Source organism: Anabas testudineus, chromosome 3 (assembly GCF_900324465.2).
Source record: "Anabas testudineus chromosome 3, fAnaTes1.2, whole genome shotgun sequence".
NCBI classification, from domain to species: Eukaryota; Metazoa; Chordata; class Actinopteri; order Anabantiformes; family Anabantidae; genus Anabas; species Anabas testudineus.
The window spans coordinates 25,801,667-25,873,755 of NC_046612.1; the positions used below are offsets into that span (position 1 = coordinate 25,801,667).

The following is a 72,089-nucleotide window of genomic DNA, read 5'->3' on the forward strand; positions in this document are numbered from 1 at the left end:
ATCTACTGTTGTTTTATGGGTGTGTTCTCGGGAAAAGTGAACAAAATTAGTTTTTCTTCACAGCCAAAAATGTAACATTAGAACATGAATTGATGAACTAATATTACTTGGTTAATAGGGAAACACAGTTTTTGTGGCTGTTAATAGAGCCTATATGCAAACAGTGGTCTTAGTGGTTGCCTGTTAAATATCTGGACACTTTTAGACACTCTGTTAAAAAAGCAATAAACAAAAACATCCAGACCTCCCCAAAAGAATTGCCAATATGCAGACATAACATTACAGTGCTGTACTTCTTTTGCCCTGACTTCTTCATAGAAGAGCTTATGTGGCGGCCAAAACAAAGTGTAGTAGTAAAATGATAACCTATTCAGTTTCTATAGTGCTTTTGAACAGCTGTATTTGCAGTCTGGGTTGGCTTCATCTGATTAATTTGTGTCTTTGTGTCTAAACGTTGTAAAAAAAAATGTCTAAAGAAAATTGAGATAAGTGCTTCCCCTGCTGTCACTCAAAGGCCAGAACCCGTGGTTCTGAAGAGGTACCACACACCTATACATGTGAGCTTTGCCAGTCAACGAGCTTGAGTAATGGAGGCAGCAGCAGATTAAGACAACAAAATCATGCAGAAGAAAGGCAGTCATGCTGCCTCAGTGATATTGACATGGGTCTGTTATGCAAGGTCTCACATGGAACAAAGCATCATGCTGTGTAAAGTTTGTAAAAACTTTATCTGAACAAACAGTGACAGCATGACAGACCTGTGCCAACACTGGAAACAAATGCACCAGCGCAATGGCTGCCTTTTCTGATTCTGATGCTAACTCCACAGGAACAACACAATGATGCAGTAATTATTACAACAATGTTTTATTTATTTAAGTTTCCCAGGGACCTGAGGATACCTGAGTTCACCTCCACACTGCTGCTGCAGGAAGCCATGTGCCTCAGAACAGTCACTGCAGTCTGATCATAGAAATTAACCGATCTCTCCAGCTTTCTTGTGTAGGGTATTATGTCAGAGGGAGATGTGAACCTTTTCACTCACTGACTCCCTTTTTCCTTTACTCGCGTTATCCCACAGTGTGTGTGTGTGTGTGAGAGAGAGAGAGAGAGAGAGAGAGAGAGCGCAACAGGGGACAAAAGAGGAAAAATCTTGCATCCAGTTACAGGTGGTGGCATCTCAATAGGCCCAAAGAGGAAAGAGCTGCCTTTGAATGCTACATGAAAGGACAGGGAGGGATGGGATATCTGGGGATACCTTCATTTCTCTGACGGCAGCCGTGCATACAAATGGGAAGCTATGTAAGGAATCTCCTCTTCCTCGTTCTCTCTCTCTCTCTCTCCCATGCCTTTGTGTAGTCTCTCTGTCTCAGTGAAGCGAGGAGGGCTGTTCTTTTGTGGTTTGATGCGCTCACTCTCCCATGCCACTGGGGTGTTAGGAGCCTTGTAGGACAAGAGTGATGACACCAATAGGGGTGCCACTCTGTGTGTGTGTGTGCGTGCGTGCGTGTGTTTAGAGTGCAAGGGGTGTACCATGTCCAACCTATTCATCATTTGTCAATGCCATCGGCTGATCAATTAGGGGAGAACAAGAGAGCCACTGACTCAATGCTCCAGGGTGACCGGGCCACACACACACACACACACACACACACACACACACACACACACACACACCACACACGTGTGAGTTCATATTTTTCAAAGCCAACTGCATCAATGCATACTAAACTCAGACCCATCAATTAACAGATCACTGACTTTTATTGAAACAATAACAATATATCTCTACAGTCAGTGTTCAAATCATCTGCTGCCACAACTTTACCAAAACTCAATCCATCAGGAAAGCAAAGATTGGTCTGAGCTGCCAGTACGACTTTCCATATGTCTCATTAAGTTGTAATGGGAATGTTTGGAAGTGGAACTGTTTTGAGATCCCTTCAAATCTTTTTACACTGGGTTGAAATATTTATGTGCTTCTTTATTTATACAGGTAATTTCCACTGTTGCCTAATGCTGCTCAAGTGGGATTTTGGGGTTTTCTATATAATTCTACATGCAGTTCTATCCTGTGAGGTTTATGACATTACGGATTGCCTTGATATGTCCCATCTTTTTAGTGCAGTTAGCTGGTTAATTTAGCGAATTCATCAGTTCTGATGAAGCACATCAGAAGCATCTCCCAAACATCTTTGGGATAATAATGACCTGGATGGTTTGATTCTTCAAAAAACACTTTTGGCTCCCAGGTTCTTGGCAAAAGATACAAAATGTGATGAAGGTACACAGGGAGCACACAGCATTTCTAGTAAAATGTTGTGTGCTATGATTTGGAATCATGTAACATATACTGTATGGAAACATCAGTGGGAGTCTGAGTTCCTCTCTCTGTGCTGTTACTGCTGCTTTATCTGCTTTTATAATGACTTACTTATTCTGTCTTATCGACATATTGCCCAAAAGTTGTTCAATTACAGCTTCAGGAACTGAACAATTGGGGTGGACCAGCTGGGAGTAGTTGGACAGCTAGGAGCAGACATACAATAGGGGGACAACTGCTCCCCACCCCCCATTTGCCTCCTTGTAGATCTGCCCCTGCTTCCATCTTTGAACAGGTAAGCAGTCCCTGCTTTTATCTCTAATTTCATTCACTCTCCTCTTGATCTCCCAACAGCGTGCTCTTGTTATTGTTGAGAGGCTGGTTGGGAATGACCTGCAGCTCAATCTGCCCTGATCTTCTACTGTTCACACCACATCAGTTCAAGATGGCCCATCCTGAATATCTCACAGTAATCTCTGTTACACCTTCTTCTTATCTTTGGAGTGTGCGTTACTTCACCAAGGAAACAGTGATGGACCGTGCTGACTGTGTGTGTGTGTGTGTGTGTGTGTGTGTGTGTGAAGTATACTATAGGAGCTTCATCATCAAAGCCCCTCAAGCCCCAAACACACAGATCCAGCTGCTGCAGCTCTCCACACCCGCCTGTGGTTTGGCATCAGGCCGGGCCTTCCAATTTCCTTACAGTGGGATCAACAGCAGGTGGAGGAGCTTTGAACTTTGCAGCAGGTGGAACAGTGGAGCATCTTTGAACCTTAGCATGGTGTCACCTACTGAAAGAGCGTGTGTCTGATACCAGTAAAGACTCCCCCACATACACACATTCATTCAATATGTTTCCTTCCTTACAGTTACAGTTTTAATCTTAAAGCTGCTTCACATCTTTGCTAAAAATTAGTCTTCATGTAAAAGTACCAAAATCTTTCTTAGATTAGAAAACAATGCAGACTGAATAGTTACTAAGAAAGCACTGTGTCACACAATTCTTTATTTGTACATTTTATGCACATACTTTTTCTACTAGCAGTATGAGGTTTGAATGGTTGTTCTCAATACAGACATGAAATATCAGATTTCTTTAGGCATGTTATATTTTTATGACAATTTAATGCAAATGTTCACATACATTTTCTTGCCCCTGTATATGGAAAAAAAGAACTACTTGCCTTTAAATCATAGTTGTCCTGCTTTATTTTAGGAAGCATCACTGTAAGTGTGCCACTTAGCTAAAAGAGTTAGGATTAGGGGTTTTTATTTTTTTTATTGGTGAATTTCTACTACATCTAACTATAATGTACAAATTTCTCTTGAAATGTCGGACTCATATTTACAGTGAGATTATTCAATTCAATTGAATTTCTTTATATAGCACCAAATCACAACAAGTCATATCACTTTGTCAGGACTTAAACCTCACAGGATAGAACTATATGTAGATTTATATAGAAAACCCAAAACTTTCACTTGAGTAGCACAAGGCAACAGTGGAAATTACCTGTATAAAAAAGAAGCACATAAATATTTCAACTCAGTGTGAACAGATTTGAAAAGATCTCAAACACTTCATTTCCAAACATTCCCATTAAAACTTAATTTTACATTTCTCTAAGATTCAAATATATAAATCATTTAAAAATATTTCTAAAGAATTAACAGAAAGAAAATAACATAACATACATAACATTACAAAAACAATTTCTTCAAAATACCCTTGACCATAAATATAAATCACCATCAATTATAATTCATGATAATAATATGACACCATACGTGAACAGTTAGGTACACAGGTATACGTTTAGGTTCTTAATATGATACAGATACATTTACAAGAGAGCAATGACATAGGAAGTTTAGGTACCACTAAACTTGAGATAACTACACTGCCTGGCCCAAAAAAGTCACACACACTTCTTCATCTACCTTTTGCTTTGATTACAGCACTTATTCACCATGGCACCGTTAACATAAGCTAATGCAGCGTCACCACATTTATTTTATATACAGTTTACGTATTGATAATCGGATCAGAGTGCTCCAGCACATCCCAAAGACTGTCAGTGGGGTTAAGGTCTGGACTCTGTGGTGTCCAATCCATGTGTGAAAATGATGAGTCATGCTCCCTGAATCACTTTTTCACAATTTGAGCCTGATGAATCCTGACATTGTCATTTTGAAACATGTCCATGACATCAAGGAAGAAAAACTCCACTGATGGAATAACCTGGTCAGTCAGTATATTCAGGTAGTCTTAGCAGTGACTTGATAGACCAGGTAGTGTATCTTCATACATTATTTACCCTCTGTCCGTAGCTTCAGTTAGTGTGGCACTCACCTGGACTCACAACCGTTGGTTGAGGTCAGCTTTCTTCATATTTCACCACCCCGATTGTATGAGAGTGACGCAGAATTAAAACAATGAATGTCATTATAAGTATGTTCAACATGAGATAAAGAAGTATGTTAAACATGTTTCTGTGATTTGTCTAAAAGACAAACAAACAAAAACATACTGCTTTGGTTTCTTGCCAGATTTTTACCCTCTTGGATGGAATAGAAACTTATAGCTTGTGCATTACAGGACAGCAGAGGCCTTGTACAGCACCTCTTAATATTAAACTATGTCCATTTGAAAACAGTTATGTGCTGTAGCTTTAACATGTCCATTGAAGAGCTGCATGTCCTGCAGTTCTAGAAACTATTGGAAGTTTACGTGCTCCGTTTGACACTTATCTGTAGTGTACGTACATTTAACTTTCTTTAGAACGAAAAATCTCTGGCTCTTCAGCCGCTTAAAACTCTGGGACAATCTCAAAGACTAGCTGAAAACCACAAAGACTACTCACACCCACACGCTACGCCAACTGTCGTGTGTTCCAAAACAAACATGGCTGCCGACCAGCAGCTGCGCTGGAGTGGGGAGGTGTGTAGGCCTGCAGAGTCTGCAGAGGCAAGACTTGAGATTAGAGTCTTTACATATTACACACTGTATGATTTTATCTGCCCACTGCCAGCTCCAACGGACCCAGATTGGAACTGACCTAGTCCTACTTGGGCCCATCAGTCTGCACTTCTCAGCTCAACAGTCATCACGTGGGCTTTCGTTTGTTGGGGGCCCTTTAGACGCAGAATACAGAACATTGCTGGTGAAATCTGACTTCTGCTCCCTCACATGTTCTACGTCAAGCTTTTTGCATTTATTATTCTATTATAAGCACAGTTGACATGAATTCAAAGTTCTGCTCCAGTTGCGAAGCCTGTAGAAGATAATCCCATAAAAAACTGTCAAGACTTGTTCATACCTTAAACATTTGATGGTTCACTAAACAGACTATTTGTCTTTTACAGAAGAGACGAAGACCTGTTCATTACAGGTAAAAGATGCCCGTCTTTCTGCATGTTATACTGCTGAATCACTCATGTCAGACATTTCTCTCAGTGCACTTTTACAAACGAATTTCTCCAAGATAGAAAAAAACCCAATATATTATAAATCTAAAAACAATACAACATATTTCTATTATTAACCCTTAATGCAATCATAACTTCAACACTCTATACTATAACAACAATATGCTTTATGATTAAGATGGATAATATAGAAGTTATTTTAAGACTCCCCCACAAATATTAATATAATAATAATTCCTGAATTTCCTTTCAGGGACTAATGAAGTCTAATAATCATATCGTATCTTATTTAATTAACATCTTTCTTACACAATTTTGAGTAATTATAAGAAAATATTGTACTGAAAAATCTGCAGAGTAAGTAGGAGTGTTTATTTTGGCTGCAGCTCTAACAACCTCCACCAAGAAGGTGGCAACCTGTACGTGAGGCAAAAACGCAGGACAAAAAAGTCTGAGTTGCCCCCATCTTGAGCGTAAATGATTCCCTTCCTGCCTGTCATCATATTACAGGCTGACCTTTGGTTATTTCAGGTCAGTCTGTCTGCTGGTCTGGAGGAAGACATGGAGCCGTTCAGAGGTGCTCAGCAGGCACAAGCAGCGCAAGTCCTTCTCATCAGTGGTGGAAGCACTGATGCGATTGTGAAGTGTGTGTGGCCTGAAAGACAGCAGCACCATCTGAAGCTAGGTGGCACAGTAGCTTTGCATACTAGATTCCACTGTGCGCCAGACAGTTCTTCCAGTGTCAGTGAGCAGACAATGAGCCAGAGGGCAAACTTTATCCTCAACTCCACCAACGTTTGCAAATGAAACGTCACTATGATGTATATGTCATCTCAAGAACTGTGTCAGTTGTCTTTTATGTGAAATGAGTCAGCATCCTGGAACATATTCATTCTGTCCACATTTGTATACACTAATTTGAACTTCATGGATTATTGCTGAAGCAGTTTCCTCTGCAAAATCAGTATGAGTCTCTTAGTTAGAGGAGGTTTCCATTCATTCTACTCATCTGGTGCTGGCTGAAACCTGAAGTAGACAAAAGGCTCCATCAGTCAAGAACGTGACCTCTTCCACAGACTGATGGCAGGTACTAACACTAGCATACAAGCTGAGTGAAGAGCAGACTGGACATCTGGAGCACCCAGAGCTTTCTTGTAGGCTGCTGTACAATTTGGACCTCATGTCAGCTCCCTCAGCCCACTCCAGTGAGCTGACCGGCCCAGTGTGGGTTGGTGAAGCTTGTCATTTGCCTCATCTCTCTGTCTCCCTTCCACCCTATCACACTCTGTTATCCAACCAGATCTCACCACTGCCTTTTCCCCCTTTACTCTTTTGGATCAGTTCAGATCCAAACTTTAATGCCCCACAGGAGGAAATTATATTTGCAACAAGGCAGCAACAAAAACTGAAATACTCATACTGTATATCTGAATAAAATAAACGATAAATACCACAGCAAGGTAAACAACCATGTAAAGAATAAAGATGAGACAACCTATAGGTCTGAGCGGAGAGGAGGAGGTCAGGATCCTGACAGTCTGATCACTTTCAGTGGGACTTGTCTGCTATAAAAGTCTGACAGATGATTTTAATAGTTCAACAGTGCAGTGAACTGTTTATGACAAGTTTAAGCTGACGGATGTTAGTCTTGTCTTTAGGGACAGGATTTGCAGTGGTCTACTGTTCAACTAGTTGTCCAGTGTGCTGCCCACACTTGACTATATTGACCCAGCAAGGAGCTGGATATTGCTGATTCACTTTGCGTCACTAACAAAATAAGTCATAAGAGAGTGAATTTCTAGTGGCAGAATGAGTGCAAATGACAGTCAGAGAAGGAACAGAGCAGTGGATGGGTAGTTCAACAAAATCAAGGACTTTCCCACTAAAGACCGGAGTTTGAGTCAAGTGTCAAGGAAGAGAGGAGCAGAGCAGCAGAGGATGGAAGACTACAGCAACACGGTCAGGTTTTACAGTAATACAAATACAAATACAAGAGGAAAAGGAGAACCACTACACATTGTACAGAGCTTTTAATTTCATTCAAATGTTTAATTAAAATATCATTTTTTCATTGTAACTGTGTTACTACTTTATTCTTTGAAAGTGTGATGTGGGTTATGTATAAGCAAGTAGTTGAAAGTGACTGAATATAGCACATACAAATATGGTTCTCCACTACATATTGTACCTGTACTTCAGTAAAACATCTGGGTACTTCTTCCTCCACTGTATACACATGGTCTCCCGTGGGCAGGGCTGAGCTCCATCAAGGAGAAGAGGTGTAGGGCTGTGATTAGTCGACACCTGACATTTAGTATCAGGGTAAAGCAATGTACAGCCATGACCTAGCCATAACTAAGTAAAGAAACGAGAGCATGAATGAAGAGAGACAGTAGGGCAGTACATAAAGGCAGAGAGAGAGGGGTTGTCTGTCTCTCCCACAGATGAAAGAGTCAGCGACAAGGAGGAGGAGAAGTCTTTTCTTTTGCTGATGAAAACAAGAATCAGCAGGGCTAAAGGTAAAGAGGGCGTTCGTATGGCAGCGGGTTACGTTCAAAAGACACACCTGTTGTTTGGCCTGTCACCGTCTATCAGTCCATCCCTGTCTGTCTGTGTGTCTGTCAGGCTGTCTCACCACACACAGACGCAACAAGCAGGAACTTCAAACAAGCCACCACACCCACTAAAACACACACACACACACACACACACACACACACACACACACACACACACACATACACAGTATCTGGACACAGAAATCTACTGGTGCAGCATGTGATGTGAGGTAAGAATATAAGAACAAACAATAAGAATCTGAACACACTACACAACAGCACTAAAGGAATATTCCACCAAATGTTACAAAATCTTTCTTTTAATACTCACCACGTGAAACAGGGATTGTTTTTAGCTTTTCTTTGTATTAGTATGGTACTAACATTACCTAATGGTATTAATCTGAACTAGATACAGTAGAATCAAACAGTTTATAGCTCCCGTAAAATGAGCTCAATGAAAACTTGACACTGATGTAACTGACTGTAGTGGTACATTTGTCACTGACAGGCAGTTGATTTATTTGTTTGTGTGTGTTCTCGTCAAGTGGGTAAAATGAGAGCTCTGTATCAGAAATTCCTGATATCTCTGACTTGGAATTATAAGGTTGACCTATGAGGTTTTTCCTACATGGCTGCATATAACTGTGGTTCAAAATGACATGATGTGAATACAACTTACAGCTGAGGCTGATGGGAATGTTATTAGTTCCGCAGGTATTTATCCATAAACACGATAGTCTGATCTAAATGTAATGGCATCCATCCATGCCTTCAAAGAACTGCCCTCAAGTCATTTGACAATTGTTGAGATATTGATATTGAGATGAGGCACCGCCCCCAACCCCAGAACCACACAGTAAGCTTTAATGTTAGGATTCAGTATCTTCAGCTTCATGATGCATCCCAACAAACATAGTGTTTATGGGTGATTACGCCTCCAGGTAAAGCTTACTATCAGCATGTCAAAGGAAATATCTGACATCATGTATCATGGATGTAGCACCTGTCAATATGCTGTCCTCCGCAGGTTAGCAGTAGAGTCAGCTGAGGCAAGAAATGAAGTTCAGAGAAAGACGGTCAAGTAAAAATGTGAGAAATCATTCATAAATAAATAGGTTTAGTTTTAAATGACATAACATGTTAAACAGACAACCAGCTGAAAACATTTCCTCCCTCCCTTGGTTGTATTTAGGTTCCTCTTTCTTCATCACATCTTTTGAGCTCTTGAGGGAACCTTTGATGTCAGCAAAGCTGTGTCATAGGTACAGACACTGTGGACATATTTAAAATGCTACAAACATCAAAGAACAAAGTCATGTGTGAATGTCTGTCTTGTCAATAACTGCATGAAGGAGTTAGGAAGACAGAGGAAAATATAAAGAAAGGAAACAAGGACAAGTGTCAGCAGCACAAGATCACAAATGAAACAGCGTCATGTCAATTTACAGGCCCTCCCTGCTGCTGCGCTAATTGAAACCCTTCAAACCACCCTGACTGCAGTCTGAACCGTCCCACTGTGCACTCGGTGGCGAGAGCAGACCTCCGGGATAAGACCTCAGCCAAACCCATCACTACACTGAGCCTCTCATTTTCCATTAATCTGTTCTCTTTCAAATTCAAAACTCTTTGTATTCTGTGTGGTGTCTTCTTCTACCACTAGTATATATCAACACAAAAATAACACCAAGGGTTAACAGCTGTAAAACGACTTCCGTCTGATGGCAGAGTGAGTAATGAGTATAGTACAACATTCAGTGTTTGTAATTATATAGTCAACAATTGCAATCTGGCTGAATAAAGAAAAACTTGAATGTGGTTTCAGATGCAACATGTTGATTTACTTTAAACTAAACTACAATCGTCTTCTAACCTTACCCAATCAAACTCAGGTCTGTAGAGTGACAGTCATAAGCTTTGTTCACCCACGCTCATTGTAACTTAGTCTCCATTAATAAATTGAGTCCACAGAAAAAGATATGGTGCAATGGAACATTATCCATCTGTGGGAATTACAAGATGGATAATACAAGAACATGATTGCATTTGCAGTTTATTTGCACAGGAACGGAGGACAGATAAGACAACATTAAGTTCAAAAACATAAAGTTCTTGGGAAACGTAGTAAAGGTTTCTGTAAACCTATAAACAGTGATCAAAGTCTTTGTCTTACGGAAAGTGGAGCAGTCTACACACAGTTGTGAAACAATACAAGCCCCCTTCCTGATTTCTTCTCTTTTCTCTTTGTTTCATATCTTCAAACTAAATCTCACATAAGACAAAAGCAACATGAACAAATACAACACACATGTTTGAAATGATGGCTGTGTTTTTTTAAGCAAAAAGTGATTTTTGTGATTAACCGGGTACATTCAAAAAGCTACTAATTGTCATTGATCTGCATTGAATTGCTCTGTTAACTGTCTGGAAAGTGTTGCAAAGCTGTAAAGGAACTCTAGAGGGGATTTCACAGCACTTTTTTTCACAGCACTCTGTAAAAGTTTTGATCAGTCATTAATTCTAATTAATTAACAATTAAATATTAATTAAATAATAATTTTTTTTAATTAGTATTATTTTTTCATATTATTGCATTAGTACTATTTGTTTTTCAGTATTGAAAGACCAACATGTTCCCTTCAAAAAATTTACATCTATACATAAACATATCCACAATAACAAAACATTAAGTATTACATTTGTGTGTTAATGCATGTACATACATTCCATTGCTCACTGACACATCAAACCAGAACAGGATTCCAAAACATAAATGTTTCACAGATGACACAGTTTAATTCATTAGATAAATAATCAAGCTACTAACACCACAGTGGTTGTCCAGTTTAAATAGATGTGAATCTAAAATAGAGGCAGAATGTTGTGTTGTGTTTTTTGTTATTTTTGTATGTAAGTGGTATTACATAGACTTTACCACAAGTAAGTATTGTCTCAGTCCAGATTTAAATATATTGCAACATGAGCAACATTCTCTTTATAGACTGATCAGATACTGTATTGGCATGCTGGTACATCATCACTTTAGATCAACTGAAAATTAAATGAAGATTCCTAGTAAGTCTCATAATTGTCACTAATAATCTATTCACAAACTTAACTAAACCTTTGTTAAATACTAAATGAAATGCCAGGTATTTGAAGGGAAGATGAGATTTGCAATTCGATAAACATTTTGTGGGAGCAAAGAGCATCTGGTTGGTCATGTTAAACTGGAGGAGTAGTTCAAAAGTCAATTTTAGATAGGTTTTATTAAACCTGGTCATTGTTAGTTAGCTGGGCTTTATAATCTGTACAGTGCATCCAGAAAGTATTGAAAGGACTTAACCTTTTCCACATTTGGATATGTTATAGCCTTATTCCAAAACAGATTAAATTAAACAAGAAAATAGTTTGAAATCTTTGCAAATTTATTTTTAAAAAAAGGAAAATCACATGTACATAAGTATTTACAGTCCTTGTTAGATACTTTATTGAAGCACCTTTAGCCTCGAGTCTAATGCAATTATGATGCTACAAGCTTGGCGCACCTATTTTTGGGCAGTTTCTCCCATTCTTCTCTGCAGTACCTCTCAAGCTCCATCGGGTTGAATGGGGAGCATCATTTTCAGAGATGCTTAATCAGGTTCAAGTCTGGGCTCTGGCTGGGCCACTTAAGGACATTCAGGGAGTTGTCCCATAGCCACTCCTTTGTTATCTTGGCTGTGTGCTAAGGGTTGTTATCCTGTCGCCCCAAGGAACAGGCACAGGGTTATATCAGGTTTCATCTCTTTACATTGATGCATTCATATTTCCCTCAATCCTGAGTAGTCTCCCAGTTCCTGCTGCTGAAAAACATCCCCACAGCATGATGCTGCCACCACCATGCTTCACTGTAGGGATGGTATTGGCCAGGTGCTGCGCAATTCCTGGTTTCCACTAGAGATAATTCTTGGCATTCAGGCCAAAGAGTTCAATCTTTGTTTCATCAGACCAGAGAACCTTGTTTCTCATTGTTTGAGAGTCCTTCAGGTGCATTTGACAAACTCCAGGAGTGGTGTCTTTTGCTTTTTACTGAGAAATGGATTCCATCTACAGAAAAATCCTCTGATTTTATGGCTTGGTTTGTGCTCAGACAGGCACAGTTAACTGTGGGACTTTATATAGACAGGTGTATCCAAATTATATAATATAATAATATAATATATCTGTCTGTATGCATGTATGTATGTATGTATGTATGTTACCTACCACAAATTCAAGTTTATAAAAAAAAACCTTTATTAGAGTGTGTGTGTGTGTGTGTGTGTGTGTGTGTGTGTGTGTGTGTGTGTGTGTGTGTTGCTGGATTGTAGGTAAATTTCTCTAAATTTTACCTGACAGCTTGTTAAATTCAAAACCCAGGGAGATGTTGGAATAATGTGTCTAAAACACAAATGACCTACACCTCTTACTATCCCTGGACACCTCATACACAAGCGCTGTTTTTCTTAGACATGGTGCTACTTTACTAACGTAAAGCCAAGGGGTAAGGTTTTAGTGATGCCTGTTTACCAGGCTATGAGGCTCTAAAGAAATATGCCATTATGCTGTACCAAGTGTGGGAACCAGTGTTTTTGAACTTGACCTATACAGAAATACAGGCCCCCTTTAACAACAAATGTAAGGGGATGCTCTTCTTTGCATTTCTTTGTCTTTGCATTATTAAAAACTGCTACATGCTGCTGGTCTTGTGTAAGCTTTTTGTAACTCTGGCTGGCTCACAGACTTCGCAAGTGTACAACTGCATGACCGGTCACTTTTTAAAGGAAAGATAGAAAGCATCATAAAAGTAAGGTAATAGTCAGATAAGGCAGAGCTTTATTCATCTGAAAGGATATTTGTAATGTGTTGTACCCAAGACTTTCATGTGCCCACTAATAATCTTGGTTACAACAAGAGGATCTGGGCTTTCCATATGGTATTTGCATGTTCTCTATGTGTTTACGTAGGTATCCTTTAGGTGCTCTAGCATCTCCCACCTGAGTTTGGTTAATTCATAGCCTAAATTGCTAATATTTATAATAATATAGGTGTGAGCATCTCATGTCAGCCCCACGAGTGGAGGTTGATGAGGTTGTGCAGTGATAAGACTGAAAGAATGATCAACGTTTAGGGACAACCATACAGTATACCACAAATAGGGCCAATTAGCTCAAATAAAAATAAATAAGAAGTTAAAAAAAGAATAGTTTTGTCAAATACAAATGATGGTGCCATACATGAATAGGAGCGCACATACAGGTCATAACAAAGCATGTAGATTGAATTTAATAAATGTACAAGTTATAGATTTGGGTCTAATTTTCACTGTGTGGCCAAGCAGGAAAGCAGAGGAAGCGTTTCACACAGGGCAAAGGGAGAAAGGGGCTTGAAAGGGGGGGCTGCCATGATGAGGTGTGAACACACACTCACACACACACACACACACACACGCATCACACTTTGAAACTAATGTCAGCCTGACTTGGTACTGTGAATAGCCTCAGGTCTTAAATAGTCTACCCCCTAATCACACACATACATACTGACCACACGCACAGACACACATGCAAACACATACACACGGCAGTTTAGGTTGTGTCTGGTCAGCCTAATCACTTAGAGGGGAAGTAGTCAGGAAGATCTGGTGCACATAGCTGCTCTGTGAGAGCAATGATTGGCCTGGACACACACATAGACACACACACACACACACACACACTAGTGGCATGGCAATGCCTTTGACCTGGTTCCTGCATTTAAAGCCTTTGATTTCCTGACTCAACTTATTGTTCTGGTCCCAACCATGTCAACCATTCATGTCCCACCCTAAGCCTTTTTCAACGAGGGATACCTGCACAGAGTGAGCAAGCTGAGGCCAAAGAGAGCGGGAGAGAGAGTCGGAGAGAGAGAGCGAGAGAGTATGAATGACATGCCTAACGGGGGCGGGGTTGTTGGATTGTGCTGCATTGACACATAAAACCAGTGTTTCTCAGTTTTCAGATGTCTCATTGAAGGCTCTGTCCGCTTTGATATTTTAAGTAGGTATCACAACAAAAGGGCCAACAAATGGCAGGAGCAGTGCTGGAGGACTATTGATGCAGCTAATGGAGGAGCTAGTGTGTGGTGCATAGGCAAGGGAGGAGGAGAGCTCCTTCCTCAGGGACAGGTAGGGTTACGTGGGGAGGGATACTCATGTACTCCCCCTTCCTCCTGTTCCTGAACCACTGATATGCTGGCTTCCTCCCATAAAGCTCCAAAACAAAAAGTTTTCATGAATGGTACACGTGATGTGGTAAAATATGTCATTTAATTCAGTGGCCAGATTAGTGATTGACCAATGTTTGTGAGTGTTCCAAGAAAAATGACATTAATAGCAGAGTAATAGGTAAATGGAATGCTATTAAATGAATGACATTTAAACAACACTTAGACTATATGTACACATCCTTCTCTCTCTCTGGCTTTTCGTCCAAACCAAAAGTGGATTTTTTTGTTCCTGGCTCCCCCAAAAAGTTGTGGTGCGTGTGACTTTGAGGCCGCATGCTTTGCAAAGTAGTTTGTATGGGCCAAAAAAAAAAAAAAAAAGAAATCCAGTCATACTCAAATGGATGGTGGCAGCAGCACAAAGTTTCATTCATAAAACCAATCAAAGTTGAATAAGGTGTGATTCCCTTTTTTACGATTCTTATTTTTGTGGTGAAGGCCCAAATTAAAAAATGCGCTAGAGTAGAAACAGAAATAGCTTGATCATTTGTCCTCAAATTATCTGAGGAGAATTATTTGTTTTAACATTTAGGAAAAGACACGTTTCAAAAACATGGCTCATGCGCTTTTGATGTAGACACGGCCTAAGAGACTAGCCATACTAACATTTCTGAGAAACTGTTCTTGCGCAAATTGTTACTTTGAGCTTAATGCCAATGATCACAATGACAACGCCCACATGCCTATGCATGGTGTATTGTTTGCAATTTTCACCTTAAGTTATGTTATCACGCTAACATTTGATCATTATTAAAATTTTATGGATCTGAAAACTACAAATGTCTAAACTAAACAGAATTTTTCCATTTCAACACCTACAGTCACAGCAAAACCTACCTCAGATATAAAATGTATGGATGCCACATGCAAAAGTTTGGGAGATTTTTGGGACATATTTTTTTAAGGAATTGCAATGTACAGTACAAAGAATGTACATATAAAGTGGAATTGCTACACATTGTCGGTCCACTTTTTATATTTACTATATAGGAGTCTTTTTGGTCTTCGTATAAATATTTATAGTCATTTACTGCAGATTACATCAAGCTTTTGTCACAAGACTAGGATCCGACTCCATTGCCAGAGACCACACCATACAAGAATATAGGATAATGAACAACAACCAGGTGAGTATGGTGGTCTAGGAGAGGAGTCTCTGGCAGGATCTTGAGTAATGTTATTGAGCAACACTCACTGAAGTTTTGGTGAGTGGTGGTGGAGTGGCAGGGAGGAGTGAACCAAATAAAAGGTGTCGTAGATTGTTGAGTGGTGAACCGGAAGAGGTGGTGGCTGTTGACCGGTGAATATGGCAGAGCTTCCAAGATGGCTGAAAGCTGAATGAAGCAAGTGTTGACTGGAGAGTGAGCCAAGTAGCACAAGCACAATCATTTAATTAAACACACAATGTCAGTAGACAGTTTTCCAGATATCCAAGGAGTAGAATGAGCGACAAATCCAAGCGAGAGCAAAAGCAAGAGCTGTCCAAAGAGTTGACTGCGTAAAACTAATGTAGAGGTCCAAACAACAATCCAGGTCAACACAGAAAGGCAGTACCGATAACAGAGATCCAATGGGGCAGTAAGCTATGTCAAGACACGGTCCAGGTCATACACAGGAATATCCAACACAAAGACAGAACAGGATCCGGTCCGATATTGTGAGGGCAAGGGGGACGGAGGAGAGAACAGGCCAGGCAGAAAACACTCACGGTACCGAAAGGATGAGCAGAGGCAGGTTCAGGTCAGGCAGGTTCGTTATCAGGAACTCGGTCCGATACACTGGATTGTATGTCTTTTCAGTCAATATGAGACTATCTGGCAGCGCTAAGAGGCACATGGACCTGCTTAAGTAGCGAAGGAGTGGCAAAGGTGTGGATAATGAGTAATCAGAGTTGTGAGGCAGGGAGGGGGGAAACCAGAAACAGACAGCCAGGAGAAAGCTGGGATCATAAGTTTATAACGTTCTGATCAAGGGAGCTGCTGTAAGAGCTGTTCCCAAAGCTTCAGCTTGTATTTCCTCAATTAGTTTATGATTTTCTTTAGATCATTGTCTTGACATAGAATTCAACCTCTTTGACTGACAGCAGCATGCTGAATAGAATTTCAAATCATTCATTTGTTACTATATCAAACACTACTGCTGTGTTAGGTCATACTTGCTAACAGCATCAGTAACCTGTGACATGACAGCAGCTAATCCTTAGAGTTTCCTGTTGGCATGAAGTCTGGAAACAGGAAGTTCCTTGTGTTTATTGGGGAATAATAAGCATTATAGTGTCACACCTCCTCACTGAGGTATGCTGCTTACTAAGTGCACACACACAAACACACACACACACACACACACACACACACACACACACACACACAGCTACACACACACATACACACCAGTCTGCTTTTCATTAGACAGCCCACCATGCTCCACCGTACACGTAGACCTTGTTAACATGAGTGTGGCTTCTGTCTGCCAACAAATCTCTGTGATCATCTCGTACCATATTTACCCAAACACACAGTCCTTCACCTCAGTGTGTTTTTCTGTCTCTGTGTGTGTGTGTGTGTGTGTGTGTGTGTGTGTGTGTGTGTGTGTGTGTGTGTGTGTGTGGAGGAAAAGCATTCACACACACACACACACACACACACACAGCCGGAACAAAAGCTGTTTTAAACCATCTGCTTTCCCAACAGTGATCACACCTGCAACCTCTCTCTCTCTTTGGGCTGGAGCAGCGGTGAAAAGGTTTTGTTGTTGTGTTTTTTCTGTCCACTCTGCTCAGTTACAGGTTTAAAGTCTCAAAGACAAAGACACAAAGACTTCAGTCAATTTGCAAGAATCTGGTTTTGGCAAATTCTATCGCATTGGAAATTTGAAGGTTTGCATTCAGTGGCGTGAGCGGAAGTAGTTTTGCATTGTTTAGTCAGTAGTTTTTTTGGGAAGACAGTGTCTTTAACCCAAAAACTAACATGCAACACAGTTGCTGTATCAAGGTCAGGTGAAAGTGTTTTAGTGTCTTTTTGAAGGATAAAATGATATAAAAAAAGACATTTTGATGACGATACTGACTACATAAAATTAAAAATAAAAATAATGATTGATAATTTGACTCCAACAACCTATGAGGATAAAGGAAATCCCTTTAGAAATTTTAGCACTGTGACTCAAATGCATGCAATGCTGGAGAGGCCAAGCTGGAGCTATCTCATACTGTACAGTATGTACAGTCAAAGTTGGTTTCTTTTAGTCATTGCAATCTCAAGCAAGTGGTTTTAGTTGTCAACATGTTATTTGAGTCGAAGTTGACACTGTTGTAAGCTTTGGCAAAGCTCGTAAGTGGAGTTGATGATTTTGTTGAACTACTATTTGCATGGTCAAGAATGAACTTTGGAGCTCTCTCTCTTTCCCAACCTGTTTCCTACAACTTAGGACAACTTAGATCTAGTGCCAGCGCTCAATTTTAATTAGATACAAGCAGTGTGCCCTTTATGTATCAAAGGGGAAAGCGGGTGTGGTTGGGAAACATTTGACTTTTGAGTAGGAGAGCTCATGTTCTGTTTCAGACTCGTGACTAATGTTTGTAACCATGATCTGTCCCTACCAAAAGATCTTGTAACATTAACCATACTGTAGTTGCTATGAGAATAACTAACTAATAAAACTGTGGTTTAAAAAGTTAAAAAATCATTGTAATGTTGCTGACTTATCCAAAACATGCCTTCTTTCCTGGTGATATCTTCAGGGGGTGGTTGCATTAAAACATACAGTTAAGATATGAACACAAGTTAAATTTGAGGCTTTCTAAGTAACCCCTTTTAACCAGATGTCAACATCTGTCTGCTATTAACAGTAGCAGGCAGATGATGATTTATGTCGTTACTTTGAATTATGTCTGCATTCCAGTACGGGAACATGAGCTGAGGAGTTCAGAATGCAGGAAGTTTAAGTTACATTTTTAATAATGTTATAGTAAAGCAAAACACTGGAAATGAAAATAACTTCATATCTTATAAATAACATAGGTGATGTTTCTATGTCTAACAGGAAAATGCAGATAAATCATCTGAACTTGCACCAGTGACCCATAGGAAGCCTTTAACCTCGGCTGATTTTATGAAGGAAACAGTGAGTACAAAGCAATCATGGAGCTGCAGTCGAGAGCATATGAAAGCCCATGCTCCTCCAACCCTGACTGTGATTAGTTGTTGGTGTATTCAGAACACCAGTTTTCTCCCACAGCGCCTCCCTCCTCCTCTCTGCACACTCATTGTTCCTCTCTTGCCCCCCAACACCTTTCACCATCACGGGCCTCCAGCAGATACCACCTCTTTAACCTGTTCAGCAGCCTCCAACTCCATGTAGTAATAAACCTGTATTTATTTTTCACTTTTCACAACTAAGTTACTTGTTTACAGTTAAGTACGTCATTCAAACATTTACCATCAATTAGGAAAACTCACATGTGTGGACATTTTCACATACACCAGACAATTCATTCAAGGCTTTAATCCCTAAGCAGTGAAATCTTTAAATCAATAATAAAACTGAAAGTAAGTGTTTTTTGTCCACCAATCTGGAGCTTTAACAAGCTGTGAACACAGCACATATTATCACATTTTAAGAAGGCAAGGTAAAATGTTTTACTACTCTTTTTGGTCTCCACCACTTCCTTAGGGTGGTGTCAGGCTCTCCAGCTGCTAAATGCTTCACTATGTTCTCCAGATTGTCTGAATATGACAGCGGTGTGAGTAAATGAAAACAGTAAAGCCATGGTCTGGACACTAAACAATGGGCTGAAACTTCCTATCAAGCCCCATAAATTTGAGGAGACCTGATTATCCTCTAAACATTCTTCATTACCACAGATTCCTACACTGCTTCCACAATGGACAAACAGGCAACCCTATAAGAAGTTCATCAGCATCTCAGAACCATGCCTAGGGAACTCTTCTGGGGGAGTACTTGCCTGCAGGTGAAAAAGAAGCTTTGGCACGCTGCCTTAGAGACACATTAACATAGCAGCAGCATGTCAGCTGAAAGACAAAAGCAAACAGATCGCTCCCTCAAGTACCTTCAAGACAGATGTCTGTCATCTGCCCAACTAGCTTACTGAGTGATAGCAGCCTCACTCTGAGAGGCTAAGAGAGTCTGCAAGAATCAAATAAACCAAGACGGAAACTCCTTGGGTGATTCAGTCCTGCTGGTGTCCAGTGGGTGCATTTGATTTCTAAATAAAACTTTTGCAGTTACACATACCTTAAAGGTTTGAATGAATCCTAATCAAGAGAAAAACCCGGGCAAAAGCACCTCGTCCATCTTCCCTTACTCAGCCCGCAGCTTTTTCATGGAGCGCCCCCTGTGGTGCACTAGGGGTTTGTCCTCAATGGTCTGGTACCACAGGGAAATGAGACAACATTCAGTTTCAAATGAGCTCCTTACAGCAGCTGCTTCATTACTGTCAGCTACAGGGAGCATCCATCACATGCTTCTATGGTGTGGTACTTTCATACATAGTGAGGAAATACGCAGGCTGTATGTGAGTGGGTGTAGGTGGCAGCATCAGATTGTAGTGTAAGATCAATGATAATTAATATAATGCAGACATATTCATCAACTCTGACGTCATTTGTCATTTAAATTCTAACACATAACATTAGACTGCAAGTAATGAATATGACTAACAATTAATCTTACAAGTATTCTTTTTATCTGATATTTTTTTTAGCTAATAAGTAAGTTAAGTAGTCTGCTGAATGTCAGGTAGTAGTAATATCTGCAACCAGAATCTGCAGATTGTGTTTTGTCCAAACATATTCCATTTACATTGACAAAACCAACTTCATATTTATGTTACATGCTGCTTATGGTACAGTTATCTCACTTAAACACCACCAAACCCTTGTGGATTCACACTCCATTTAATTATGTTTATGACTTACCCCTATAAATAGGTATTTAAAAGATTTTTACTGTACTTTCACATAAAGGTGCAGTCTGCTATACTGTGATGAGACAACATGTTCGACTTACAAAGCTGTACATTCCATCTGTAGCTGATATACACAAAACATACTTTGTTGCCAGTTTATTAGGCACAAAGCTAAATCATTCTAACATGCCATCAATGATAAATATTGGGTGGACGCATTAACAGAAATACCTTTCTCTATGATATAGGAAAATACTACAATTATTATTTTGACAGTTGTTGTGATATGTAAAGGAGTTTCACTTGATCACGGCATTTTTATAAATAATAATAAAAAGAAGAAGACGAACACAGAGAACTAATAATTTGCTATGTTTGGGACAAGAAACATTTATCAAGAACTGCTTCAGTTAAACAATAAATTTACTGTTCTCCAGAGTGGCAGTCACCCCAATACTCACTCTCTGACAAAGTGGTAGTGTGTGTATGCATTCTGTGCATCTTTTATACATATAACTTTTTGAAGTTGATGAGTTAATGTGGATAGAGAATGTTTTTGTGTGTCTCTATACTATGTGTATGTGTATATAGGTAGGTGTATGATGCATGTGCCTTCCTGTATATATGTGTGTGTGTGTGTGTGTGTGTGTGTGTGTGTGTGTGTGTGTGTGTGTGTGTGTGTGTGTGTGTGTGTGTGTGTGTGTGTGTGTCACAGCCATTGATGGCCTCTAGAGTTTCATCCTTCCACAATCATTTGCCTGTTGGAAGGTGCAGCCACTCTGCAGGCATGTGAAACCTTCAGCTAACAATCAAAGAGCTGGAGGAGTATAGGACAGACCTATCTGGTTACAGAGGGAGAGCGAGTGAATGAGAGACAAAGAGTGACAGTGGGAGAACGAAAGAGAGAGAGTAGTGAGAAAGTATGAAAGAGAAAGGAAGGAAAACATTGCAAAGGTTGTTATTTTTCATCCAACCTCTAATAGAATATACCAGTACTTTTCAAGAGAAGAAAAAACTTCTTCCTCTGCCCTCTGGCCATCTTTTGGTTCTTTCAGCATTTGTCTGCTCCGTCACATTTCCTCCATTCTGCATGAGAACCAATTTATACTACGATGAATACATGGGAGACACAGACAAGCCTTGCTGTTTGTCTTTCTCCCCTATATCCTCATAAAGACATGCTTTGGCTTTGATGTGCCGAGTGCATGTGACAGAAGAATCCATGTCCGCTGCTGTTTGAACTGTTACTCTTCTCGAAAGCAAGAATAACACAAGTTATTAGCAAGTTAATTTTACCTGCCAAAGTCTGGAAGCTGTGACCACTAACCTGCAGTGACTAAAACCATCCCATTTAGACGTATAAGCATGCAACCTGATTGCAAAAAATATTAGGGCTGTTAGGGTTCAGTGTGTTTGGCTGGCTTGGCTTCATCTGAACAATGTGAACATAATTAGGTTTTTAGCCTGATGAGGCTGTATGAAAAGTCTGACTGCATATCAGACAAAAGTCTGATGAAAGTGAGCATGTGAACAAGCAACACAGAGAGGAAAAATCAAATTGGATTACTCGTTTTGGTACTACAAACTTCTGTAAAAAAAAATCTGCACACAAGATGTGTTCAAAAAGACAACATTTCAACCAAGTCCAATCTTTGACAGGTCAAAATGAATAATAATAATAATGACATAATAACCACTTTGGGGAAATTGAGGTTGGACAGCTACCAAGACACCTTGACAAGTAGCCAGGAAGAAATCAGGAACTAGACCACTAACCCTGGAGTTTGTGGACGACTGATAGCAACTGATCCAACTGTTGGATCATAGCAATTCTTCCTTTTTACCAAGCCACTAGCAACATTTTAAAAAGCAGGCCTAGCAAGAAGCCGCAGATGGAGAATTCTTCAGTGAAGGACCTGGTTGCATTACCACTGTATAAGACTCCTAATATAAAGCTGCTGCATTCATGATGACTGTCTGTAGCTGAACTGGTGCGTTTAACTTTTCCACATGGCTTGATTACACTGTGACAGTATAAGGTTAGCCAAGTTAGCCAGGCTAGTAAAACACTGCCTAAAGATGCCTTGATGAGGTCAGCTTGTAACAGTCCCTCAGGAGTATCTAGCAAGCTTTTTTCACAGGGCCACCAGCTTCGCTTAAATAATTTGCATTTGAGATCCAATCAAAATGCAGGCTAAATCAAAATGACAAGAAGACTTATTAATACCAGGTGTGAATACAGAGGCCTTAGGACTAGTTGCAAGGTTCTGAGACAGTAAGGGGAAAAAGAAACATGAAGCAATAAGCTTAAATTCCTCATACATTTACTGTAATTTCTCAGGAAATTCAGTGGTATCCAAAAAGAATTCAGTGGTAATGAAGCTGTGCAAAGATTGGTAGTCTTATGAACTCTTGAAGGATAATGACTTATCCTGTGATAAGTGTACAGTAGTTTAATTTATTCAGCAGGTTATTTAAACATTATTTATATAGTAAAATAACTATTTATATAGTAGTATAGTAGTGTTCCTTCCTGTAAGTCAAAGGTGTTTTCCTACATCTGCTTGTGTTGTAGAATCAGCAGCAGCCAAATCAAGTCCAGTACATGGGATTGTAAAGAGATGTAGTGCTAAACCATGTTTTTTCATAAGCCCCTTCTCGCTAATTTAACGAATAATGTAATGTAATGTGAATCTATTTTCTTTCTGTCCTGACTTACGTCCTGACTTACGTGAGTGACCTCTGGTGAAAAATAGGGGCTATTTTTCACCAGAGGTCACTCACGTAAGTCAAATCTACTTAAAGTTAGGAAGATTTATAATATGATTACCCCAGTAATAATTGTAAACTATGACTTAGAGCTGCATTTGGAAGCTTTGGAAACACCATTAACCAAATCAACATCCCTGTAGGAAGAGTGAGCTGGGGTAATAAAAGCAAGGGAGAAAGAGAGAGGCAGAATAAAATAGTTGCCAATTTGTTTGCCGTGTGCTGGAACTGTACTAGACTTCTTTCTGAAGCGCCTGACAAGCAGGTGAGATCAAAGTCATGGGGACAAAAGAGGCTCAGCAGCGATTTGTCAGGAGACGAGAGGCAGCGGCCGGGTTCAGCCCTCTGATCACCGCCTCACCAAAGAAATCTGCCCATGAGAAAAAGTACAGCAGAAAGGGTTCAAAGGTCATTTTGATTTGCTCTGGATTACTGGTACCTCCTTTTTCCTCCACTAAAAGGGGGGGCAAGAAAAGGACCTGGCTAATAACCTTTGTATTATTGCAGAAAAGAAACCCTTTTGTGCCAAGAGGGGTTTTTTTGGGGGTGGTGGTGAGGGTAGAATTTTAGGGAGGTCAATTAAAAAAGGAGCCCTGAAATTCTTGCTTTCATTCATGGCTGGAGGAGAGAAAGGGGGAAAGTTAAAATGTATGCTTTGGGGTTTTGTGTTGAAGCACTTCACGTGGCTGAGTTTGGATTCAGTTGTCAAGTGGACGATGGCCAAAGGATTGGATGGAAATATTTCAGTTGGGTAAATAATCGAGAACTGGCCAAGCTTTTTTTTTTTTGAGGTAAACACACTGCTCATTGTCTTGTTGCTCCTAAGCACAGGTGTGAATGCAACCCAAATGTACTGAGAATGTGCTGGGATCTGATCACTCACACACTGGGAGGCGGTCAGGAATGCAAGGGTGCAGTGTAATGTGAACTCGAATGGCTCCCTGGCCACATTGAAGGACCAATTAGTCAACTTTGTATTGTGTAGATGGTTGGACAAAGCTCCAAAACACAGTTGATTTGCCTCTCCCAAACAAATTAGACAAGGTTCAGAAGGCTGTATCCAAACCGTGGCATCATACTCAGTGCCTAAACACGAATCATTTTTTTACTATTTAGCTGTGCTTGAAGTTTCCCCATGATAATTCAATGATAACTGCTCAGTGATCGCTCAAGGTATCTATACCTAACCACACGTGAGACACCTGAACCTTGTACATTAGAGGTCTTCAAGGGTCAGCTTGGTTCTGATTAATCAAAACCTGAACAAATGCAATTTAACTGAATCTTGTTTTAATACCACACAAATCAGGTCTGTGTGACCCCTAATTTTTGAAAAATAATTTATGTGAGTTGAGTTTAGTTACATTTTCCTGAATGTCATTCACACAACGTCCCATTCACATATCACAGAACTTCTTGCTTCAGAAAATTTCATTTATTTTTGTGATCTCAGATGTCATATTTTAATGCTATCTCATACAAATTCTGTACCTATTCAACCAAATAGCACATCACAAATAAGATCAGGTTTTCATGCAGTGTTTTTTGAATGAATGAAGCATTACAGTTATTCAGGAGATGTGGTAGATAGAGGGTGTAAAATGTGTAGAACTGACAAACCACAGATCTGAGTTCGAGTTCACAGCCCTGTGTGAAGTTGGGTTTAGGCAAGAACAGCAGTTTGGTTAAGGGTTAGAGAAAGATTGTGTTTTTGTTTAAGAAAGACATGTGTGAAGTGCTTTTTTTTTAATCAAGCCAAACCTCAATCTCTAAACTTTACCAAGTGCTGTGAGTGAACCCAACCATAAAATTCTCACAATGCTGTAGTCAAAATACTGAATGTTGTACTTCAGAAACTGGCCATTATGGAGAAAAGAAAACCGGATTTTGCAGATTGGACATTTTGGCAGAAAAAAAACAAGTAATTAATATCATTGATGTTAATAGTAAACATATCTTCATTATATTAATTTAAAATGTAATCTGGTTACAGTTCCATTTCTCACACAAACATATTTGTGATTGCAGTTTAATTGTAGAGAGACATCATTTTTAGGAGACTTGGTTTCCTTTGAGCAAAATGTTTGCCCAGCCTCACGCCAACATTCAATGCAGACTTTCTACAGAGCGTTGACGACTGAGGCGACCTGCGCAGTTGCCACTAGAAGTTTCAGGGAAGAGCACAAACACAGCAGCTGAGTCTGTGGAAATGTCAAGATTTAAATGTTAGCTTCGGTACGCCAGAAAGTAGATGTCTTTTAGGCCATGAAAATACCTTTGAAGATGCAACCCACTGCTGAAAATATACACTTAGGACTTTTTTAAGAATTGTACAGAGAACGCTATGGGAGCAAATCATGGCATTTCACGTGGAGTCATAAAGCTAACTCTTACACTGGAATCTCCTCAAATACATCTGCATGCAAGACCTGAACAAGGCCTAAATTTGTGTTTCATAGTTGAAATTTTAACCTTTCGAAATTAAAAACAACAACACGCACTTATCCTAATGTGAAGAGAAGGGTGTGTGTGTGTGTGTGTGGGTATGTGTGTGTGGTGTGTGTGTGTGTGTGTCTGTGTGTGCATGTACATGTGCTTCACAAATTGAGAGCGCTTGCCCTGCTTATTGCTAGGATGCTTTGTGGGCGGCGTGGAGGGGAACGTAATTAAAATAGTTTCTGAGAGAAACAGCACACCACATCTGAGGTTCCACCCTCTTCCAGCACTTAACCACATCAAGATCGTCTCACTTAGAAATGGCCACCAGAACAACCTCTGATACACACGGCCCCGGCTGAAGTTTTGTTGTGTTGTCTGACTTGTGTGGGGGTCTCCGAAGCATAATGTGCACACATTTGCAATTAAAAGAGCTGCCTTTTTCTGATCATCGAGGTAAATAAAGTGACAGAGGCAGCTAGCTGGGTGATGTATGGGAGGGGAAGACAAATTAACCATCGACTCTCTGGGGGATTCTCAGCAGAGGCCTTCATAGCAGCAGTGGAGCAGCGCCAAAGGGCAGAGAGATTTGTAGATGATGGTGCTAATTACCAGAATGCAAACCATAATGTGACCAAGATGGAAGCAATTTAGGCAGTAGTCATTTAGCCTGCTGCTCTTCCGCCCACCGGCTGCTGCCTAGCCAGAGCCGGGGCATCAGGATGGGAAAAGTCTGGGACAATCCATTGCTCAGGCGAAGGACAAAGAATAACGTACACGAGAGAGGTTCTGTGGTGTGAGGAGCACATAGAGCGAACCCCATGACAGAACATTCATTTGTCTTCAACAGAAACAACTCGTAGCATTTACTAGGCAATGCTTACAGGTCAGGAAGAGGAAGCAGAGCATAAACAGTTGAGAACAAAGCCTGTTGGGAACTTTTAACTGATGATATAAGAAAAGAAGAAGAAGAAGAAGAAGAAGAAGAAGAAGAAGAAGTTGGTGTTTGATTCCCATGTTAAGCTGCAGTGGCTGCCTGTCACCGCCTCTGGAAGAACTCTGTGGATCTCTGCTGCCAGCACAACCTGCGATTCAAGGCAAATTGCTAATTACACAAATGTAATATTGACCTCAACCTGTCCTGTAATGTCTTTACTGTGCACTCCTGACAAGCGCCTGTTAAATAGTGGCATGAATGTATTTATGCTTTAAGTGAACGTGGACCACACACAACATGTTCAGTTCCTTCTAAATGCTTCTACTAACAGAGATCTGGAAGATAAAGTTGTGTCCAAGTGGGCAAATGAAATCTGCACCGTGAGACTCCGCTTGTGTCAGAATTCAACAGTGACACGTATCAAGTTGACAAAGATGAAGGTTTCTCTTAAGTTGAGGGTAGATTCATTATTTGTCAGGACTCCCAGCGCCAGTCCTCACCTGTTGCTGTGCCTGATGCAGGCTCAGCCCTCCTGTATAATTTTGGATGTCTAATTGCTCTTTTAGGATATATCCAGAAGAGGAGTTCAGAGGAGAGAGCTGTACCGCACTCAGCCACTGTGTAATTTTATCCACGCCGCAGCCTCTCACTTCACACAGGGCTGATACCTTTTGCCTCCCCCTTTCCTTTGTATCAATTGGTCGGAGTTCAGCCTATTGTCGCCACAAGCTTCTTTTATATCTGCGCTCAGTCTAAGCTGAGACTCTCAGTCACATCCACAGGAGGGACTTCCAGTAGCAGCAGCCAAGGAGAGGAGCGGACCCCACCTCGCTGTGTTGTCAGCGGCGAATCTCGTGCTCGGATGTACACAGTGCAGGGGCTCTCCAGCGTTGGGGGCCCGACACTTTAATGGGACCCCGGCTGCAAGGGGCAGGAGTTCTTCGTTTTTTCGCCACAGTCGTCACTCCCCGGCCATGCCACAATGCTGATGCTACCTCTGCTGGTGTTGCTGAGCCAGTTGGATCTCGTTAGTTCCCGGGCCCGCTGCGCCCCTGGCCAGGCTTGCGACCCCCGGCAGCGGAGGGACGCCGGGGGCCGCGGAGGAGTGTACGAGCACCTCGGAGGAGCACCGAGGCGCAGGAAACTCTACTGCGCTACTAAATATCATTTACAAATCCATCCGAACGGCAAAATAGATGGATCACTGGAGGAAAACAACCCGTTGAGTGAGTAGCCTATTCACGCAGATTTACGCACGGGGGGGGGGGGGGCACCAACACCCAAAAACTGTCACAGACACGCAGCTGCGTTAACATGACATGATGATCGAAGTGGAAACCTTGATTAAACATGTGAGGGCAGGTTAAATGAAGGTTAAATTGATGGAGTGAAAGAAAACGACAGTAAGTTTCATGTGTTGGGTTGAAAACATGTTTAAAACACAGGAAAATGTGCAGTTTCTAGCTTCTTATTAAATTATGTTATGTATTAATGTGTGCTAATCAGCTCTGCAGGCTTCAGTGTTTTAACTGGTCCTCACAATGAGAAACAGTTATGTTACGGCTAAGGCTGGGTTTAAGAGTTAGGCTTGAAACTAGGTTTTGTTAGGGTAAAGTTTAGGGTTAGTACAGGTGATAAATGAAAAACTGATTATGTCTTATTGTGTCTTTGTAAAGCTGCCAACATGCAGGTTCATCTCCAGTAGAAGTATTAACATCCAGCCAGGACAAAGGTGTTGTCCTGTCGGGTGTATTTATCTAATCAGACACCATTAGAGGGTTTTTTGCAGCCGCTCAGTGGGACACTGACTAATCAAGCGCTGATTAAAAAAACATTAAGAAGACTGAATGAGGAGCTGAGAGGAGACAAATACAAGCGGAAATTAATTCATTCAGTTTGTTTATTTCACATTTGAATTTGCTTTAAGTTTTAAGATTAGATTTCCAGTGGAGTGATCAACGGGTCAAGGAAAGCGGGCGGCCTCATCTAACTGTTCCGTTTCGCTGTTGCAGGCATCATGGAAATCACCGCGGTGGATGTGGGAGTCGTGGCCATAAAAGGGCTTTTCTCTGGCAGATATCTGGCCATGAATGATAAAGGGCGGCTGTACGCCTCAGTGAGTACAGATTTCACCTCATCATCCTTTAACGTGACAGCTCGTGTTTGACACCCGGCACGAACATTACGTTTTGATGCTGCGGCGTTTACCTGCAGTGAATCTGTGTGTGTGTGTGTGTGTGTGTGTGTGTGTGTGTGTGTGTGTGTGTGTGTGTGTGTGTGTGTGTGTGTGACAAGTCCTCCTGTCAATCTGTGGAAAGCCTGCGTGACAAATGTGTCTCACTGTTTCCTCCCTTCTCATCTCCCCAGGAAGTTTTCAACAAAGAGTGTGAGTTTGTGGAGCGGATCCACGAGCTGGGCTACAACACTTACGCGTCGCGCCACCACTCCACCGAGCAGCCGCTGCCACCAGGGGGCGGCGGCAGCGGCAAGCGGCGCGCCAGCGCCAAGCGTCAGTGGTACGTTTCCATTAACGGCAAAGGGCGGCCGCGGCGAGGCTTCAAAACCCGGAGCACGGATAAGGCGTCCCTCTTCCTGCCTCGGGTGCTGGGAAACAAGGACCATGAGATGGTGAGGCGGCTGAGAGACAGTCAGGGCGCGCAGCACCTCGCGCATCAACACGGCGGCCGCGGGGAACGTCGGAGACGCCGGCACCGAACCCGCAAAGAACCGGTCAGGCACCCGGAGGACTGAGCAGACTTTTACTGAGGAGGGGGGGGGGCACCCGTGGTTCTATGACAAGAAGCCCCGGACCTTGGCACACAGTCTTCTGTAGCTTGGTCTCAGTGGAGGATGTGGAAAGACACTTTGGATGTTGCTTTCCGGATTTTTGTTTTGATGCACAGATATAAATAAATAAATATATATAGAAGAAGAAGAAGAAGAAGAAAAGAGTTTCACTAGTGCTGGGACACATGAAATCTGCCTCTTGCAGGAGACTTTGCCCCCCCACACACACACACACCCTCACACACACACACACTCACATACATATATATATATATATATATATAAAGTTTTATATATATATAAAACCCTTCATTTACTGATGTCAGACTTCTTCAAATGCTACTGTCCTGTAAACAAATCTATTAACATAGTTGAAGACTTCCTTCCATCCTATTTTGTAAAAACGTTTGTACAAGCCGTGATTTTCACGAGCGGCTTCACACGGGGCTCAAGCCTTTCAACAGTGGCTCTGCTGCTGTAAGTACAGTATACACCTGTAGCTTTTCATTGGTGGGAAGCTGAGATGGTACGATGGAGACATTTTTGAAGTGCTGAACAGAAACACTATGCTTTTTGAGAGGAGGACTTAACACAGCAAAGCACTTTTTGTCAGATTCATATAAAGAAGAAATCAGTATGAGACGGGATCTGCTGTCTTTTTGTGTGACCTTCTTACAATGTGATAGTCTACTGTCTGTAAACTGAAATAAGTACTTTGTATATTTTACTAATGATATGAATATTTATTTGGTGCCTGTGTTGTAAGTTATTGATTTCTGTATTTTACCATTGTTGCTGTTTGTTTCCTAGTTCTCACTCACCACTTGGTTCCATCATAAAACCTGATGACACACGGAAACAGCCTTTATGATTTGTTCCGTTTTCTTCTCTGCTTTTGCACACAAACTTAGTCTCTTCAATGACCTTCAGTCGTGTTTTCTCTTTTAACTTAGTGTCCTGTGGTTTGGTCAAGAGGTAAATGCAGCCGAACACAATTGGGAAGCTGAACCAGTGTGTGTACTGTATGTCGCTTTGTCTTTCTTTCAGGAGAACTCCCTAACATTTGAAAGTGGATGTATCCAAAAAGAATTTGGACATTACTTACACCAACTGAGGGACTCAAATTATGACAATGGCCCAAAACATAAATATTTAAATGCAAACAGCAGCTTTTATTCCTAAAAGTTATCCCAGAGATATGGTGATGTGTTCAAGGGTGGAAAGCATCTCTTCTTTCAGCTGCAGCTCTTTGAAGCAGCACCGCCTAAAACACACAATGGGACATTTTGTTTTGAAAATGTTCCTCTGTGTTTTCCTCACATACTGTTCAAACACAGCAATGACAAATGATGGGAGCAGATGTACATTCAGTTTTTACTGGGGTGATAGTATTGCTCAGTGGAAATGGACAAAGTATAGATTATTTAGCAGTTTCTTTGAAGCTCGTAGTGTGATAGTGATTTGTGGGAATGCCTACTCTCTACCCAGTGTCCATATTACCATTGAGGATTAAACAGAGAGCAGTCCGCTGTGCTGTATATCTCCTGTGTAGAACAGGAGTAGACAGGTGTGGGCTGTTACCCCTCTGAGGTAGCAGAGAGCTGCTGCAGCTCACTTGCTAAAGTCGAGCACAAACCACAAAGACGGCCGCCAATGCAAAATTCAGCATTCAGCATCATTCGGACACTTTTGGACTTTCAGGTTTTGGCTTGTCTCACTCCTGTCTATAGGTAGACACATATAAAGCCTTGTCATTCTATACCTGCGGGCTGGGGAGTCTTTCTGGCTTGGACAATAGCTCTTCCCAAGAGGGGCCTGGGAAGCGATGTCGCCTGAGACTTTTGTTTTTTTTTTTATTATTATTATTTTTGTTTGAAACGCCGAACCAAAAGCCACAAAGTGGATAAACAAGACAGGCCCTTCTAAAAGCAGAAACTGTGTCATACAAAGTGTAACACCTTGCTATGGCTTGCTATGAATGCCATACTCTAATATTACTCTACAGGAATGCAGGACTTTAGAGAGGTTAGGGCCTTTTGTAGCCCCGCTCTCGGCCTGTTGGTTTTATTTAGTGACATTTATCTTCCTACATGCCGTTTCTACCCATGACAACCCGCTGATGGATTTGTCTTTCTGACATTTATCAGCTGGTCAAAAAAAGATCATTCATCCACACTATGTGCTGAGCTGATGGCGAGCAGGGAGGGAGATTCCTCACAGAGCGTTTTGACATAAATTGTAAATGTTGTGGGTGTTTAAGGAGAAGACTAACACGAAACCTCTCTAATAAGGCGTAATTAATGTTATTGTAAATGATGAATTTACCAATGCTTTATGAATCACTAAGAACACACTTTGGGTAGCCAGGTTGTAACTATTCAGACTGTAATAGACCTGTAAAGCATTTGTAAATGAGATATAAACAATTAATAAAGTGGCTGTAACTTTTACAGGGTGAACTGTCAGTGGCAGTGATAAAAACTAATATTGCACTTATATCCGTGTTACTGGACTACTTAAAATCCTGCTACTTTATACATCTATTACATTTCAAAGGCAAATGTCAAACCTAACTTTAAAAAACATTTTCAGATTCAGTAATACATGTATTAAAATTATAACTATTAGATTCAAAACACATGATCATCAAAACACACTAGATAATATTTAAATAATTTCCATGTTTACTAGCAGAAACATAAACGTAATCAACACATTGATAAATCAGTAACTGTAATCCAGTAATATCATATACATTCTTCTGAAATACTTTTAGCAAGTATTTTTTGAGCTTGTACTTGTATTTTTACTAGAAGTAATATTTAATCATTTATCAGACACTTTTATCCAAAGCAACTTAAAAGTGAGATAAAAGGTACAAGGCGAGCAGGGCATGCGTAACATGGTCTTGTCTAAGGATGTTACTACTACACTACCCATTTTTACTTGTAACTTGTGAGTCTCCACTCTTTGCTATTTATAATTTGACCTGAAGAAAATGATTTTATTACTCTATAAATAACACTCTGCAAACAAGTAGTTTTTCTTTACAGCAAGTTCTCAAACTTTTCCAGTAGAAACTGCTGGAAATTGTTTAAAGCATGCAAATACTTAATATCATGTCTGCACTGCTGAACGCAGCAAAATTAGAAAGATGTTTTTTTTTTTTAATTTGTTTTGTTTTGTTTAGTTTTTTTTTTTTTTAATTTCAGACAGAAAACAATCTTGTAATGGTTATGATTTCCAGTTTTCAGGTTTAGGGATTATTTACCCATTGTCAGATTACATATTAATAAGTAACATCTGTACAAACACGTGACAACTACACAAAAAACTTTCAATTTCTAATAATTTGCACTGAAAAGGTTTTATTACAGTATTTCAGTGATCTGAGATGTGTCCAGAGGTAAAACTGTACTATTACAGTGTACAGTGAGTTGGATTGAGCAAGGGTGCCTGACTGCAATACAGGAGTGTTCACATGTAAACAGCGACCTCTAGAGGCTGAGTGTCACCTCCATTGGTGATTCTACATACCATGGGTGTCTGAGCATCTAATTTTACTAGTCTCCACTCCCAGCCAGTGAACACAGCTCACGACTAATCAGTTTTAAGCAGCAATACAAATGCTAAAAGACGTTAGTCTTCATGACCAAAGGGATGTTTCAACCCACAGCTTTGCACCAGCTGAGTGACCAGACTGGGCTCAAAAGCTCACATGCAGGACATCACTGCAAACCGGTTACAGCATCCAGATGTTTGGTGCCAACAATATCAGGGGACAGACCCCTTTACCTGTGTTTGCATATGCATAACATGTGGAATGAATCTGGGTGGATACAGTGTCGGATAGGAGGAGCAGTTCTATTTTTTTTCAAAAGGCAGCATGAAAATGTAAGGAATTTTAAAAAAGAAGTAAAGGAAAGAAACAAGGACTAAAAACTGTATTGGTGCTTAAGAAACACTGAAGTATGAAGACCTTTTAAGGCTGTTTTTTGGTTGTAGAAACTTAGTGACAAAGGGAGATGGAGCTGTTGGGTCAATACAAGCACACAGTTACAGTCAGTGATGGTGACTGCTGATTGACAAACACTGTTGTTCTCCTGTAGTAATGAATTATTAGAGGAGACGGTGCCTTGGCTTGGAAATAAATAAATGAGTGAGCCAACAAATGCTTGAGTTGAATGTTGAGACACTTTAAGCTCTGAATTGCAGCTGTCCCCCAGTGAAATGTAAAACCTCTTTCCCTCAGTGTAATTCACATGCAACCTAAAACCGCAAAGACTTCAGTAGAACATAAACAAAAAGTAAAGCTGTACATAACTTAGAAATGTCTGCATGACTGGAGAGAAACATCTCAACCTACTGTGATTTTAAAGTGATGACAGGACATTACAGAACCATGGACAGCGACAGCGCAGGACCTGCTGGTCTGCTCAGCTCAGAATCGCCTTCAGGTCTTGGCTTCCAGAAGCAACGAAGCAGCCAGTTCAGACTGTTTTGGAGGTCCAGCATTTCATCACTCATCCTAGAGTTCCTGTGGTCTGTCCATCCACCTGGTCCCTCTAAGTCCAGGGGTTCACCAGTTACTCAGAAAGTTCAGAGGTCCTGTGGTTCAGGGAATTTCAAGCAGTTGGGTAGAGGTGCCCTGGTATGTCAACTTCCCTGAGGTTTTAATGGTACCTCAGCTATCCTTTGGGTCTATGCATCCCGAAGGGCCTCAGGTCCAACATACTGGGTCCTTTTGAGTTTGCTGGTGCGTCAGCCGTTGTTGGGCTTGGTAGTTATCAACCAGTGGCCTCAACACTGTCTCCTAGGTCTGGACTGCATTCATGGAGCCATTTTGCAGCACACAAAGACACAATTTTGTATCGCATTGAGGATCAGCCGAATGTGAATGTGAGAAAACATTTCATGCATGGTCAATGAGGAGCAGGACAGAGCCACCTCGGAGATCAAAGAGACTTCTCTGCCTCTGGGCCAAGGAACAGGGAAGATCTTCAGTACTTGTGGAGAGAAACAATGCGACACTCTGCAGACAGGGTAAATGTTAGTGCTTAACACAGAACCAGCAGAGATAATAGCAGTGATGAAATGGTGAAATAAAAGGAGGGAGAACTATTTAGTTTGGTTAATTACAACAGACATCAAATGCAACACACCAGTGCATCCCAAAGACGGTCAAGGATGGCACATCAAAGCTGCGCTGCCATGACACCAGTGGGTTATCATAATTTAAACTACAACTGATCTTTCACTGCAGTTTTGTTGGAACACATTCATTACATCAGTTTGAAACACGTGCCTGTGATAAAAACCCAAAGGCAGGTACCATCAAAGAAGAAAGGTTTTCATTAGTCGCTAGTCCACAAGAAGTCAAACAGGAACACACACTGGAACAGACGTTAAGTGGAGCTTTCTAAGAAACAGGTGAGCTGTTCAGGATCTGTTTCCTGCACACTATACATACTGTATGACCACGTGTCATATAAGTGTATTTATTAGCACTAAACATGGATACTATGATGTCTGACATGGCTGGATAACACATGTTGTGAACGTCAGACTGTGTCAGGTCTGCAGCAGCAATGACAGCAAACTTATCACGCTGCAAACGCTCTATTTAGTTTTACCATTGTTTTCTATAAGGGCCCGGGACATGATTTCCCTCCTACCAGTCTTAAGTTAGTGCTTTTTTCATTGGGTTGAATTGGACCTGTGTTTTTTTCCTGTTATTGTTCATTTATAGAACTGTCTCCTGTCTCGACACCACGGTCTGTTAACTAGGCCGTTTCCTATTTTACATCCTCCCATACATAAATTATGATATTCTGCTGCTGATAATGAAACAGTCGCACAAAGAAGTTTTTTTTTTTCCTTTCTAACAACGCCTTTATTCATTTCTTTTCTACAAACCACTGCTCTGCTCTCAGATAAGACAGCTATTATTTGATTTCAATAAGCCCCACTCCCTCCAGCTCTGTTTGGCTGTTTGGCGGCTTGATGTGAAAACGCAGTTTGTAGGTTTCTTCTAAGTGTGGAGCAGTGATGTAATGTGTCTCCAGGTATAAATATAGAGGCATGGCTGCGCGGCGTCCGTGCAGATCAATGTCGCTCCGGCGCTGAAGCCAGTGCGCCTGTCGGTCTGGGAATGAGCGCAACTTCCACACGCTCCTCTGCGCCGCGCCGCTGCTTCTTCTTTTTATTCTCGCTTCACTGGAAAGGCAAACGCCGGGAGGCTGCTTTTAGAGGCAGACCCGGGATGGGCTCTCTGGCGGCCCTGCGGACGGTCTTAGTTCTGGGTCTGGTGACCGGACTGGTGGGATGCGCCCCAGGGTTGAACCGGACGGCGGACCGCTGGGAGGCCCTCTACTCCCGATCCCTGGCGCGGATCCCGGGGGAGAAGCGGGAGGAGACAAGCCGGGACAGCGACTACCTCCTGGGCATTAAAAGGCTGCGGCGCCTCTATTGCAACGTGGGGATCGGCTTTCATATTCAGGTGTTACCGGATGGTAGGATAACAGGAGTACACAACGAAAACCGCCACAGTAAGTCCGGAAAATTAGTCCTTAATTAAATCTCATCATTTTCAAGTCTATTGGCCGCTTTTATACAAAAACAGGCTTTAAATATACAAAGTGTATTATTAAAGTTACTGATCAAGCTGAGAAATATGAATTATTATTATTATTAGAAGTGATTGACTGAAACAATATTATTTTCAGACACAATTAGGATGCACCTGATCCAAATCTGATCTCACTGTTATCCACACCTGATGCTGAAGATATCAGTCAGTGTGAACACATCACACATCACACATCGTGTGTTAGTGCCAACATCTGGAGTCCTGCCGTAGTGCCGCTGAGCACGTACTGTATCTGTGCTGGTGCTTTCCGTCTTGTGTAACCAGAGCTCGGCGTGATCCAGGCCAGCGGCCAGGCCAGCACCTAAAGTTAGGACGGAGCGCGCTGTTAGGACAGAGCAGATTAACCGCGGAGGTCCGACCCAGACAAAGTCACACAGCGCCTCACATTTGCAGACAAGAAGAATAACAAAACATTTATTCATCCAACATGTCAAATCTAATCCCCAGCCATCCCTGCTTGTGAATTGTGGTTCTAGAAGATGAGCTGTGGAATTGACAGGCTGCCCTGAGGAACTTCAAGCTTGTTGTTTCTGTGTGTGTGTGTGTGTGTGTGTGTGTGTCTGTGTGTGTGTGTGTGTGTGTTGCCTCTATACTATTTTGAGACGAGGCATAAAAATTCAGAGAGATACATTACAGAAAATATCTGTAAGGAATTCCAGCCACTGTAAAGTGTTTTCAGATAAGAACAGGAACAAAGGACACACACACACACACACACACACACACACACACACACACACACACAGCAGCTTGTCACAGTTTGTCAAGGCCAAGCGAGGAACATCAGTGAGGTTCAGTAAACCTCCAGAAATCTCTGCGTTCACTCCACAGATTTCCAAAATAATGTTTATTATGACAGATTACTGACAAAATATTGCTGTTTGGTAAGCAGTTACCAAACCTCGGAGGAAACACAGGTCTTTCAAATACAGATGATTTTTGAACCACACACCAACACATAAAATACCTATTTTCACTCAAAATTTAATGAAACATTATTTTTTATTTATTTATTGTTACATGTATTTTGGAGATTTACTTTGCATAGCTTCGTTAACCACATTCCTGTCAGAATTAAATTTACTCTAATGTACATTTTCACAATAAGATATTGTGAAATATGCTTAAAACTATTCATACCTGTATGAAAAGACATAATTTATCTAAATTTATGATGAGATCAGGTTTGATTAGTACCACACTTTGCCAAATCCAACATCTAACTAGTCAACTAAAAGTGAAATCATGTGTGGCAGTGAGCATCAAATGTAGGTTAGCCAGATGTTTAAAGTTGTAAGTATTCCTTACAGCCAGATTCTCATGGAGAATATATAAGGGATCATCTTTTCGATGGGCTCCACACTGTCCAGCTTGATTTGTGGGATAGAGTAAATTCCATGTTTCTCTGCTTGAGAGGCAGGTGTGTGTCTCTCCATTACAGGAGCATGTTTTTTATGTGTGCTTTGTTTATCCCGAAGGTCTTCTGCAGATCTCTCCAGTGGAGAGAGGAGTGGTGACTCTGCTGGGTGTTCACAGTGGACTCTTTGTGGCCATGAACCGGCAAGGAAAGCTGTACGGCTCTGTGAGTGTATGAACACTGTCCATCACTGTCTCACGCACATCACACCCATCATACACAGGTTTGATAAGGACAGAGTTTCAGGTTTCTGATACTGAATTCTTAAGAGATTTATTTCCTTGGCGACAGATAAAGCTAATGTAAATATATTAAACTGGAGCTCAGTTGGTAGAACAGTCATCTATAAACCCCAGGGTCCCGGTTCCTCCTGGCTACATGTCGAGGTGTCCATAGCCAAGACACTGACACCCCACAGTAGTGCCGTCATCTACCGCAGTTTCCCCAAGTAGATCAATAAAGTAAGTCATTATCACTATTAAATAAAGAAATACCAGAAGCAACATATGATATGATTGTTAACAAGACTGACAAACGGACATGAAAACTCTTAGGAATTTAGTGTTAGGTGCTGGAGCAAAAGAACCATGTAACACTATACAAAACTTTAAATCTTTGAAATAAAAACTGTCTTCTGGGCAAATTCTTAAAGTCTGTGTGGCATTGGGGACCAGGATGAACAACTTTGTCTTAACTGTAACAGAAGTGTTTCCTAAATGGAGATTACACATCACTAAATGTATAGGTAATTACATTCATAATGCTTTTGTTAAACAGAAGTGCAACAAGCTCACAAATTTAATGCTCAAGTAAAAGTGCAGGCATTTGCCTAAAAAATGCAAATACTCCAACTTCAAGCTATTTAAACATGCATGTACACAAGTACATGATCTCAAATGTAACACTCTACAAAGAAAACAAGTATTTGGAGTGTTGAATTTGATGTTTGTGAGTGAATGTTCAAGTCTGTTCTAGAGTTTTTCTAGAACTTTCAACAGTGAAAAATATGACAAGAATTTATAGTAATGATCCAAAATAAAGACAAAGATCTGTGTTATAATAGAGACTCAGTGTTGAACAGCAGCTGGTTAAATATTCAATACACTCATTATTTTTGTTGTTTTTTTCTTTGGTGTCTGTTAGTTGTTTGTTTTAGTTACTTTTTTTTTTTGCTTAATCTGCAAGTAACTAGATAAATGTAGTATCAGATAAATGTAAACTGTATAAATGATAATATTTCCCTCTGAACTGTAGTGGAATTTAAACTAAAAATGTATCTGATATTTATACTTTATTTATTATCTACAGTACTTAAATAAAGGCACTTAGCATTACTTACCCCTGTTACTAAATATTTAGTGTCAGTGACTGACAGAGGAAGCTGTTATGTAGCTAACACATCTAAGTTTTGTTAGTTTGCTAAAGACTGAGGACTAAAATTAAGTAACATGGAATATGTCTGACTGTGAAAACATTTGAAATGACAATAATTCTCAAATAACATAAAGTATCTTAAGTAACTGAACATTATGCTAGTAACATAAGACTTAGCAAAGATTAGCTTAGCATAATCAGCCATTCTTACACTGTCTCAGGGTAAACAGCACAATCAGAGAGCATGGTGTCCTGAGTCCTGCCTCACTCACATCATTCATTATTTCACAATCACATTTTTGTACAAATCTCTGACAAAAACAGCTCCTGTACAATAGCCCTGGATTCAGAAATAAAGCAATTGTTTGATAGTAATCACAACGAACAATACGGACTCGAAATTCCCCCCAAAAATGTCCCGCCATCTTTGTTTTGTCTCTGCCTTTCAAACAATCAGCATTTTCAAATACCATCTGCTTCGTCTCTCTTCCAGTTACACTACAACAATGAGTGTAAGTTCAGGGAGAAGCTACTCGCCAACAACTACAACGCCTACGAGTCGATGGCCTACCCGAGGATGTACATAGGCCTGAGTAAGAATGGCAAAACAAAAAGAGGAAACCGAGTGTCACCCGCCATGACGGTGACACATTTCTTGCCAAGAATCTAGTGGCTTCATAAATAGACTTCACCTCAGTATGGAGACGGAGGGAGGGGGAAACTCCCAACCATGATGCACTTTCACTCCAAGATTTATGCAAGTGTATCATATTGGATCTTTTGCTATGTGTATATATATATATATATATATATATATATATATATATATATATATACACGTGTGTGTGTGTGTGTATGTTTTCATGTATTTATGTTTAACAACTGTTTTGTATTTTTGTAGGAGGGGTTGTCTTTTCACTGTGGGTGGGGGAGAAGGGGATCAGAGACACTAAACACAATTATTTATGTTTTAATTTTCTAATTTATCTGATTTTTGCTGCTACTGGATGAAATTCTGCCTTCAGATGACGTTTTTCTTTGCGCTGGTGGGATAATACACAACACTGCGCAGGAGACGTTCCTGACTTTACTAAGTTCTATATTATTTTCGACAAATAGGACCTTTTTGAGGCTTTTTGAGAAGAAATGAGGTGCGGGTGTCTTTGGTGTCAGAAGTGGTAGTGATTGCCCAACACGTCGGCTCTTTTGTGTACCACTGGAGCCTAATTGAAACAGTATCATCTTACTGCTAGAGAGGGAGAGAGAGTGGCGGGGAGGAAGCCGGGGGGAGGGGGGAGTTGAAGAACCCCCACAACCTCCCGTGGTCTTTTTATAGCTCTGCCATGGGGGTGAACTCTGAACTTTTCTGCCGTCAATCTCAGTCAGATCTATAAGACTGCCGATAGAGAGGCATCCTCTTTGACATTATGTAAGTGGTGAATCTCAGTGTTTAAAGGCAAGGTCAAAGTGCTGAAAAGAATCTGTAGCCTTGACAGTGGGATATGACTGTTCTTTATGTCAGGATATTTCTGAAAGTCCGGTTTCTGTTGGAATGGGAAAATTTAGGCTACCTGCTGCATCTGCAGCATAGAAGAGGTATGGACAGATGTGTGCTATGTTGCCAGTGTTGTGCCAAAATTTATCTCCCCAAGCAAATAATGTATCTAATCATCTGTGTTTCACATTAGAGCTAACACAGTCTGAATCTCCATTTAGTTTTCAGTGTCATGTCTCAATTGGGAAGTATAGGCAGGCTGTAAGATTATTTTATTTTAATCCCATTAATGTGCAAAAAGTCGTCACCGGACAAGAAAGCTCTTATGTATGGCCTGAGCTCAAAAACACAGAAAGGTGTGAAATTTGTATAGCTGTGTGCATCAGTAACCAATTTTCATGAATTGTACTTTGTTTTCATGTACTTGAATGATTTTGGATCTAGAAAACAATTCACTAGTGTAAGATGATGAGCTATCTGTATAGTACACATACAGCTACTGCTAGATGGTTAGCCCATGTTCAATGTCATGACTGAGCATAACGTTTGTGAAAATACTTTTCAAACTGTGGATAGTGCCAGACTAGTTAATTCCCCATTTCTGGTCTATATCCTAACATAAGCCAACTGGCATCTGGTGGTAGCTTCACACCGTACAGACATGACATGATACATGACTGATATTAGTATGTTGAAGCACAGTGCTCCTTCATTCTTTACAGGAATTTCTAAAGCCATACATCAGTGTCATTAGCTAAGTGCATTTTCCCTCCACGCATTTCCTTGTGCATAGATAAACAACAACACACTTAGGATAAAATAAGCTCACAGATACTTTTTGTTGAGGATGCAAACTTTGGCACAGTTCCGGTACGACCAATTTTCAATTCCTTTCTTTTACTAAACCAGCACCACTTTCCAAGCTTTATTCCAACTTCCTACAGCATTAGCTGCCGCATAACCAGTCTCAGTTTACTCTCCATACTTCCCAAACTCCTTCCTACTTGTATTTGTCTCCTTTCTGTCTCTCTGGGAGTTCCTGCAGTTGACTGCAGCCTAGCTCTGGTGGCCATGTTGTCCTAGTTACGCCTTGTCACGTTCCAGCTATCTTTACCCTGTGATTTACTTTTAGAAAGGATAATCATGGGAGAAATATTTAAAGACAGCTGTTGGACTGTACTATATGCTAGGGCTCGTAACCCTATATTTTTCTTTATATATTTTGTAAATATAACCTCCAAGTAACTGAAGGTGGTGGTATTCCTTTCGGGGGGAGGACAGTTTTAAGCCAACAGGGCAAGAGGTGCATTTGATTGGCTCCCTTTGAAGCAATTGATGAATAAATTCAACCATGAACAACCAGGTAAAAAGGACTTGTGCGAGATGGGTGACGATTTGACATGCTTTCTTTTTGTTCTTATGCCGTCCTCATTTCTTATTCAGTTTTTTGGTATCTTGGAGGTTTGAGGTATCCATTTCAACATTCCACATTGTAACCTCCCTGATTCCTGTTTGCAATCAGACTGTTTTCTCTGTCAAGCACGAGTGCCTTCTGTAGAATGATGCATTAGCGCAGATACCAGCCACACTGAATACACATGCTAGGTATTAAGTTGCAAATAGCACAAGCAAATATCATGCAAACTGTCACTGTGGTGGCCTCAGGCCGTGATTCCTGCAGGCCAGCGTGGACATGGACGCCAATCCAAGCTTCGCTGGATCCAAGTGCTATCAGATACATATCAGATTATTAGAATAAATGCCAAAAGTATGTGTCTGCTCGTCCTCCGTCTGCTACAGTGCAGTTGTTGATATCTCCTCTGCACAATATCAGCTGGTGCAGCAGTGGTGCAAAGCTTGCAGGTATACTGGTGTTACTGGTGCTCACAGCTGGGCTTGGCGTTCTCAGGTGTCCCTGCTTTGCATGGCGGGCATCATGTTTGCAGTAGAATGCCTTTCTGCCCTCCGTCACTGACCCAGGGCCAGTCCTCTACACCAGCTCTTCATTTGGTTATTAAGCTATAGTCCAAGCAAGACCAGTGTTGTTTGTAAGTCAGCAGTCTGTGACTGGTGTAGCACATTTTCTGCTTACCTGGACCAAATGGTTCACAGCACGTTAACTGTCACTGCTAAGGGCTATTGTACACCGACCACAGCTTCAAATATGCTTTTGGATTGTGTGTTACTTCCAATTGGCAGCCTAAATCCCCAGGTTTCTTTCCTTGTTACTGTTAAAGAGTCAGTTCAGCTAAATTACAAAATTAAAAACAGACTTTTAGCATATCAGCATTAGATATTTTGTTTTAAGGTTGTTTCTGACAAAGTGGAAATCATCATAAATCATCAAATCATTCATGCGTTCAGCAGCAGCATGTTTTTCTAGGAAAAATGCAATTAATACTGTACTGATTGATACAGAACAAGCAGTTTGGGCTGGAGCTACTTTCTCCAAAGACATAGTCTTTAACACCAGTAGCAGGACATTCTTGTGATTATTCAGAGTAAGAACAGGAATTAGCTATTTGGAGCTATTTGTAGGTTTTTGTGTAAAATTAAAAAATGCTGTATGGGAGTTGTAATTTGTGTGAACTGACCCTTTAAAAGTGAAAACACCAAGAGTGGGTTTGGTGGAAAGCTGGACAGCAGCACTGGGTTTGTATCAGGGAGTGTATTTTTGAACATACACAATTCAGGACAACATAAAATCAGCTTTTAGAAAAGACATATTTCTTTTTGAGTCTGCTGCCTGGACCTCTGTGTTCAGGGATTTTCGATTGCAAAGATGATGATACTGTACTATCTATGATTTTGAGTCCTGTGGTCTTACGATGATTTTGTATCAGCTACTTTATCATTTTATACTGTCTTGTAGTTTTATATGAGGCCTAATAAAATGTCACACTGTATGTGCTGTGCACATGGAAAGTCTAACTTAAGAGAAGTTGTAAATAAAATCATGATCCCCTAAATGGAAGGTGTGTGATTATCTGTGTTTGTGAGATAATATTTTCTTTTATTACATACATTTTCAATACAAAATCTGCATATGTGGTATTGGGTGTATTTCTCAGTGTATTCATTGTATAATGTAAAGTCTTGGGTTTTGAGAACTTGTAAATAGAACAAAGCAACTGTAAGTAGGTGACTGGTGCAAACACAGACATGTACAAGCAGAGCTCTTCAGACTTATCTCTGAGGCTTTTTGAACATGTGGGCATCGTTAAAATCTTGTAACCTTTTCAAATATAAAGGCAATTAGCTCAGCCTGGGAAAACACCTGTATGTGGCTCTGGAGGAACTCGTAAACTCCACAAATAACTCTGATTATGTCAGTGTAGGTTATTTTAAGACTCAGAAAACCTGAGCTATAAATTAGAGACAAAGAGGATGATTGTTTCAAAGATGATCAATTTAACCAAGAAGGTTTATTACAGGTAGCTACTACTGAGATGTATTTATGGTAAACATGGGAACAATAATGTTTCCATACTTTAACTCACAATTATAGTAAGTTTTACTGTATTAACAGTATTAACTGTGTCATTTTATTTTGTATAATATATTTGACAATCACTTTTGACTCTAAGATTTAAGTGCAGAGATATTACTAAATCAAGTTGGTCAACATAGTAAAAAATTGTGAGCATCTTAATATTAGCATGTTGTTCAAAGCATCACGTGTTCATGTACTCAGTGGCTCCATCATATGCGCCACTTTTCATTTCCTTCCTCACATACTTAGCCTGGTTTGTTCTTGTGCAAGTCCTCCTGTATTATGGAAGTGCAATACTAAATAGCTGGATTATACCTTCCTATACCTTAAGTTACTTCAGGGTACACTAAAGGGTAAAATAATGATCTGACATGAGAATTAGTTTAGGCATGAAGCATTAAGCAGGTGTGTTGAATATACACCTACATGTAAACAACATGTATGACATAAATCCAGGTTTTCATTCAATGAAAATCATAATAACAGCTTAGGCTGACTTAGGTCATTTATTTAATCATCACAGGACAGAACCATGGCCTTTACAGCCTTCTTTAAAATACTTCTGATGTTAACATGATGCAACTTCTCAAAGTAATTCTTGATTTCCTTTTTTTCTTTCTTTCATTCTCTCGAGCTGCATGCTGATTTGATGCTGTATCTGCTGCACTGTGGCCTTGCCCAAAGCAGGTGTTCACATAGCTCCTCAACATGTATTTCTGTCCCTCTGTTCAGCTGCACTCGGGTCTATTACAGGGCTCATCACAGCCTGGAAGAATGAAGGAATGACAGCTTTCTTTCTGCCAAAACCAAGGCCAGCCTGGTTAAAGGCTGTAAACCGGACTAAATATAGAGCCCTGTCTCCTGCATCCTCTTTTCTATTGTCTCCAATCTGCACTCTGTGCTCACAGTGCACTCAATTCAAACACACACACTCACACACATGTGATGTATCTATGGGATGATACATCTGAGCCTTTCAAGCTAAACAGCATGTGACAAAAGAAACTTGACAACGGCGTCTGTGCCAACAGAGAGAAGCGATTTAGCTGTCATTTCCTGGTGTGTGTGTAGACATGCAGGTAGGTGAGGAGGTTTTAGGTCAAATGACTCCCCAGCCCCAACTATACACACACAAACACATAAACACACACTTGTGATGTGTTTTGATGTTTTATTAGCTCAAGAAGAACAGTTAAGACGGTTTCACAGCAAAGAGATATCCATCGGTGTGTGTGTGTGAGTATGCTCATTCATTTCTGTTGTTGTGTGGAGACCTTTTATTTCAGAACCATCATTATGAGGTCGGTCATTCTTCCCCGGCTGTATTTTAAATTACTCTTTGAGGGCTAAGACTCTGGGTTAATATTGAAATCAGGTTTAGGCTGGGGTCAGGTTTGGAGTTAGGAATTTAGGTGTGATGATTTACTCTCTAATGTTTACATATGGCAATCATTTATCTCACTGGTACTAAAAGGCAGTAATACAGAATCTATGTTTGTTTAATGAGGTATTTTACTTGAATGGGACAAATACACAACACACAGTACAACCAGGAAATTCTGATTGCACTTTCTTTTTCTGTGGATATTCAGCACTGCTGTTTAGACATTTTGTAAGTTTACCATATTATCTGGAATATCAATGGCACCACTGGAATCATAGTTTCAACAGAGGCAGTTGTGATATCCCACCCAGATTATATGTTGGTCCATGTGTACAGACCCATACAGTTTTAATGCCCTATTAAAAGAATAATATACAGTTCAGTGACTGTAGAACCTCACAGTTGGCAAATGACATATAAAGTAGGAAGAGAAAGTAATTAAGTAATCTAATTTGTAATAAAGTGTGATCTGATCTTCATCTAAGTCAGGAGTATTAACAAATGTAATGTGCTTAAAATAATAACACAAAAACAAATGATCTGATCTTGCACATCTTTATTAAGAACATTTCTTAAGTCCGTGACATCACTTTGTAACCCTTTCAAGCTAATTCAAAAGGTTTGTATGTTTTTTTTGTCATTTAAAGTAGCTCTAGTCCACACCGTCAAAACTAGCACTTTAAGGTTTTTATACACATGTCATCATTCATTCCATATCTTTCTTTTGATTTAGTGATCATCAGCATGAAAAAACAGACCATTTGTCTCTGCAACCAAATGAGACGGAGAGATGTAAAATGCCAGGATGCAAAAGCACTGCAGGTGTCCTCGTGTCAAATGTGTATGTTACTACTTTAATATGATCATAATATTACCACATGTGACACATAACAACTAAAATGACTAATAATCTAACCCTGACTACTGTATTTTTTAAAAATAGATTTGATCTTTTTAGAGAAAAATTAGAGTTGATGGTAGGCTGCTTTTTACAGCTGCATTGTTGGCATATGACAACAATTTACCAACTACTGTATTTTCAGCTTTCATGCAAGAAAAGTTTAAGATCAGGGTAAGAGGCTGGGGAAAGCGTTGTATCAAAGAAAGTCAGACAGACAGAAGTAAAAATGTGCATGTCTGTGGGTCTGCCTATGTCTGTGTGTGTGTGTTTGTGTGTGTGTCATTGGGAGGTGAGACCGACCCATTTGAATTCATTTTAAACCTCTCAAATAGGACCTTCATGTGAATTTGCCTCTTAGGCAGCAGAAATGTGGACCTAGACTAAAAAAGAAACCATTAAAAATCTGTTTTTCTTCAAACCAGTGCCCTCCTGTCTCCTGTCTCACTATGCAGACTGCCAGTGACATTAATCCATCAATTAGTAAAGCAAACTAGGTCAGACTGGTTTCTAAATAGTCCAGAGGCAAATCAGGTGCTTACTGGGAGCATTCAAATGTCCTCAGACCCAGACTGAAGGGACACCTGCTGCTGCACAGCTGTCAGCCTCAAACACTCAATCATACAAACAAAGAGAGAGAGAATACCCTCCAACTGCTATAGATGAGATGATCGAATGTGTGACTAAGAGAGGATTCCTAAACACTTCGTGTCTCTAGATAGTGATATTGTCTTAAGCTCAATTCCACTGCATTAACTGAACTGCTGAAATCTTCACAGAGGTTTTCTGGATAATATTTGTTTAATAACAATTAGTCAACAAAATTCATATGGATGACAATGGTCAACTCAGAACAGGATATATATTACAATGCAACACTAAAAGTAATGTATATTGTATGGCATTATTTTAATCCCACAATTACACTGCTCCCAAAAATTGGGCCCAAACTGTTAATCGTGATGACACAACATGGCACTCTATATTGAGTGTCCGAAATCTCAATTTACTGCTTACAGTACTATTGAATGTACTAGTACTATATATTGTACATTAAATTTACAGAAATGAATAAGTGAATAGTCATAATTATAGCTAACACACATGCAACAGTTCTAATCCTAATTTCCAACTAGGTACCTTACAATATATAAAAATGAATATGCTGAAAACACCTCTGCGCCACATGAACAGAATCCAGCCTTTACGGATGTTACTGAATATGTGTGGCACACATTGATTTTATCTGCAATGACATGTTAAAACTGCTGTGAAAAAGGCGCACAGGCCCAAATGACTGCACATATGAAGCTTTGGCATAAATAATGGCAAAGCGATGGGCTAGGGTATGCCTTTTGCGGAGCTATAGGTAGGCAAGGGGGGGCTGGCTCGCTTCCTAACCCACTCTTGTAGAAAAAGTCACTATGCTTTGTCATCACTTGATTTTGTCATTGATGTACATCAGACATAAACAGTTAACTTCGACTAGCATGTGCTTTCCTTCTGAATCTTAGGGAAACATTTCAAAAGCCCAACGCTCCTGATTGGTTACCCTCTGTGATGCAGTGTTTAATTTAAAGCATCGCCACTGCCCTCTGTTGGAGAAATGTAATTACTACCTGCCATCATCAGTTAACTATGGATCATGACTGTTCTATATTTATAGTATAGTTTAAATTGGACATTAAATTGGACAGTTAAAATGACAAACTATGAGATCCATAGGAATTATGCAGCAAGACAGGGTACAAAACAGTTTCTGATGCTTTACGAGTGAGCGCAGTGGCCTTAATAATTGATGTAGAGTAAGTGTTAAACCATTAGGTTAGGTTTTTAGAGCTGGCCTTGGATAGGGTTTCTGGCTGGTACCATGAGTCTGAGGTTGGTTTGCATGCTTCCCTGTATCATCACAACAAACACCAAACCAGCCAAGAAAAAGAGATGGATCCTCCAGTGGCTGGAGTAGCTGCAGGTGCTGTAGCTTCCTGCCTGATCCAAGCCCCCAGCTTTCACTTTTCTTAGTGACTCACATAGCCATTTTCACAGTATGTCGCAGTGCTGACCCCAGTCCATCATGACACTACCACCACCAATTGGCTTATCACTGAAGACTGTTGGTTAGTTGCTTGCATGGCTGCAACGTGGGGTTTTCCACTACCACACAATAGTCTGGTTTTGTGCTCTGACATCATCTTGCTATTTCCTAAAGTTTTGTTGAGCCAAGAAAAGGTCTGGCCCTCAAATGGCGTCATCATCATCACAAGGCCGCCATGCTTCTCAAATGTCAGCAGGTTCGCCCACGCTGTTTCAGTCCGCTCTGCAAGGCTCCAGAGCCTGTTACCAAGTAAACAGATCTTCACAAACAGCTCTGTAACCTTTCTGGAAGTATTCAGTAGTGTTTCAGACCACCAGCACATTGTATTATCACAGTACAGTGAAAAGCGCGGGTGCATGTGTGGTGACTTGAACAACTGCAGACAAGTTGAAATAAAATGCTGCTTTAATTTCAGAGACATTCTCATTGGATTACTCAAAAGAAATAACAACATCGGTACTGTCAGTGGCATGTGCTTCCCTAAATGTGACTGTGGTGATTCCTCCTTATGCTGAGCTTCAGGAGATGTTTTCCCGATCACTTTGTGTCAGCACTGAACAACCCCTGCCTCGTTGTACATGCATGACACAAAGGTGGCCTGGGCATGATGTCTTTCTAATGTTAATGATGAAAGATAACTGTGGTCAGGGGTGGTTCAATTACAGCAACTAAGCAATAGTAAAATTAAAAGATTATATATAGTTTCAGTAGTTAACTAAACAAAAAAATGAAAAGAGATCATTTGAAGCTATAGTATGCTTAATCTGTGCAGCCCTTTATCATGTCTGCATTAATCATTATGAAATGATAATAAATTAATAATAAAATAAAATAATAAAAGACCTCTATGAAACTTATTAACTTACTAACTTAGCACAAAGCATTGAAGTTCTCTAAACGGTTCAAGGAATAAGCCTCACTCAAAATATGTAGAAGCAAATGTCTCTGCACCACCACAGACTGTTTCATGAGTCTGAATCACAGGAGGCGTCAGCAGTACCTCTACATTAACAGATGTTTTATTTAGAAGATATTTCTCATTTTAAAAAGATGTTCCCTAAACCACAACACTGCACTACAACACTGCAAGCAAGTCCCTACAAAACACTTCTGTGAAACCTTATTAAGATTGTTGACACTGATTGGGCACTGGTCACAGAGTCAGCAATCAACCTAACTTCAAGTCTTTAGACTGCAGGATAAAAAGAGAGTGCCTGAAGACAAGCTCAGGAGGAACATCAAAAGGGGCTCAGTCAGTTGGTGGGTTCAAATCCATTTCTCTATATAGAGAAATAAATATCTTAACAAGTATCATTCTTACTGTCCTTAAATCCTCATGTTTGCTTCCCGCTCTAAAAAGATCAAATCCTGTTCTGTGCTGCCATCTAGTGACAGAAGCTGGGCAGACACTTTAGATTTAAAAAAAAAATCCCTCAGAGAGGATCAATTTATAAGTCTAAAAACATATGAAAAGATAAGCCTCCGAAATCTGGGCCTGGCTTGGCTTTACTGGCAAAGGCTAGTGTTTGCTCTCCATTACAGTTTAACTTGAACATAAATGTGTGGCGGAGCAGCAGAAACACGGGCCAGAATGTGTCAAGAGCGGAAAGAAGTCTGTTACTTTGGTGCACAGTGACCCGATCTCACAACCCTGCTTGGATTCAGACCAATCTGTAGACTTTACCCTGTCCACAAATAAAAAAAAACATGCAATTTGACAGAGTACACTTGGTGTGGAACATAATTATGCAACATGATCATCTATGTAAGACACATGTAGTCTACAGGCTTGAGCCAAGGTGAACTAGGACTGTTCCTTCAGCCAGACTGCTCTTAATTTAATGTGCAACAATGAAATCAATACTACTACATTTAGTCATTTGTCAGATGCTTTTATCCACAGCGACTTACAAGGTACAGGACAACATACAAGGCAAAGGCAGTGTAAGCGGAAGGAGGTCTTGTCTAAGCACCCCTAGTGCACAGTTGTTACCTCTATTTGTACTACTAGGTCTACTACAACTAGCATTACTGCTTCTACTGCCTACGATTACTGCTGTTAGTACTAGTACTACTATTGCTGGTGCTGGTGCTGCTGGCACTACTACCGTCGTGGTGAATTAGGGGTTCAGATTGTTTACTGAAGTAAAAGTAGAGCAAGTACTATGTGCTACTGCATTACAACTAAAAGTCATGCACTGAAAATGTCACTAATGTAAACCTTTGTAAATGTTGTTATTATCAGCTAAATGTATTCTAAATATTTTATGTAACTTTTCTAATGCAGCATAAACAATATTCACTTCTGAAGACCTTCTTAGATTTGTGCTTACGTAGACATACAGACATTTTTAGAGGTACTTTCTCCAGTTTGTTATATTTTAATGATAGGTGGGTTGTGGAGGACTATACATTTGTTCTGTATCGGGGTTTTATTCCTAACTCCATTCTAATACTGAGGTATTTGTTTCCACCCACCCACTAAGATGTAACAATTAGCACATATTGTATAACTAGGTCATTAGTGTTTTCTGTTGCTTTCGACCCACAAATCATTTGGCAGTGTCTGCAGTAGTCAAAACTCCACAGTCTCCCCCAGCAGGCACATGTGAGAAAGAGGCTATGTAAAGGCTCACAGAATTGAAAATGACTTCTCCCTCATTTAGAAAATGTCTCAAGTCGTGTTTAACAATGGAAGCACCTTAGCCAAGATTTAACAGCACAATGAACAGTTAGATTTTGGAATTTAGTTTGCATGTCCATGACAGGGCCTCCTAGTTGGGGCTCGTCAGGGGCCAACCAGGAGCTTTGATTCCGTTGGATGTCCTGCAGGGGTGTGTTGTGGTCTGCTTCTGGGAACTGGATTTAGGAAAGAGGGTTATCTGCAGCTGATAAGGGCCCTGTATAAAAGGCTGGGTTAGGATGAATGTACCTTATTTCACACTGCCAACTTCAGGGAGCAGCAGCACTGCGGGCACACGTGGTTTGATGAAAACATGATCCTGCTTGTAGTCACCTTGTCAGTTGTAAGCCTCTTTTTCGATGCTGGAATTGTTTGCATGGCCTTGCCGGAGCAGGGGCCCCACATTAACCACGGCTGGGACCAGGTGGTCCGTCTCAGGCACCTGTACGCTGCCAGACCTGGACTTCACCTGCTGATCAATGCGAATGGACAGATCCACGGCTCTGAGGCTCAAACTCTGCACAGTAAGCCCAGCATTTTGAAGCCTCACTATGTACTCAGATTTGGACTTTTTTGCTTTAATAAAAAAATTTCCTGTTTCTAAATAGTTTTTAAATAAAAGTAGAAACATATTACCTGTAAATGACATCATACATCATTACGGATGTCTCTTTTAATGATCGTATGTGTTGAATCTAATCATTAAAATTTAAACTACTTTTCATGCTGCTAAGTGGTTTCTGAATTTCACTCTAATCAATAAAGTCTGGCGATTATTGAGTGTTGAGTGTTTAGTCCTATTAATCAGTGTCTGAAAAGCTGTATAATGTAGAGAAATAAAAGTAGAATATTTGCCTGTGAAATGTAATAAAGTTGAAGTAGAAAGTAGAAAGTGTATGTATGAATGTTTAAGTAAAGTCATAATCCCCTAAATCTCTACTTAAATGCAGTTCTTAAGTAAATGTACTTAAAACACAGTAATGACCGTAGTGAGAGGCTGAGTGAGAGTGTTCCTTTTTTTTCACCATTTGACTGCAGGTCTGCTGGAGATCCGTCCAGTGGACTCGGGCTGTGTTGTCATCAGAGGAGTAGCGACAGAGCGATTCCTGTGCATAGAAGGCGATGGAACACTGTACTCATCGGTAAGGTTTCAATATGACAAGGAAACAAGTTACATGTCAACTTATGTGTAGATCAGTTGTTAATAAGGCCGAATGTCATTCACTAATGTATTTATTTCGTGTGAAAAGTCAAATATCAGGACATTAACCTAAATGTCAACTTAGTAAAAGATCTCTTTGTGTAAAGGCGAATGCAGGATGATCATATGAAATCTACATTTAAATGAACTGTGTTATTGAATTAAAAACATACACTCTTTATTCAGAGGACTTTATAAAATCAGTTATAAAATCAAATTGAAGTGTGATTTGCTCAGAAAAAAACAAACAAACACAAGACCAAATACTCTGAAATTAATCTCAGAAGTATTTTAATGCATGTAAAATAGAGCCCCAACACTAAAGTCATAAAAATGTTTGTGAAATGAAAGTTTATAGGCTAAAGAATACATGAATGCAGTACAATAGTTAAAGTAATAGTATGGTATAGTATAGCATAGTAATAGTACAATAGTTATAATATATATAGATATAATATATCTGTTGTCATCGTTTTATTCTATGTGTTGGGCTGATAGATGAGAGATCTGATTGCAAGATCTTGTTTTTTTGATAAAGTTACTTTTCAATCCTGCCTGCTCACCTCTCAACCCTTTCTCCACATTTCTGCAGCTTCATAGCATGAATAGCTTTCTAGGCTCTTCTCAGCAACCACAGAAAAAGAGACAAACTCTCACTCTTTACATTTTCTGAGCGTAACACTGTTGAGTTCAGAGCTGCTGGACGACTCTCTGCTGTGTGCAGTATGTTTACTGCAGCAGTTTACTGGCACTGGTTCATTCGTAATTACTCTGGTTTTGCTGTTAAACTATGAGAAGCAGGAGTTGGGAGCTCAATGTGGTGCTGAAAGCTGAACAGTCACAGGGACATGATTCAGAATCACACAAACTCAGCCCAGGAATCTAATGCTCGTATTCATTTCCATCTTTAGCAAGAAACACCATTTCCCATGAGTGTTCACAGCTTACCTTCACAGGTTAAATGTTGTCAACTCAACACTACTAGAAAATGAAAGTCAGCAGTCAGTCCATAAACATTTACTTTAAAATGTATCCATAGTTTGTTTTAATAATGTGAGTTGAGTTCGGTGGGATCAATCATAAATCAACAAAGATGAATCTCACTACATTACTGATTTTTACTCACAATTAACTATTCTTACAAACACTAAGTGTAAAACAGAAGCAAGGCTTGTTTAAGCAATAAGCCTAAAATGCTTAATCAAAAAGGATTAGAATTAGATTGAGAAATCTTCCATAGAATCTTCCAGGAGGACTTCTGTACACACCTGAGGTCTCCTGCTGCTTTTTATATGTTGTTAATCAGCGTCCCTGTTGAGAAAACACTGGGAGCCAGTCAGTCATTCATTAAAACAGTCGACCAGTTCATCAACCTTTGTTCGGTGCGGCGCAGGGTAGGATTGTGTTTGCAAAGTGAAAAAACCTGAATGAAAAGATCCAGCTGCAGCAGCAACAACAACCTTGGCCTCTGGCTGCCTCCAGTTTGCCAAAGTAAACAGCGATCGAAGAACTTGCGGCAGCATTTACGAATGTTTTTTTTTTTTTCCAATGAAAGAAGCCTTCCATTTGGATACAAACATCTTCACTTACATAATATAATATAATATAATATAATATAATATAATATAATATAATATAATATAATATAATATAATATAATATAATATAATATAATATAATATAATATAATATAATACAAGCAACATTTGTTTTATTACTTGTTAGCTCAATGCATATTTTGTAGGAAGAATCACAGATGTATGCAAAACTAATGTTCTTTTATTTTTAGTTCATTTAATTAGTCTTCATGAAATTCAGTAGTATGTAATACATCAAATTACCAACAGTCTAATAGCCTATGTTATAGTGCATAAACACAGTGTGCAGGAATAAAACTGTTGTGAGTTCACTGAAATGAAAACCAAATGAAAAAAAATGGCATAAGGAGAAGATCATTTGCTAGTTAATGAGTACATCAGAGAAAACATGACAAGTGCAGATAAAGAAAAAGTTACAATTCATCAGATAAAGATATTTGACACTGTTTATCTGGGTGCAGTTGCCCACTTTGTTTGCTTACTAATCTAATCCTCACTACGACGTCATCACAGTTCTATGTAGGGCAGCTTTTCTTACGTGTGAATGCCTTTCCGTCTTTTCCAGCCCACCTACAGCAGAGATGACTGCACCTTCAGAGAGAAGATCCTGTCAGACGGTTATAACATCTATGTTTCAGATAAACACAGAGTCCTGCTCAGTCTGGGAAACCACCGCCAACGGCTGCAGGGTCGAGATCGAGGTGTCCCGGCTTTGGCCCAGTTCCTCCCCAGATTCAGCACCCTGGATCAGTCCCTGACTCCTGGGCTGGAGGTCCCTGGGGAGCCGGGGCAGAACACGGCAGAAACAGAAGAGGAACCTGTGGATACATTTGGAAAGCTGTATCAGATCATTCACAGTCCCAGCTTCCACAAAAGATGAGGCAGCGGCTCAGACAGCTGTAAACAGACGTGTCCACTCCTAAGGGGTGTTTTGCTTTTTCTAAGTCTTAGTAGCACTCCTTCCTGCTTGCTACACAACCAGGGATTGACTGCATGTCCAGCCAGCCTGCACCCGGGAAGCACTGTTCTATCAGATATGACCAAACAGAGCACAAGTGCTGACTCTGTGACTCCAACATTCATATCAATCGACTATGGTGGTGCAGAATATGACACGGATAAGCTGTTATAGTCACTGAAAATACATGACTTAACCCCATTGATGTGACAATGCTATGAGACAACCTTCATCATCATCATGGTTACAACGATAAACACTTTTTTACAGTTTTAAAACGATCATGGTTAAACAACACAACATAGACTTTTGGTTTGATGTCATGATTTGTTGACACATCCCCCTGCTCCGACCTCTGCTATATCTGTCATAATTGAAATGAATGATGATGCCTCACACAACTGCAAGATAAGACAATAAAATGTAACTGTGGGTCGTAGTAAGCTGCTGCACCAATGAGCTACAGGTTCGGGTTTTCTGGCTGGACAGCTTCATTTACCATGTGCTTGCTTTTTGTACTCAGGGAAGAATGTGTTTGACATTGTGGTTTGTTTGGAACAAAGAGGTGATGATAGATGATCAAAGAACACCACCTACTGGGAAAACTGGGGAACGGAAAACGAGGGCTTAGCAGCAGTCCTAGTGAATGTAGGACACATGGAAGATTCACCAAAATGTGCATATGAACATCAGATTATGCGTATTTGCAATCTTACACAAACACAAAACAATCTCAGGGATGAAGTAGACTTGCTAGATGTTAACTGCATGGCTACATTTCCAAGTGTGGCAAAAGGTTTTCTTCTAGTGCAAGAGTGTAGTTGTTGTATTTATTTAGTTATTTAAATACTATATGTAGCAGTTGGAATGCAAGTGTCATGTGTGCTTCATTAAAGCTACTTAAAGCTACTTTATTAAAGTTACTGCATTTAACACATGTTCATGTTTCCTGTTTGTTTCGTTTGATACTGAATTTGTCTGCTATTTTTTAACTAATCAGTTATTCTATCTTTAGTTGTCTAACAGTGTTCCTACAGGTTTGTGATAGAAAGTCCTGAATGGTGAAATATTAAATAAATAGCTGTAATAATAAGCCAAATTCCATTAAGTAAATGTTCTAATTAAAATGTGGCCCTTAAACAGAAACGCTATGTGCTTTTTTCCACAGCACAGTGAGTAAGCAGCACTTCTTAAGTAGCACTTGCTAACAAACTAGGCTGCCACTTTCAGGTGCCATAGATGGTTCCTCGTAGAACCTTTTACAAAAATTCTTTGGTGAATTATTTCCTCTTTGAGAATGAGTGTTAAACAAGAGCGGAATATTCACAAGTTCTAAATATTAGAGTTCACTGACAACAGTAAAGCATTCAATGAATTTGTATGAAACTGCCATAATGATTTCTTGTCATGGATAGTACCAAGGCTGCATATACACTGCCCGTCCAAAAAAAAGTCAGCCCCGCCCATTGGACGATTACTGCATGGATGATTCTATTCAGCTGGCAACAAGTTTTTTAACCTTAACTGATGCATTGAGTAGCTTCTTTAAACAACAACATATCAGAAGACACATCCTGTGGTTGTGGAAAAGATGTTAATCTGTTATAGAAGGGTCAAATTATTGGCATGAATCAAACAAAGAAAATATCTATAGAGATTAATAAAACTACTAAAACTGGGTTAAGAACTGTCCAATGGAAGGAGGTCATGTGGTCTGATCAATCCAGATTTACCCGGTTCCAGAGTGATGGGAGCATCAGGGTAAGAAGTGAGGCAGGTGAAGTGATGCACCCATCATGCCTAGTGCCTACTTTACAAGCCTGTGGGGGCAGTGCTGTGATCTGGGGATCGCTGCAGTTGATCAGGTCTAGGTTTAGCAACGTTATGTGTCCAAAGAATGAGGTCAGCTGACTACCTGAATATACTGAATGACCAGGTTATTCAATCAATGGATGTCTTTTTCCCTGATGACACGGGCAAATTCCAAGAGGAAAAGGTCAGGATTCATCAGGCTCAAACTGTGAAGAAGTGGTTCAGGGAGCATGACACATCATTTTCACACATGGATTGACCACTACACAGTCTGACTCTCCCATCATCAATAGAAGACTAACTAGAAATTAATACAACTCAAATGTCACTGTCACTGACAGGAAAAAATGTCACTGTATTTCCGTGGGGGTGGGGGTCCACTAATGTTATGGGGACACACATCTGTTTACATATTCAGACAACATACTGTGTTTGTTTAACAGACTTCTGCCCTAACTGTTTGCCTCTGCTTACTGACCATGAGTTTGCTTGCTAATATTCTGATATGGCTGCTAAACGCCAACTTACTGAAGACAGTCATTATTGCTCCCTGTTTACCTGTGTCACACTCGGCCGTGCTGACCGGGCCCCAGCCTTTAGCCCTGCTACTGAGGAAGCTTATACTTATCTACAGTGCTCCTGTGATTACCTGCCTCTATGTCCTCACCTGGTGTCTGTGTTCGACAGCCTCCTGTCTGCTGTCATCTCGAGTTGTGCTGTTAAAGGCTCGTCTTTTACTCTACCTGCCTAGTCATCTTGTTATTCTGTCTACAAAGGACAGAATCAAAAGCTCACTGTGATGAACACCAGCACAGACAAGATGTAGTGAACACCAGTGAAGAGCTATAAAATAGTTTCTGTGACCATTAAGACAGATGAAAACACATATCTGTTTTTCATAAAACTTTTGTTTTTATAAACTTTATTGATCAAGCCTACACTTAAAGTAGCTTTATACTCAATTAATACGTAGAACGTATTCATATTTTCAAAAGAGATGTTGGAATTCCAGTTATTGACAACTCCCTTTACCTGAGTGAACCATTAAACAGGTTCTGTCTTATATAATATAATGCACTAGATAGTCTAGATAGTTTTTATGTTTATCATGTTAAAATGTTGATTACACCTTTCTGGAGCTAAAGGTGATGTGTTCAAATGTCTCATCCAACATACCACATGAAAGCCAAACATATTCTTCTGGACCCATTAAGCACCTCAATAATAGATTACCATCAGTCATAAATACACTACCAAATGGAGAAGTTAAACTCACATACAGAGCTTTTCACAACCTGGCAACCCAAGTTGTGTTTAATGGATTACAACTGATCTGTTAAACACTATTCATTAAAACATATGTGACTTAGAAAGTTTCAGTTTGTATTTGAGTCAGAAGTACTCAAAGTCAGTACATAAGTAAGTACTTTACTTTACTTTAAATGTTCTCAACTACAGGTAGCACCACTTCAAATTCTTTACTCAAATGGAAGTAATAAGTACACACACTAAAATGTACTTTGAGTGCAAAAGTACAAGTACTCCACTAAGAAAAAACATGTTAAACACAGTTGAACCTGATTGATAATGTGGATGTTTGAGTCTAGTCCAGATTTGTTCCACGTGTGCGGCATTAAGACGGTTTCTGCAGAAATCTAACATGTTCAGGTTTTTAGTTTAATAGATTTCGAGAGAGAACCACTTCAAAAAGATTTATGACTGGTTACTGTGAAATCTTCTAGTTGCAAACTGACCCTTTAGTTGCTGCTTTCAGTAAAGACTGCTTTCAGTCTATTGCATGTTTGAGGCATCTCCTCAGTAGAGCACAGGCCCAAGAACTACCACACCTACAGCTGCAGGAAGTTTAGTGTTTTGAGTTGAGTGTAGTGACACGAGAGGCCTAAAGTCAGCAAACAAGTAAAAAAAAAGGCATGTGTGCATGTCAGATCACAACATCCAGTGATGGTGACAGTCACAAACGTCGTGAAGCTGTTTCCACATCAGCTGCTCACACCTTCGCTGGGACCATCGTCCCGGGTGCTGAGTTTGAATCGGGATGCCCTCGGATGATGCGCACACAGACGCAGGCCGCGTTGCTCCTCCTCGACAGAGCTTTCTGCAATTCAAGAGTGTGAAAGGGACCTCAACCGGAAACCAAACTTTTTTCTTCGAACTTTTTTTCTCCGAGGCTAAAAAGAGGAAAACGAGACCAGGGTTTGGTGTGACAAGCTACACACTTCCCCATTTTCTTCACTGAAGTGCGCCGTTGGACATGTGTGAGCTGCCGAACATCATCGGGGGAGAAGTGAAGCGTTTCTGGCGAGGATAAGGTCGACACCGAGGGGTCCGAGGCTGCTCCGCACGCACATAACGGATTTTGGTCCTTTATCATGGAAGATGTGAGTATCGCTGTGTACACCGCTTCGCCTTTTGTTGCACAAGTTGCAGATGGATTTGTAATGGAAGGTGGTCATTTGGTGATATTTGACCGAGATCGGACTCTTGAGATGTTGGAAACCTCCAGATTTGAATGCTCTGCGAGGGCGCGACCAGCTTTTTACTGCAAACTTAGGGCCCACGGAGATATGATGATAGAGTTATTAGATTAGGGGGTTATAACATACAGCAGTTTTTGGCACAAAGCACCTGCCCACCTGTCAATCTGTTGCAGCAACTTGTCGGTCAGATAACAAAAAAAGCCAGCGCTGTGAACTCCATTCAAAAATCGCCCATTTTATTGAATCGCAAGGCGTGGCAATAAATATACAAGCGCTCCCCCACAAATTCAGACATTTTCTAAATCATGTGGGTATTTTTACAATATTCGGCATCATTAAAATCCCACTTCGATGTGTATGAGAGCTGTATTTTCACAGCTAAACATCAGATAGTGTGTCGCACACGCTGCCAAGCGGTTCGTGTTTGAATGTGAGGCAGCAGGAGAAATAAGAAAAGATCTGACATCAGGATGGATAGCGAGTTGTGTGTGTCAAAAAAAGTTAGAAACGGAAAGCTGAATAACGTTTCCTGTGTTGCTAAGTGAATAGTGATGAGTAACTCCAGCACAGACTTAAAAACAGAATCTGAACCTGAAGTCATAGTGAAGCAAAACCTGCAGCAAGGTAACAAATAAGGAACTGTAGGCCTCAGAGAACAACAAGTATATTGAGGAAGCAAACCAGAAATAGGAAGTCATACACATACTGTATATTATTGAAGGAACTTGTTGCAAACAAACGTGCAGTACCCCACCCTGTGATCTAACATTGATGAAGAACTGTTATTGAGCTGCGTTCACTGTCCACACAAAATCTGGTAACAATGCCCTCTTGTAGATCTGACTCAGTCCAACCTTATCACAGCCCTCATCATAACAGGTCTTTATCTTCTTATTTTCACAAGCACTATCCAGCAGAAACAGGTAGTGAGCACATAACTGAGGATGTTTCAGATGAAGTGATGCATTAGGTCTTTGAAGTGTCTTTGTCTTTACACTATGCCCATGAAAAAGATCCATTATATTGGCCTTTTGGATCACATGTGAATGAGGCAGGTTGAATCCTGTCTTTCAACCTTTAACCAGACTAACTTTTTGGTTTGGGGATCTGAGAAAGTGATGTCCAGTTTGGTTTGGGGATTCCCAGAGTGCAGAAGAGTGAAACTGTCAGAAGAGGATCCGGCAGAAAAAGTACGTTGTTTTGTAGCAGTGGCTCTTAAAGTCACTCAGGCGGGTTTGTAAGCAGGTCATGTAAAGACATAGTACAGGACCTGCCATGTGTGGCCAGTGTTAGGTTATTAAAGCTCCAGCGTGTACCTATTTTTGAAAACTGAGATATGCTTCAAAACTTAATGTGGCAAGGTGCAGCACAGGCAGTGAGGCAGAGATATTTGCTTCTACAAGTTTTATGAGTGAGGCTCCCCCTTCTAAGCAATCAGAGAACGACAAACCCTGTGGGTTACACACCGACATATAAGGGCACCTTGCATGTATCTGTGAGACGCAGATCCATGCTTTATCCATGCATCAATATTTTGATACATTGGGATTGTTCAACCTAGTTCATTCTGCTCCTCACAGCCCTCTGTCCCTACTACTATCCACCACATTCTGCACAGCCCTTTTGTGTATTAGCAAGTGTTAAATAGTGTCACAACAAATAAAAAGCTGCAGAGATTTATCAGCATATAGAAAATCTCTAATTGGTTAACCCCATGTGCAGGGAGCAAATGGGTAAAATGTCTTCTAGAGACATATTTTCCTCATCTTTTCCGTCTTTTGTCCCTTCAAAGATACAAATTCATGAACACACACACATGCATGCATTCACTATTCAGAACTCTTTCTTTTTCATAAAGGCACTTTCCCAGAAATTGTCAGCTGTGCCCCAGCAAGACGAGACAGACACACACGCACACATTCATTGTGTGGCAGACGCCTGGATAGCTGGACGATTATGAGAGAGGTTAATTGTTTTCTGCCTGACACATAATGTGGGAGCCTGTTTCCTCTTTGTTGGATGGGTCAGGCAGACCACGTCACACCATGCACTCTCACCTCGTGGAATGATTATAAAAGGATGACTCATGGATGAGTGAGACAAATGATCTGAGCTGTCAGTAGGTGTTGAAAACATGTCTCAATACTAGTTTCAGTTCAGCTTTGGAAGTTTACAACGGAATGGATGATGTTGATGATGCTGTTACTCCTCTGATGGAATATGAGATGAGTTAAATATACTACAGTAGAGTTGCTGGATTAAGATCTCTACTCAGTCAATTTCCTGATAGCCAAACACTTAAGGTGCATGCTACATAACTGCAGCTCACAGAGTTTGAATCTGGCTCGGGACCTTTGCTGCATGTCACACCCCCTCTGTTTCACCTCAAGTTTCCTGTCTCCTTTGCACTGGTCCTATCAAAAAAGGTGCAAAAATTCCCTAAATTCCCTAAAGAATCTCTACCTAGGAATTTGTGCTTAATATCAAAATTGTTGCGAGTGTTTGCACCATATATAAGTGTTTCCAAGGGACACGAAAAGTGATAATGTATGTGCATAATGTTATAGCAAGTTCAATACAAGTTTGCTGTTTGTAGTTAGCCACAAAATTAAATTCAATGGCCAAAATATCACATGGTCCGACACTGATTCATGAGGTGTGACTCACCCTATAACTATAGGAGTTGTAGCATGCAGAAGCGTTTGGGGGTGTAATAGTTCTCCAAATCCACAGTTTCGTTTAGGAAGGTCCCCAATACCTCTTTTGGCCTGCAAAGCTTCGGTTTTAACAGTGAACAAATATTCAGGGCTTGAGTGTGGTGGTTGTCGGGTGGAGACAAAGACAGAATGAGTATGATGAATGAATGATGTACGTAGCATAGTTATAACACATTCATTTTCATAAAGTAATGATTCCTTTCTAATAAAATAAACCAAATATATCATCAGATTTTCATCATCAGATTGCAAGCTTGAATATTGGAAGGCCTGAAAATTTAGGTCCAGTCCTAGTTCAGACTTTGGTTGAAAGTCTGAACTAGGAATGCAGCAGAAGCTCACAGACAGCTCACACTAGATCTTTCTATAGATACAGTGTTACTGTCTTAGTGTAAAACCTGTGTAAGTTAAGTGTAAGGTTCTGTTACAATAAGAAAAATCACATTTCGAGGATATTGCATCATTTGTGGGCATCAGGAAGTTGCTATTAATTACAACACAAGTGGAACAGCCGGTTGCAGGTTGGGGGCTGGTGGGGGTGACACAAACGAAACCGTCGCAACAGTTTCAAAACAGTCTGTGTGGTTTAGATCTTGGTTTCAGAACCACAAAGTGGTGTCCAGGGTCCAGAAAGTGTTTGGCACTTTGCTTGAAACAATTATGAAAATATGAAATGGATTTAATGATTACCTAAATAGTTGCAGTTGAATTTTCCCTCTGTCATTTGGAATCTGGTTGTTGCAGCACAGCCTGCTTAAATGCTTTTCAGTTTCAGGGCCAGTGACTTGGTGTCACATGTGGTCCCAGGCAAATTGTTCTGAAATCAGCTCTGCTCCTGCTTCATAGCAACTGGCTCACAGGTGTTTTAGTGTTTCGAGCTTTCCCTTTATACCCATCTGATAGAAAAAAAAATGAGTAGTCCAAAAATGAAATCATGAAAGCAACTTTACCAACTATAGAGCACATGATGAGGAGCTCAGGGTGGTGGCTAGCTGAGAGAGAGACAGTGAGAGGTGTCAGGTTGTAGTAACTGCATCATACATCTGCCTGAATGTCATTGGATGCAACTAGTCAGCTGGTTTATGAACCAATGACAGGGAAGCACGAGTAAAACAGCTGATGGCTGTTGGGTAATGCAAACCTGACTGTCACTGAGCTTTATTAGTTTGGCTCATGTCAGCCGGTTTATTTGGCTGCTGGTGTAAATGTTTGTGGAAAAAAGTGGATGCAGCTGTCACCCTGCAGTATACAGTATACACTCACTTTGTTAGGCTGTGACTTTCCAAAATTTGGTGCCAAAGGCATAAAGCAGGAAGTGAGTCATGGTCCTGATGTGTGTTATTGCTTGGTCAGTCTGCTGTCAGTGAGGTGCATTCATTTTGCAGTCTGCAAGGCTGCCTCTTTACCAGTCCCTCATCTGTTTAACCTACGTCAGCTGTAGGAAATAAGACTGCAACAATTTTTCAGTCTATTGCTGGAGGCGGGGTACACCCCGGACACATCATAAATATGGACAATTAACTGCACATCTTTGGACTGCGAGAGGGAACCTACAGATGCAGGGGGACAACACGCAAAATCCACTAACTCATTCATTTCTTAGTTTACAGAATATGCATTGCATATAATATTGATAAATGGTCAATGTATCTAGAAAAAACACCAAACATTGTCAGCCTCTTTTAACATCGTTGTAGACTGTAAAACCTTTTGCACTGTTATTGTTACAAAACACCCACGTCCAGTCAACTTTGTACGCCAGTAAGCTGTAGAGGTTAATTTTGTCAGCTATTCTTAGCTTAGTCTTAGTCTTAACCCAGTCATCAGAAGTATATTTTATTTTTAGTCACATATAGTCAACCTTGTACTTTTTAGCCAACTACCAGACAAAACCCCGCTGCTCCCAGCACATCATTGCTACTGCTGTTTATTAAAAGTGGCTTTTTGACGTTTGAAGTGTTCTATTTATACTTTTTTAGTTTTTAGTATAGGTGGGTGCAGAGTTTTAAAATGGTTTCTAAAGTGTAGATGCTTATGTTGGATATATTTTGTCTTACTCCACTATGCCTGTCTAATACTATGAAACTGCCTAGTTTGTCCTGTTGGAGTATCCACCCTGTTCTGTCCATATAAAAAACCTGAATGCTTTTTGCATGTATACGATCTACAACTAAAACATGACTTTAACAGGATTTGAGAACTGTAAGTATGTAGCACGATTATGACATTAACAATGTGGGTGTTAATGTGCGGTGTTATGTGCAACATGTTCCCATATCATATAACCATGGTAGAAAAAAATATCAGATTTTCTCCTTGTCTGAGTAATTGATCTATGAAATGCCACCAGTGCCCTTAACACAACCACAATGAGATAAAAAGGTGATTTTGTAACATGTTTTGCATTTTCTGTGTGTCACGTTAAGTAATGCAAGAATTCTGTACCAAAAAGGTTTAACCTCTTAAGACCTGAGCTCTAACTTGATATGCGTTTTTTTATTTCTCTTTGCTATTTGGGCTTATTGGAACCTGATAAGTATAAAAACTAAGCATCATCTTTTCACAAACAGTTCCAGGAAGACATCATATGCCTACAACAACAAATTATAGCACATTCAAAACATTTTGCATTAAAAACTAGCAATGCCCTTTTCTTTACACACCTATTTGTAAAAGGCTGTGGAACAGTTGCGATCAGCTTGCACACACAAGAACCCAAAATGTAATGTACACGCATGTGTACGCCGGGTCCTAAGAGGTTAATCAAAGTACACACATTTTATGCAGTCTCCAGCATAAGCTAAAAGAAGATTGTAATGTGTCATAAAGGCTATAATGGCAGACATACCTGACATCAGTGTTAGTGGTTTTATCCTACTGTTAGCTGACACATTAGAAATTAGGTTTAGGTTCCTCTGTGGTGTGACATGTAGAGTAGAAGCATTTTGTCACAGTAAGCAACCCGGTCTCAGTGTAAAGCATCTTTTTACATTGTGCGTTGATTTACACCCAAAGTAAGACTTAGCATTAGATAAGCTTATCTCTGTTATGTTCTGATAATAGGGTTTGGACAGTTCTGCAGTTGTGTGAACACTGGTCAGTTATTCCAGCAATTGGCTGTGCAATATCCTCAGAATGCAGTTAAGGAACTTTAAATTGGGCTGTTTCAGGTGATACACTTAAAATCAGAACATTATCTTAATAATCTCAGCTTTTACAAAGATTTTTACTTGGCAGGCTTTTGTTAGGCAGAAGGAGTTGGACAGTAACATATGATTTATTTAAAGGTAATAAAAGATGAATAATACCAACAAAGCAATACACAGTACTGCTCCAGCCCTGCTGTCTTATGTAGTAAAGGGTTAGTGGGGGTAAAGTTTGAACTTGTAGTAAGTTCAAGCTGGGCAGGTCAGTGTGATAATCAATGAAAGCCAGATGTTCCCTGACCTAACCCTTCGTCAGAAACACGTCTGCTAAGGTGTGCCTCTTCTACTCTTCTACTCTTCTGCTTCTTCTACGTTTTCTCCTCCTCTTTTACAGCTCAGTTTGGGTAAGGTAACGCAGCTACAGCATATTAACAGCAGGTTAAAACCTGTATCTGTATATTATTTTAATCTGCGCAGTGATCAATGATGTTCATCTGCTTCAGTGTTCACCACAATACCACAGATAGGACAGTTTTGGGTAACATGTTTGGTTATGGCTGTGCTTCTCTGCAAAGCAGATTTCCTGTGAGTCCCGAATTAGAGCCTCTCAATTTACTACATGATTTCACAGTGCAAAGCTATAGTATTAGCTCAGCACTGAGTAATGGAAACTTCTCAAAGCTGCTCTGTTGCAAGGGTTTGGTCAACACTGCACTCAACTCAAGTACTTCCACCTAGCCCAGTGGGTTTTTAAAACGTGGTTTTACAAAACAGCTTTTTATTTCACTCCCTTCTTGCTCTGTCTTTCCTCCCTGCTTGGCCTTCCTTTCTTTGCAGCTGCACTGCTGTTTACCAAGACACACTTGCAGTTACAGTGAAAGTGGAAAAGCAGTTCGATGACCTCCCACCTAATCCCAAAAAAAGAAAAAAAGATATCCTGTGGAACAGAAACAAAGGCTGTGAATTGTGCAGACACCTGCATGTGTCTGTGCTTTAGACACCATGAAAAAAGAGTGTGGATTTATACTAGTCCTAATAAACTGTAAATGGAAGTATGTAGCTAAGTCAGCTTGGAATCCAATCCAATCAGGAGCCCCTGTTTCACTGCAAAGAGTATCAAAGTTTATTTAACCAACTAGATCACATTGAGCTTGTCAGTCTCTTTTTCACAGGAGACCATTTATTAAATTATATTGCTAGACGCACAACTTTCTCTTGATCAGCCTGAGCAGCTGTATAATGTAGTGGTAAGATCGCCGTAGTTGTTTTAGTAGTATAGCTAACAACTACACTAGCCTATTCTCGTGTATGCATGTATGTGGATGCTTTGTACTATATTTTGGCAATAATAACCGTGTTATGAAGGATCCTCAGACATGGGCTACTGAGTACTTACGATTTACATTTTCTGCTGTTCCAACTTGGAAATTAGGACTGTCGCCATAATGTGTTAATTCCAATTAATTCAATAAAGTGTTATAAAAAGGTAAGGCTGATTAATTGTGTTCCATGGTAACTTTTCACTCAGTGCATTGAGTACAAGTATATTTTCTACTTTATTAGCAAAAATAAGATAGGGATGGGTAAATGGCAAAACGGTCCAAATGAGCATAACCACAGGGTATTGGGTGCCTGCAGCAATCCAGCCCCTCTGTCTTGTGGGCCCCATATCTTATTTTGCTAGTGTGGGCATTAACAATGCATTTCTATTTCTGCTATCTTAATACAAATTAGTTAACTAGAACCTTAAATGTTAACAAATTAGGTTGATATTTCTTTACTCAAAATCAGAATACTTCTTTTCCTGACATTTCTTAGTTTAAATATCCAGTTCTTCATTCAACATAAAGAATATTGAATGAAGAATTGTTCTAGCCATTCTGGATCAGAATCAGTGCAAAGACAGGATCTGTTGCTTCAAAAAACATTAAAGTATAAGTATCTGGGGGTCAGGACTGACCTCCAACCTTTATAATGACTAGCATTCTTATTATTATTGTTCACAGAAAGTTTATTATCATGTTCAAGTCTCAAACTACAAATAGAAGAGGCTCTGAGCCTCTTTAAGTATTAAACAATGTTAAAACAACTTAGTGACTTGAAAATGTAAAATGTAGATATCAGTGTTATAATTGTAAAAGAATAAATATTAGTTGTTCAACAGAAATTCCCATATGTGGTTTTAGAGTGTACATATCAGCCATTACATATTTCACTCATCAACATAACTACCCTATAAGAAATTAAGGATGTCCTTGAACACAGACACACTGACAGTGTATTAAAAACACCTTGAAAACTAAAGTTTAAGTTGGTTGCTAACATAAACTCCATGCCAGTGTAAATCAGAGCCATTAATCCATAATCTGAGGTCAGAAGGGTAGAATTTGGCTACATTGGAGAATGTATTCACAGAGCTGATTAAATATCTCTTGTTAAATTTTTAAACGATTGCTAAATTTGGATAATTCTAATTCATTTAAACTGCCAACTGTGAATCTGATTTGATCTGTGGAAATAGCAGGAATAATGTTGCAATTAATGAAGATTCATGAACATAAATCATGTTGTTGCCTTCTAACATTATGACACAAGAAAGACAGTGATAGACAATGGGGAAGTGGTTAATGTTACAGAAATGACCATATGACAAGTTTCGATGAATGTTTCTGTTACTAACTAATTTTTTTTTTCAACAACTGAAATCTTTTGTAAATATTGGAAAAAAACACATTTCTTTGGAAGTATGAAGGATGGTGCAGGAGGAACATGGCAGCTCTGTTCCATTTTCATTCTCACTGTTGAATGTGTCAGTTCCTTTCTGTTTTATTCACAGTTTCTATATTAATGGCACTAGTGGGTGTGTTTACGTTGCCTAGCAGCTGCTGCTGTCATGCTCTTTCTTTTGTGACCCGCTCCAGTACTGCTGGCCGCTTCAAAAACAGAAATGACATGCTATCATGTACCACTCATCTATGTTCAGACAAAGAGAGAGAACACGTAGGCAGAGCAAAGCACTAAGTAGATAATGTCTAAAGGTATTATAGTTGGAGGTGAGAAGAGAAGTGTGAAAGGCACTGTATATATTGAGAAAAGCAGAAGCGGTGTAAGCAGAACTTAGGTTTTTTGTGTATTTTATAGTTTAGTGGGCGGCTGAATGGGGGGTTGGATGGGTAAAGTACTCCATCGTCTGCGTATTGTTTTTCTATGTCTGAAGACAGTTAAAGAAGTGAGAAATGTTAATATATAAACATGGTCGTTGGTTAGAGTGAGAAACATTTTTGTTTTTTTATTGCTGAGTATGTCTGTCCCAAACACTTAGGGGACAGAATAGTATAAAATACTAGCAAATAGTTTTTATATAGTATTTATTTGGGCTTTGGATCTTTGGTAGTAAGGGGGTAGGAATTGTGGATAGATAGGCATTAGCTAAGTTAAGATTGCAAGCCAGATTCATATCACATTATCATACAATATTGTTTTTTGTAGTCCTTCCCAGAAGTTAACATCACTCTGGATCCCAAAGGGGTATACCTAAGGGCTTTTAACTATTCTAAAAAATAAGCTCTTTGACAAGCAAAAGTGTGAGCCAAAAAGTAAACATAATGGGCATGATGAAGTTTAATGTTCCCAACAACCTTTGTTGTTTGCAAATTGTTAGAAACCACCGTTGTAAGACACATAAACTAAAAATCACGTGGGACATTTACTGACAAATTTTATATTGTAAAATTAAATGTGAAAATGTCTTAACCTAGTGTTAACCACTGACCTTGTTTCAGATACCAACCAAAAACCAGCTGACTTTAGGATGAGGGAACTGGAAGTACTAACTAACATTTTAATAGAGCAATTAAAGAGTATGAATAGATTGAAAGTATCATAAATGCAGTATAAATACAGTATATTGACTAACAAAATGTATTTTGCAGTTTGATTATACGAGTTGAGCCCTAATACTGGGGTAATTGTTTGACCACTTAATGGCAAATAATGAGAACAAGCCTAGGTATTATTATTGTGGGGAACAGTGACATACATAACAATGAAATATTCTGTTATGCAGATATTTGGGTGTAGCTTTAGTATATTTGTCACTTTTCAGCTTATGCAAAGTGCTTCCAGGCTCACTGTGTGCTTCTACCCTTTGCTATTTTTAAATATTTTGATTTGTTTCTGTGATGTACTCACTGTCATCTCACATGATACTGTACGAAACTAGACCCAACTAATAAAGGATAGTGATATTAAACAAATTTAATAGATTTTATGATTAGTTGGTGCAGTTCTAATCATATCACCTAATAGGGAGGGATCAGAAACAACCCATTTTAAATAAAAAGAAACTTCTGCTTAAAATTTAGGAAATGATTGCTTATACTTCCTCAGAGAAGCAGATATATTTAGAGCATGAATACATGACAAAGTAGCAGATTTTATCATGAAAATACTTTACATCACAAGAGCATCAAAACGGGAAGAGTCATGCCAGATTTCGGGAGGTACAGCAGCAAATGCTTTCTCTCCAGAGATGCTTTAGTTTTACCGCATAGACTCCCTGGATTAGCTCATTGAGGCTTGAAATCATCTGTCTTCTCACACAGCCAATGTGTGATGCACATACGTACTCATTTTATGATAATACCAATGGCAAATTGAAAGTGATAACAGTTTGCACTGTGCTTGTGCTATGATGTGTTTTGACTGTGACTTCCTTCCTCTGTGTCACTGTAGGGTGTAAAAGAGGAGCCGGCTCAGAGTAAAGAGCTAAAGTTTCTGGGTAAAGCTGGTTGGGTGAAGAAGGCTCACGGCAGGGTGTTGACAAGCTACAAGGATCGCTACATCCATGTGGAGAAGACAGAACTAGTGGTGTATGAAAATGAGGTATGATACAATTTCTGCCACACATCTTCATCGTTACACAACTTTGGCTTGTTCCCAACTCTGTCTACAAAGACAATATAGTCTTCTTTTCAGTTAATTGACCCATACTACCCATAATGTTTTGCAGGACCTGCAGAACTGCTTAGAGAGGCTGGACCTGGAAAATTATGACAAATGCCATGAATTAAAGAGTCCCTTCACGAAGAAGCACAGACTCATAGTGATACGATCACCCAAGTCTGCAAATAAGGTGAGCCAAGACATGCTTTGAGTGAGAACAGAGCCTTGTGTAAATGTAAAATGCAAGAGATGCAATAAGGTAGTCTCTTATTATAATTGTATTCCTGCTGTTTTGATCTGTTTTGGGATCCATGCAGTGTCTCCTCCACTCTCTCAGGTTAGTTGCCACAGCAGCAATCATCATCAATTATCAATCATCAGACTCCATAAGAGGACTCAAACCAGCACCAACCATGGCTGTCACAACAAGCCTACTAGCCACTCTGAAGAACTCCCAAACCAGCAACACTCGCTTAGCACTAGCCAACACCACTGGCATTAGGAGCGGCAGGTGCCGCTAGCTATAAGTCATTCACTTTTATTAGGGGTCTCGCAGTATAAAGTGCGGGTAATCTCTGAGCTGAATAACTCGAACATTTGTGTTCTCACATGCAGCTCACCCATTTAAAGTCTAAACATGTTCAGGGTGTCAGTGCGTGTTTGAAAGCAGTTTATGAAAAACTAAAACAACTCTCCTACCCTGCTGCAGGATGGCTGCAGAAGTGCTATTAGCATTAGAATCATCACAGTTTCTAATCAAAACAGAATTACTATTACTAACAGAACTGTATCTAAACTCAAAATATGTCCAAATAGATGATGATTACAAAGAGCAATTAAACATGTTAACTGAATTATCTTGAGATTAATTTCTTGCTGAGGTGTCCTTGGACAAGACACCAAACCTCATACAAGCACCGACATGTACTGTTTGGCAGCTGCCCAGCTGCAATTTCCCCAAGGGGGTCAATAAAGTATTTATTATTTATTATTAGAATCTGTACAATATTCTGTAAAAGCTGAATAATTTCTAACTCTAATAATTTCTAACTGTGCAACGACAGTACCAAATTTAAGGCTGATAATTCCTCTCCACAGGGCATCTGCAGAAATAGAGAAGCTTCAGTGGTACTATAACTAACTAAGAAGAAAGATATAGAGATAACAACAATAGGGCAGCACTGACATACAACAAAAGCAGAACTATAAAGAGTACTTCAACAGTTTGTTTTTTTACTACAAAGGTAGTGTTTGTACCTCACACATTGTAGGCTCTTAATCTTTGCCAAACGGAAGATGATATGCTTTGTATCACCACTGTACAACTGTTTGAGAAAATTAAACGTAGAAATAGATCTTTACTGTAGCTGATCTGTAAGTTATGTCCAAAATGTAGGCCTTACTGCATGTTTTTTGTCATTTTTTAACCAGCGTGATCATTAAAATTTGATCTAGATTGTAAAACTAATAAAAATATATAATATATATAATGCAAGTTGTTGAAGAGTGTGCAGAAACATGTATGATCCAGCCATTGGCATTAATGCTGTGTATTTTGAGAACAAAGAAACTTATATGAAGTTAAAATCAACAAAAAGTTAAATCAACAAAGGGGATTGCATTCCCTGGACAAACAATTGGAGGAAGGTGATTGGTTGTTAGGCACCCACATTCCCTGCTTATTCACGTTTCTGTCTGGCTGGTTCTGTTGACTGAATGTGATGCTGCCCTCCCCCACACATCAGTCCAGAGACAGAGTCACTGAGAAACTTTATTCTGGAGAGCAGTACTTAAGTTGCTAGATGGGAAGTCTAGTTGGTTTTAGACATCTGTCAGTCAGTCCTCTCACAGTCTTCAGAGTTGTTTAATCTAGCAAAACAGTTGCAAAGTAGCGAACACTCCCAGACAGTTGTCTGTTGGGGTTGTAAATTTTGGGTGAAGTGTTCCAGGACATGTCAGGTGACCATCATTTCTGGATTTTCCCCAGAATAAGGGGGAAAAATCTTCTGTTGTAATGACCATTAAAACAGGACTAAACAGATGGTGTAACAAGGTAATTAGACAGTACTTCTTAATTGATCAAAAAAGTAGTGGGTGAATAATAAGTGAATATCAATTGTGTGGTATAGCAGCATAATGTACAGGAGGGTTCAAAAGTCTGAGACCACATCTTAATATCAAAGTCATAATTTTATGTAAATCTAGAAATAATCAAGATTTGTGGAATGTAGAGAAGCAAAAGGCGTTCTGACATGTAAAATTAAGAAGAAATGTTTC

The 72,089-nt window shown here is 40.0% G+C and overlaps 4 protein-coding genes across 4 annotated transcripts in view; all 4 read left to right on the forward strand.

The window, feature by feature from the left end:
* Positions 1-27,645: 27,645 nt before the first annotated feature.
* Positions 27,646-29,414, forward strand: fgf3 (fibroblast growth factor 3). The gene is made up of 3 exons (XM_026378891.1): positions 27,646-27,889; positions 28,676-28,779; positions 29,031-29,414. The coding sequence occupies exons 1-3, from the start codon at positions 27,646-27,648 to the stop codon at positions 29,412-29,414; spliced, it is 732 nt and encodes a 243-aa protein (XP_026234676.1).
* Positions 29,415-35,712: 6,298 nt separating this feature from the next.
* On the forward strand, positions 35,713-39,574 carry fgf4 (fibroblast growth factor 4). Its single transcript, XM_026378779.1, has 3 exons — positions 35,713-35,998; positions 37,578-37,681; positions 39,384-39,574. The coding sequence occupies exons 1-3, from the start codon at positions 35,713-35,715 to the stop codon at positions 39,558-39,560; spliced, it is 567 nt and encodes a 188-aa protein (XP_026234564.1). The 3' UTR covers positions 39,561-39,574.
* Positions 39,575-51,206: 11,632 nt separating this feature from the next.
* fgf19 (fibroblast growth factor 19) lies at positions 51,207-55,632 on the forward strand. The gene is made up of 3 exons (XM_026377988.2): positions 51,207-51,462; positions 51,977-52,080; positions 54,303-55,632. The coding sequence occupies exons 1-3, from the start codon at positions 51,252-51,254 to the stop codon at positions 54,615-54,617; spliced, it is 630 nt and encodes a 209-aa protein (XP_026233773.1). The 5' UTR covers positions 51,207-51,251; the 3' UTR covers positions 54,618-55,632.
* A 3,014-nt stretch (positions 55,633-58,646) lies between these two features.
* The window catches only part of plekho2 (pleckstrin homology domain containing, family O member 2), a 21,751-nt gene continuing 8,308 nt past the window's right edge, over positions 58,647-72,089 (forward strand). The window contains exons 1-3 of the mRNA XM_026377987.1: positions 58,647-58,906; positions 69,603-69,752; positions 69,880-70,002. Of these exons, the coding sequence (XP_026233772.1) occupies positions 58,898-58,906; positions 69,603-69,752; positions 69,880-70,002 (282 nt within the window). The 5' untranslated portion in view covers positions 58,647-58,897. The remainder of the gene's footprint in view (positions 58,907-69,602; positions 69,753-69,879; positions 70,003-72,089) is intronic.

Bases quoted from the DNA above. Each gene is read 5' to 3' on its own strand.
- fgf19 (XM_026377988.2), top strand. From the start codon at position 51,252: ATGATCCTGCTTGTAGTCACCTTGTCAGTTGTAAGCCTCTTTTTCGAT. The intron at 51,463-51,976 runs GTAAGCCCAGCA...ATTTGACTGCAG, and splicing joins TGAGGCTCAAACTCTGCACA to GTCTGCTGGAGATCCGTCCA. The intron at 52,081-54,302 runs GTAAGGTTTCAA...CGTCTTTTCCAG, and splicing joins ATGGAACACTGTACTCATCG to CCCACCTACAGCAGAGATGA.
- fgf4 (XM_026378779.1), top strand. From the start codon at position 35,713: ATGGGCTCTCTGGCGGCCCTGCGGACGGTCTTAGTTCTGGGTCTGGTG. The intron at 35,999-37,577 runs GTAAGTCCGGAA...TTTATCCCGAAG, and splicing joins ACACAACGAAAACCGCCACA to GTCTTCTGCAGATCTCTCCA. The intron at 37,682-39,383 runs GTGAGTGTATGA...TCTCTCTTCCAG, and splicing joins AAGGAAAGCTGTACGGCTCT to TTACACTACAACAATGAGTG.
- fgf3 (XM_026378891.1), top strand. From the start codon at position 27,646: ATGCTGATGCTACCTCTGCTGGTGTTGCTGAGCCAGTTGGATCTCGTT. The intron at 27,890-28,675 runs GTGAGTAGCCTA...TCGCTGTTGCAG, and splicing joins GGAGGAAAACAACCCGTTGA to GCATCATGGAAATCACCGCG. The intron at 28,780-29,030 runs GTGAGTACAGAT...TCATCTCCCCAG, and splicing joins AAGGGCGGCTGTACGCCTCA to GAAGTTTTCAACAAAGAGTG.